Genomic DNA, 72,089 nt, shown 5'->3' with positions numbered 1-72,089 from the left:
GACTAACTGACGGCACCGTGTTTTCCCCTTAGACGTTACTCTTTGTCTATGTGACCGGATTTATTAGGTATTGGTATCGGTATCGTATTGGTTGAAACTTATGCATATTTATACGATTCATCACATGGTCACCGTATCAGGCGTATCGGTCGGATCAGCCATGAATGATCCAATACTTGTAAAGCCTGTGATTCATGGTTTAAATAATCGATATCAATCGTATCATATGTATCAATATCGCCTCTAGAGTTTGCACACGCATTGATCTAAACGGGTTTTTGACTTTCTATGGGGGTAGAAACTGTGTCTAGATGCAAGAGCCACACTAGCCACACGATCAGTGGCATTCTCTTTCTCTATTAAAAGTTTTCAATCAATATATCAACCAATGGTGATCTCAAAAAGTGAACCAAATAGATCATATTAGACCGAATAGATTATGGACCAATTCATTCGTTACTAGGGTTGCAACAGGGTTGGGTTGGCTCGGGACTTTTAAAATCCCAGTGTTATGTGCCTAATGGGGTCCACTATAGTGTATGGGTGCTAGATTGGACCAACCTAGTATGGGATAGGTTAAATGTCTGGATTTAACATGTTCCATCAGTTTCAGAGCTTTTGACGTATCGGTCAAGTACCTAACATTTAGTATCAGAACTAGACACAACGTCACAACGGGTTCGAGCCACCTGGAGTAGAGTGAAAGCCGTCAAGAAAGAGCTACCTGCCGCTAGTGCAAAAAGTACTGGAGCAGAATGGAGCTGCTTGAAAAGTGCTATCTACCGCCAGAGTGAAAGCTACCTAAAGTGAGAGCCACCGTGGATGACGACTGCAGAAGTGTGGTGGTTAGTTATATGCTTAATAGGGCCCACTCTAGTGTATGAACGCTAGATTGGGTCGGCCTAGTATGCAATAGGTTAAAGGGTTTGATTTAATGCGTTTTATCACCTTCAGAGTTTTTGACGTATCGAAAAAGTACTTATCACCCAACCCAACCCTGAGTACCCTTAGCTAGGCCCAGGCCCGGCCTGACCCATTGTCAGGGTCAGGGTTGGGTTGACTCTAATTGGCCTTGATTATAAGGAGCCGGGGAAGAGAGATGCATGGGCTGACCAAGCTAGAAAGAAGAAAAAGACAAAGAGGAAGAAGAACAAAAAAGAAATATGAAGAAGAAAGAACATGAAGAAGAAGACAGAGTCAAGTTGGCCCGGGCTGGGTTCAGCTCGAGGTCTCAACCCTAACCGACCCAACCCAACCCTGCCCTGACTTGATACCATGGTTCTAAATCTTGGTTTCTAAGTTGGTTTCATTTAGGCTTGAAATCAAGACATGTTGGATCTAATTTTGAGGTTTCGACACTGAGTTTTGACTCTAGGCCTCCCTGAGTTGAAACCCAAGATTTCGTTTTGATCAAGCCTAAAATTGAGACAACTCAACGATTTCAATCAACTTTGATCAAGATTTAATTCCATACTTGGTACTAATATGGACATAAATTCAAAATCTTTATAATTCTGAGGCCTTGAATGCTTCATGTCATCAATAAAATTTCTCATTACAATATATATATATATATATTATATATATATTAGTTAAAAAGGGAATTGCTTTTTAATTTGCATCAACATAGGTCCAATATAGGGCGATATAGTTGGATTTTTATCCTCTGAAGTTGGAGTGTATCACACTTGAGAATCCAACCGTCCACCCAACATTGACCATGTTAAAAAGAGGCCATTGCCCATATTTTTATGGTTGGATTCTCAAGTGTGGTGCGTTGGACAGTGCACCGCACTTGAGAGGATAAAAATCCGATATAGTTTGATCTATATCGGTATGATACTAATGACCTTCACTTGACCATGGGTTGAGGTATTAGTATCAGTATCAGATTGGCTATATTGTATTGGTATGAGTCGAGGCTGATACAAATACCTGATTGATCCTGGATTAGATATCAATATTAGATCAAGAGTAAAATCGTTAAAAAATTTCATTAAACAAAAATAAGAGTAAAATTGATCGATCCAAGCTGATGCTGATCAATCTGGATCGATATTGCAACGATATATACAAAGACCGATATCTCAATCCCTGCACTAGACTCGTAGTCATGTTTGTTTGAAAATTAGAAGCAAAGGCAAACAGGGAATCAAAAATATTTTTATCAGCTTCATTTTTTGTCCTTTTCATTTTCTCAAGTTCCTCTAATAAAGGGGAGTGAATCCCATCTGGGCAGTATGTTGGGACAGAAGTAGAATGATCATTTCCATCCCTTTATTAGAGGAATTTGGAAAAATGGACCTTCTAAGAAAATAGAGCAGATAAAGGTCCGGTATGTGCCGGAAAGGGTTGAGAGGTGAGGAAAGAAAACGCGGGAGGTAATTGCCAGGTGACAATTAGATAGGCATTCAATTCCGCGTGAGGTGAAAGACTTTTTGGTCGTGTGGGGTCTGAAGGTGCAAGTTGGTTGTTTCTGTAATAGGCTAATTTTCGTACTCTGTGCGCTGTACCTTCAACGCGGAGAGAGAGAGAGAAATAAAGAGTAGCAAAGAAGTTTGGTGGAGGCCACATGCAGTGCATAAGAAGGACATGGACACACGGCGCGAAATAATTGGATGGGTAGATGAGGTGGGAAACATTTTCCTCGTGAATATTTTTTAGGTAGGATAGGAAAGATTTCGAAGTGGGTCCCACTCTCCACTCCCACTCCCACAGTCCCACCCCGTGATTATAGAAATATTTTGATTGCCGATGCCGACTCCTCTCTCAAGTGTTTATGACGTGACCGACAAGGTTTTTTCGTTTTCGCATCCACCACGTGATCCGCGTTTCTTATTATTCTGTCTCTGCGTATAGAAACAGGCCTCAATCTCTGAGAAAATTACATCAGGTGCCATCTTTCCAATCTCCACTTGCAACTTCCTGTATACACATTGGGAGAGGGTTCTTTCTCCAAGCGACGTAGGGGAGTACACCAGTAAAAAGGCGATGAAGAGCTTATCGATCGTTCGATATTGATATGAATACGTATTACAGATATATAGTGATACGTATCAATTATATTAAGCCGTATCAACTCAACTTCAGATCAAAATAACATTTTCAATTTCATTGGGGAATGTATTTATACATAGGTGATTCTCCCATTGACTTCGTCAAATAAGTGGATAGGGGTTTTTATGTCATTTTATATAAGTATTTATGTCAATTTAATTGTATTTAATGTGGATCGTATATGCAATTTTTATTCAAAAAAAGGAGAATGTTTACTGTGTGGGACTTAGGGGTCATCCCCACTCACAACAGGGGTCAGAATGACCGCCATGCCTTCCATGTATAGTTGAAACTCCGCCCCTTTTGTGCCGCTATATGCATTCTCATTGATTGGCGTGCACGACATAACCCCCGCGTCTCATTCAAAAAACAACATCTAAAAAAATAAAAGACAAAAAAAATACTAATCGATCACGTGATTAGTGAAAAGACCGTTTAACCCCCCAATAAAATGTATTGTATTGGCCAATCCATATTATTGAGCACCAATAACAATACAAATTGACCGATACAACTAATCAAATACCGATTCCTAAAACGGTGTGAGAGAACAGAATAGATTGACACACTTCTCTATCTCTCTTTCAATTTTACATTGAAATGACCTTGTTACTCTACTATGTAGAGAATCATTCCGTGGCACCTCATTGGTGAACTCTTCTAAATCGATACCTCATTCCATTTTCTTACCATGTGGGCGGCTAGCATGTGGTGGTGGTGTTCACGGAATAGATTCAATTTCTTATCTGTTTTGTTTTTTTTGGTTAAACGACTTGTTAGTTTCTGGCTTTGTGGGGGGTAATCCTCCCTAACTTCTCTTACTGAACAACAAAGAAAAAGATTATCCTTTCAAGTAGACTTTTGACTTTTTGAATTTACCTTCTTAGCTTGTCTGGTTAGACAAGGCAATGCCATGGTATGAGAACACCTTATTTTATTGGTTTTTTAAAGTAAATGAATTATTAAAATATGAGAAAGATTCTCTGAACAAGCAAATACATTACACCTTCTTTCATTGGGTTTTTTAATCATTTTTTTTTCTCTTTCTATAAATTATTTTTAATACAATAATACATGTCAGGAGCCGCCACACTGCCTTAGGCTCATGGGGCTTCTTCTTTAGAATATAATTACTTTTGTTTCCTCTGTTTATAAATTGATGACACATCTCATTATCAGTACGTTGCACAATAATTAACTTTCATAGACATGTTCAAATAAAAAAAGGGAAAATTTTCATATGTTGTGTTTTTACTACTTAGAAGGGTGATTTGGAAATTTTAATCGTAGGATATCTTCGAAAAGAAAGAGGGTTCCCTCAACTCTATTGTGGCCTTGTGGGGAGGAATTTGTATGCCGCATCAACATATTTACATTAGAAGAGAGACAAAAAAAATAAAAAAATAAAAAAATAAAAAAAATTTCATATGAGACTGCAATTGCACTATGGTATCATGTGGTAGTTTTTACGTTTAAAAAAATGATGTGGATTGACCATTCAAATTTTATATTGAGATTCAATGTTTCCTCATATATATATATATATATATATATATATATATATATATGGGGCAAGAGATCGCTATTTGGTTGTATTGAATTTGTACTAGCGCGAGGGCCAATAAGAGTACGTACATAAGCTTTTACTGAATGAGATTTTTTAGTTCATTGAGGGTTTTTCACATTGCCAGTGTAGGGAGGAATCTACACGCTACACTAATAAGTGTTCTATAAAAGTTATGGGGTGTTGTTTTCTGGGAGGGATGCAGGGGCCATGCCACGTGCGCCTGCCAATGAGAGAGCATGCGGTGGCACAAAAGGGGGAGGAATTTTCGCCATATATGGGGGGCATGGCCGTCGATCGGCCCCTATTGTGCGTGGGTGTGGCCCCTATGTCCCACGTAGAAAACATTCTCCCAAAAGTTATCATTCATATGGAGGCCATATTTTCAGAGTAGGTAAGAAAAAATAATTAAAATATTCATGTGAGCGGGAAATTGCAAAGGGTAGCTTGGCAATCTTATATGGATTTCTCTTATTGACACCAAGAAATCTTGTTATGTAACCAAGACTGGTTATAATAAGATTGTGAGAGAAGGTTTCCTACACTGTCTGAGTGTAGTTTTAGGCGAATGAAGGAACCCGCTTTGGAATCTGACAATAAGAGGAATGGCATCTATGGCACATCACCCCCTCACATGAACACTGTGAAGAGGTGCGCAATTTCATTTTTCAGTTGGCTGTTGTGCATTACTTTTTCCCTAAGATTGTAACTTTACTTGTTTGCGTATTATAACTCACTGATACCACGCCAAATTAATTTTTTAGAATAAAAAGAAGATTACCACTTCTTAGTTAGCTACTTGAGTGACAAGAAGTTGTTCTAATCCGTTGATAATCTTTAATTCTTTTAATATCTTGTTTTGCCCCTTGGCATTCTTAGAATAAACTAAAATGTAGCAGGTGAATAGAGGACCTTAAAATTCATCTATAAATTAAAGTTTAGTTCCATTTAAACTACCAAGTGGTAGTTATTGGAGGACATACTATTCTACTTCTGAGTTCTCTGCGTGAGAGCATGCCAAGCCGGCTCCATTTGTACAAAAAAAGGGGTCAATTTTGTAAAGATGGTACATGTGATAACATCATTTCCCTTATTTTGTTCGTGTGAGGCAGTTTGGTCTCTCTCCACTTTCTGATTACCTGATACTTGTTATTCGGATGCCTTATACTAAACATGAATCAATAAATAAGTTTTCTTAGCACAATTTCCATGTAAGTGTGATAGTGTTAGTATTGTTTACCAAAAATAAAAATGAAAAGGTGACAAGGACATAGAGTTACTACATATTATCATAAAAAAAAGTGGGGAAAAAGAACTCTTTCCGGGAATGTGGGCCTACGCCTGCACTCTCGACCATGAGTCTATCTCTCTCCTCCCCATATGAAAAGACACATCTGTCCCCTTGTTTTGAAGAAGAGAGATATAGACACATGGGAGTGCTGGCGTAGGCCACACTCCCGCACAGAAAACTGCTTCTCAAAAAAGTGATAGGGTTAGTATGAATGAATTTGCGCTTTGAAGTTGTCTTCAAACAAAAGCACCATGAACTTTCCTTTTTTTTCTTGCAACTTGAAAGTTTGGTTAACCCTTTGAGCTGGGGTATGTGTTTGAACCAAAAAACTATATGGCTTGCCCCCGCAATGGAGTTCAGTCCAACATCTGATAGGTGGGGTGTGTGTGTTTGTGTTTATATGCACTTCTCGGTTTGAAAGGTTAGTTAACCCTATTGAGCTGACATGTGCGCTTGGCCAAAAAAAAATTTCCTTATTTTTAAAATTTAAAATTGAAGTTTCATCATCAATTTCCCAATAATTAACTTATGAAATTTTTTTTTCTAAGATTGAGCTTAGGGGTATCAATTGGAACGATTCTAATTAATAGTGATCGCACCGTAGGGTCAGGAATAAATCGTCTTGATTAGTTAATCGTATCCAAAGTTTCAAACTTTAGAACCAGTACCAATTCATAATTATGAATTGGTTTAATTCTAATTCTTAATTAATTTTTAAGTTTTTGCCCCTTGGGTTTGGGTTTAGCCGTTTAGGCCTTAGGGTTGTCAAGTGTGATAGTTTTAATCAATCGTGACGGGTCTTTATCGATTCCACTTTAGGGTTAAGATTAGAATCATCCTGATCATTAGCTAATTGGTTTCAAATCTAAGAACCATAATCAATTAATAATTAATGGGATGATCTGGCCCCAATTCTTAATTGGTCTTAGGTATTGGCTGGTCTCAAGATCAAAACACCAGGCAATTAAAAGCTACAAATGTAAATTTTTTAGATCATATATAATATCCATACTAAATCTATGATAAAAATTTTACCCAAAAAGAAAATTCCATGAAATATAAAGCGAGTGGACTTTGTTTTTTTTGGCAGAAAGATAGGAAATTTCATTAGAGAAAAGCTTCCTGAGAGAAACTCCTGGAAGAAATCAAAGAGGTATTTACAAGAAAAGGGGGTGGTTGAGAGTTGAGACCACCAAATTTTAGAAAGCTTGAGTCTAGAAGACTCAGAAGCTAGAAAATCCGCAAAGAGATTTTGAGTCCTGCCGAATGAACCGGAAGTGGACTTAAATGCCCATCCTATACGAGTATGTTCCGCCCAATAGAGTGAATAGTGAGTGAAAAAACTACATATTAATATTTTAAACTCCAATAATTAGTAAACGCCTATTGGAGGGCCAGGATCCATATACTAGACCCTATATGTAGCTGAGATACTCCCATTTTTCATTTTTTTCTATTTTTCCACCCATCTTTTGTCATTTTTCATTTTTGTTTTCCAATCTCATTTCTCATCTTTCTTTTTTACCTTCTCTTCTTTCTCCTATCCCTATTTTGTTTTGTTTGGATCCATGTAACTGACCTATTAAGTTGGGATTAAGCTGAGTTTGTTGTTGTTGCTGTTCCTAAGTCTGTTCAATTCAGTTTTTTTTTTTTTTGGTTCAATCCGATTAAGATTCTAGAATATAAATAATTCTAATGGGTTAAGATAAGAACTGCCACATTAATAATGGATTCGGTGAATTCTTGGTTGTGTTTCGAAAGTATTCTCATAACAGATTCTAGGATTAGAATGAATTTTAAAGTGAGTAAATAGATAAGAATCGATTTCAGCATGCATCTTAGACTCAAAATCTATTCAAATAGAGAAGAATTGATTTCAGAATGTATTCTAGACTCAAAATTTATTCCAGAAAAACATACTAAACACAATCTTAGTTTTAATGGATCGGTTCAGTCCAGTTTTCAATTCCATTCTTATATTTTTGGCACCCCTAAGTGGGGTTAGTCCTACCTACAAAAAAATTAAAAAACTGGTAAAACAGACAATTTAAGGGGTATTTTTATAGAATATTATTTGTAAGACTATCATTTAATGGATGGAAGTAAACAATAATTATAAGTTGTGTACAAGTGTGATAGAATAATATATATCAAGAAAAGTAGTATGACAATTTTCTCCTTTTTCTAAAATAAGAAATGGAAGAAAGTTTTCTGCTTCGCAAATAAATCAATTGATACCATACAACATCAAGCAAAATCACAAGATGCATGTATGCATGTATGCATGGCCGAGGGGAGGGGAAGGGGAGGACGAGGAGCAGTTGTTTATCTTATAATTATATTCATTTTTGTGAATAGTTATGTATACATCATTAAAAAAGTTACAAAACTGCACGTATTAAATATACGCAGGCCAAGGGGGAGAGGAGGAAGAGGAGCATTGCCCATGTTGAACATTAACAGATCTTTGTGACAATAATAATTCGTCTATTTTATTTAGCTAAGTTAGCTGATCTCACTCCTCAACTCTTTGTGCTTATATATGTTATAATTAAAAAAAAATTGTAGTGTTTATTTAATGAAATTATAAGTGGTTGCCTTTAAAGACTGACTCTTTAAACACACGATGATCCCGTGAATAAATGATAGCATTTTTTTAATGATCCTCTTTTTATTTTTTATATTTTTTGTGATAAGTTTTTAATAGTCCTCCAAGTGGGTTGGGAATGCGTCACTCTTCTTCATATTTATTTAATGGGAAGCAATTTTCTGTCCGGGAGTGTGGCATGTGTCTATCTCTCTCCTCCTTAAAATAAGGGGGTAGAGGTGTCTTTTCACATGGAGAGGAGAGAGAGACTCATGGGAGTGCTGGTGTAGGCCACACTCCCGGACAGAAATCTTTTTCCCTTATGTAATATTCATAAAATTAGGCACTATAGTAGGGTGGGTCAATTAGAATTTTTTTCTTGCTCCCCATAAAATATGTGTCAAATGGCAGATTGAATGGGACTAAAATTTCTTAGAAACTTATACTTCGAAGTTTCTTTGTTAGATATCAATTTCCAAATCGAATGAGGTCTACAAAATATAATAAAATAAAAAAGAAGGATCACTACGACATTAGAGTGCAATTTCCCAACAATAAAAAGATGGAAAATACAATCATCCGATAGGGGTTTATTGAGGAGATAATATGGGGTCCATCATTCATGGGTGGGATGTGAGATGGCATGCATAGAAAACTGCACACTAACGTAATGGTAAAAAAAACGTAATGGCAATTTTTGCCCTAAAATAAATCATTAAAAAAAAAATTCAAAACCATTAAAAAAGATGATACATACATATATAAGGGGGATTTATTGTAGAATTTGAGATGAAATTCTAACGCCTTGCAGTCCCAAATCATTTCTAAACATCAAAGGATTAGAATTACCACACTACCCTTCTTTGTGAGACAACTATGACCATAGATATGAGCTGTTTGGTATGTATTTTTAGAATAGATTCTAGGTCTAGATCGCAATCTGAAGCAAGAAAACAAAAGAGAATCAAATTTTAGGATACGTTCTAAATAAAAAATCTATTCTGAAATTGTGTACCAAACACGGCCCAAGAAAAAAAACTTATGGCACACCCAACCCAGATGTGAGTCATGTGACCCACAATGGCTTTTACTTTTATTGTGGAAGTGGGAATGGACTAGACTTTCTTAATTGGGGCAGAGAACAGAAAGAGAATAATAGTGGTAGGCTGTAGAGCTGAGGTCTATTATATTCAAGGGAAAGAGAACCGTACTTGGTTGTGTATAGTGTGCGGTTCTTGGCCAGACACAGGATTGCCCAAAATGACTGCTGCACCCCCAGGGATTTCTGTCTTTTCATGAGGGTGCGACGGTCATTTCCCACAGCCCTGTGTCTGAACGCAAGGGCTGCACGCCAAATGTGACCAGGTCAACACATGAATTGCATGCCAAACACGACCAGATAGCATTCTTTCTCCCTATATTCAATTAGAGCACCTTTAGGAAGGTAAAGAGCTGTACAAATACACATACATGGTACAATTTACCAGTGGGCTACACAAGTACACATACATGATATGTATTAACCGATACGACCAATACCAATACCCATACCTATATCCATGCTACAAACTCCGCAGCTAGAAATTTGAACTTTTAAGAAGAGAGGGTCTTGGTGCTGGAACAGTATATCTAAGATCATTAAGCCACTCAAATCCATCTGCTTTCGCAGAATTGGTGATGGTAAGGATACTTTCTTTTGGGCTGATCCCTGGATCCCCTCTATCCCTGGGTTTACCATTAACCCGGCTGCCTCTACTAGGCAATTTCCTGAGCGAGTGTCTCAATTTAGATCTACTTCGGGATGGAATTCTGATTTATTGCTTAGCACTGCCTTGCCTTATATTAGGCAGATTCGGGTGATTCCTTTTTCTGAAACCCTTGATTCCTGGTGGTGTACTCTGTCCAAAAACGGGTCTTTTAAAACTAAGCTTGCTGCGTCTTTTTTATCATCCAATAATATTACTGATGTTTCTTCCACTGCTTGGTGGAAGTTCTTCTGGAAACTTAAAATCCTTCCCAAGTTTAAACTTTTCTTCTAGCGTGTATTACATGCAGGGATTCCGGTTAAGGATCTTATTTCGAAATGGATTTCGGTCGATCCCACTTGTGCTTTCTGTGGCACTTGTAATGAGACCCTCTGGCATGTCTTGCTCTCTTGTGAATGGGTTAAGCATATCTGTGTAGCTGGTCCTTTGGGTCTGAGGACTGAATACATTTCCTTTCCTTCTCTTAGACACTTCTGCATCTCTGCTTTGCTGGGCCGACAGCTTGACAAGCCTTCTTTAAATTAGTTCTTTTCAGTGTTTATTATAACTTGTTATGTTTTTTGGCAAGTTCGGAACAATTGTGTGTTTAATTCGGTTTCTCCTGACCCTGGTAAAATCCTATGTAGGATTAATCAGTGGTTGGTTCTGATAAACATTACTCCACCTTCTATTATATCCCCAACATCCCCAACATCCCCATCAGTGGAATATTTGGATACTAATAACAGTGTTTCTTTATCTCAATTTCGCTTACCTATATTAGATGTTCCTGTCTTGTTAGGCGCAGGGTTTGATTCCAAGGAGTTAGGTAAGCCAGGCTGGGTTTTTGGTTTTTTGGTTGACGGTAAACTTCAATCTCTCACTGCCGGATGGTGTAAGTACAGTCATTTTTTGGAGCCTGAGCTCATAGGGATTCTCTCTGCTCTTGAGTTCGCTGCCGTCAGAGGACTGAAGCTGAAAGAAGTTTGGTGCTCACAAACTCTCCTACCAGGACTTCTTCCAACTCCATCCCTTTCATTGTGGCCACTTGAGATGTTGGAGTATCTTATCAAGATAGCTGATAAGTCTGTGAATATAAATTATAGAACTAACCTGGATGTTCCTTTTCGCGAATGGTTTCGTAGGTTTTTTGTTAATAGTCCTTCTATTCCGTGTTATGTAGACTTTGCTTCTTAGTTGGTTTAATAAATTTCTTTTCTCATAAAATTAAAAAAAAAAAAAAAAAAAAAAGTCCAATGTTTTTTTTATTGGAATTGAAGCGCTTTAATAAAAGGGGTGGAGGGGGATAGGGGATAGGAGATAGGTCCAAAATAATTTGAACTCATGACTTCTTATTTGAGGAGTTGGTCTTTTGCCAACTAGCTGACCCCTTGGGGTCCAACGTTCGTTATTGAATAAAGACATGCGAAAGGGACGATCCATAAACGTTCAAATGTTTGTTCAAAATATTCTAAAGAATTCTAGATTCCCTTTCTCACACGCAACTTTATATGTTAATAATTGTCACGTGGTATATGGGGGTCCAAGTTTCGGTCTTCTCAGAGTTTTTTCACATTTCAAAAAACAAAGCTTTAAAAATCCTGGTCCAAGGAGATTGCATAGTAATGGAGTAGTGGTTGAATTGGGATTATGTCCATTTGATTCCGATTCAGACGAATAGGCCTGATTGGCTGAATATTAGAAACTCAGCAAGTCAGCATAGATTGGTGAATCAAAATTGGAATTGGGATTGGGATTGGATCTGATCCCAATTCTTGAATCCTTAGTTGGAGTATCATACACGTGCATAGAGATACATGGGGATGTACAAGAATGTTTTTAGATTGGATTGAGTTTGTAGGAGAATCCATTTTCACTATATATGAAATAGTTAAAAATCATCAAATCATAAATAAAAATCATAGTTATTTTTTATAAGATTTAATCTGTAGAATTCCTAGGGCGAGACTTGTTAGCAATTGTAGATATTTGATTTTAAAGTGTGACATGTATTGTACTATTTTTATCGTTCGAGAATGCGAAATTACCCTAGAATTCAATAATACATATTAAACATGTATTAAAATTCTTTGCAGTATTGGTGGGGCGGCGGTATCTGACGGCACAACAGAGGCCATGTGTGCCATGTATGCCACCTGGCCTCTACTGTGTTGTCGGATGTGCATCACCATCCCGTCGATACTACAGAGGATCCTGGTCCCCTATCAAAAAGAGCCTAACCTTTAAAGGATTTTTTTTTTCAAAAATAAAATAAAATTAAGGACCGGAGTTTCCTATTTCAATAATGAAACACCTCTTTCTTGCTGACCAGTAAGTTGAATAGGGAACTCATAAACGAGAGGTCCCGGAGCTTCCCATCTTCTACTTGCTAGAAAAACAAAAAAATAAATTCCATCTTCTATCAGAGCGTCAGTTTGATGGTGCAGATAGGTTTCCATTATCAGAGAAAAGGAGAAGGGGTGGGTGTATCACTATCAACTGTGAATTGTTTATGGATCAGCCAATATGATTCGAACATTCATTTATTTTTTATGAAAAAAAATGATGTTCTGATTCGTTATCAATCCGTTACAGCCTATACCTATCGATATTGGTATTGGTATCACCGAAAACAAATCCTTGCTTTGGATGGTAAGTGATAAGAGATCGGATCTAGGCCAAACGAACATCCATCTCTAATGGCATTTTAAAAAAATTAGATAAGGACCTACACAACACCTACCCACGTGTACGTATAACCAATAAAAGAGGGAGTGCCTCACAATTTCAATAATTACAAAGAAATTCATATGATCGAAAAGGAGAGAATGTCAAGAAGAGAGAGAGATATACAATCAGTTTAGAAAACCCTTATTGGGATCAACCCCAGACAACTCCGATGATCAGTCTAACAGGCCGATCCAATCTAATTCTGAAATCACCGGTTGAGTGAGTGAGCTTTTAAACAACTCATTAACAGGGATGTGATGCTTTTCCAGCCCTATATCTGCAACATTCAAACACAGGCACAGGTAACATGGTTTTAGCCTTTTAGGTATCGGGATTGGATCGGCTGTGGCCAATACAGTATCTACAGTTCCGGAATAGGGGAGGGTAAAATGGTCCAAAAAAACCCAAATCGATATTTTGAAAGACAAAACTGTCCAATGGCCCAAGACGGCCAATCTTTATCGGTATCAGCAATGACCAAAATCCCCAATACCAGCCCAGTACTTATACAACAAAGAAAAGAAACATGTCCCATCTGATCATGACATCCTCCAAAACTTTATGAATTTTTGACGTTTAAGGCAACAAATAAATTCATAAGAAAATATGAAGTCATTGAATACAACTTTGACTTTTGAACGCTCAGTGGTCAAACCAGATCTTAGGGAATAGTTCCAAAGCCGCCCAGGGTTCAAGATGAAAACCAATCAATGGGCATTGGTCTACCCTTGGAGCTGCGACCTATCCCATATCAAATTTCTCCCACCACAGCAGATTTGGAGACCAGACCTAAGAATCACACCAACTTGGATAACTGGATAATGAATCAAAGAATGCTATGTGCTATTTTGCATTCAAAGCACAAATGAAACAGTAAAATACTGGCAGCGGGCTCATCCTCTTAACAAAGTAGTACTTCAGCCATTGGCAGATGTATGCTGAATCCCCACCACTCAGTTAATCCGTGAATGGATAAATATAAACAATTGAAACTTTATGCCATATATACAAACCCGCAAGAAGAACGAAGAAGCTGCAACAAAAGATAACAAAGAACATACTTCCAAGTCCCACACAAATGCTCCAATCCACTGCAGCCAAAACTGTATCGATAGACACAAAGATGACACCATCAATCTCTGTGAGTTTAATCTAGAAATCCCCTTCAGAAATCATAATCTATGTCAGTAATGTTCTGGGATGTTGACTGCTTAACCATCCGTTCTTGTTCATCGTATTGGTCAAGGTTTTCACATGGTGCAGGGAAGATGGTTCCGATCACCTGTCCTTGAACGAAAGCACACTGGAAGATATGCTTATTCTTGTTTGTTATCCCCACTGACATTTCCCGGAATGTAATGTTTCTCACAGGTATCTCTTCACGGCCTTGGATTAGAACTGGGACACGAACTCCCTGGCCATGGATCCCGGTAAAGCTAATATCCTCAAGGACTGGGAAGGCCTTAGGATCATAACCCCCATCTGGGTGCTGATTATAGTCGGTCTTGATGACAATTCCCACCCGGACATTGTCAAAGGTCAGATTCCTGTAGGTTATGTGTCGAACATACCCCCCTCTCCCAGGGGCAGTCTTGATCCTAACTGCCCGTCTTGAGCTCCACACATGAAGATTCTCCACTGTTACATTTGAGACTCCACCAGACATCTCACTGCCTATCGATACTCCAGCACTGGTCAATGGTTCAATGAAAGCAGATGTTGGTTACATGTCAAATGCAAATGAGGACTCCCATGGAAAAAAAAAATATTGCAAATACACACTTCCGGACTCATTGCAGAGGGACAAGACACTACCATGGTCAACTAATCAAACTGTGCCCAACATGCATCCAGCTGTAGCTGTGTCTTCAACTAAATGGCACTGGGCACAGCAATTTGAAAGGCATCAGGCATGGCCTGGGTGAGCATAGCACACTAGAGACTCTTGATGGCTCGGGACCTAGACTTGACCTATTTATGAGTAAGCATGGACAAGTGCGCTTTACAAAGAGAAACAAGAAACATTTTCGTTTTTTTCCTATAAATAATTTGAGAAGGGAGAATACCGCTGATACTGTTATTTTATGTACACACTATTATAGGATATTCTAAGCATACCATAGATGTGAATGGGCTAAAATTGAGGCAGGCCAAACATGATGTCAAAGATTGGCCTTGTCTGATAACATTCCAGCCCTAAAGGCCATTTGTTTCAGATTTGCACTAGTCTGGGAGGCCCGAAGTTGTTATTATAACTGGCAGGGGGAGGTCATGCTACCACTGAGGCAACATACAAGATACTATCAAAAAAAATAAATCAAGGCAAAATGGTGCTTCCATAAAAAACCAGAGCGATTGCAACACATACGCAAGCACGAGGCACTATCATCACACACTTTTGTACATTTGATGAGTGGGAAAATATGAGGAACGACTCACCTCACCATGGAGCGAACAGTAAGGTTTCGGATGAGAATGTTGGTGGAAGGCCGACCATAAGAAATTCCATATTGATCCCAACCACTCTTTATTGCAATTCCATCATCTCCTACGCTAATGTAACAATCCTCTATCACCACATTCTCACATGAATCTGCAGAGAACAAACCCTAATCTAAATTCCAATGCTCAAGATGATAATAGAAAAAAGAATTCATCTCACTTAAAATTCTCAATAAACCATATCAATCTACTAACTTAGCACCCTTGAATATGTATATAAAGGGAAATAATTTTAAGCCAAAAGCTAAATGAGGACTTTTCACTACTTCAATAGTAACATGCCATCATGACATAGCTTCCAATCTAACAAAAGAGAAACATTTGATGATCATGGGGTCCATCATTCTCCCAGAATCTGAACTGGCAGGGATTCATGCCCCATCTACTTGTTGAACAGAAAGTTCAACTGGTTGGTAAACATTTTAATGATAATCTCCATTCCATCTGTCATCAATCTTCTGTGAGATTTCTATCCAAATCTAACAAAAGAGAAAGATACGATGATCATGGGGTCCATCATTCTCCCAGAATCTGAACTAGCAGGGATTCATGTCCCATCTACTTATTGAACAGAAAGTTCAACTGGTTGGTAAACATTAAGGATGGAGCACTCACATAATCTCCATTCCATCTGTCGTCAACCTTCTGTGAGATTTCTAGGCATTCATGGTTCAACTCAAGACCATATGGTTTAACATCCCCTGGTGGCTCACCCTAGGTTCACCATATGTTCCTCCATCACAAAACAACAAATGAAAGAAGACAGTAAAAACACCAGCATAGCACACTCACCAGGATCTATTCCATCTGTGTTTGGGGCTTCTAAGACAGGAGCTAAAATGGTAACATTTGTGATGATTACATTCTTGCAGTCAAAAGGATGGAGGGTCCAGAAAGGAGAATTACGCAGAGTGATATTAGAGATCCAGATGTCACTTGACCACATGATCTGCACAAGTGGGCCCCTGGTATGGTTGAGAAGTTTCTGACGGTACTTCACCCACCATGCTTTACCTTGTCCATCTATGGTTCCATTATGCCCTGTTATGTATAGAATCAAAAGATATTATTTATACTTGTCAACCTCCAACACCCCCCCCCCCAAAAAAAAAAAAAAAACAAAGGAACTAAATTAGCAGCCATCACTCAAATCAATGTACTAATCACAGATGCAACTTCTGTCTTCTACATGGGATTGATAATGGAACATATGGTTCACCAGCAACCCATACAGATGTATGGTTAATAACCAAGAAAATCATCCAAAGAAAGTTGAATAATCCAAGTACTATGACTTGGGAGCTCAATCCATCCAAGAGAAATCAGTCAATAAATGTATTAGTGGGGGACATGTAGATATGTGGATTGAACTGCCAAAGCAGCTTCACATCTTAATCATCTGTTCAGTATGTAAATCAATCATTCAGATTCAGACCCTAGATTTTATATCTTTAATTCTGACAGATCTAGGATTTGAATTGGCTCTTGTTGATATATGGTCAAATTTTACATGGATATACATAGATCAAATCTGTTTCATTGTCTTACATGACAGTGAAGCACATGTGTTGAAGTATATTGACCATGTAGCGAATCTCGATTAGAATATTCCATAGTCTAATCAAGATCTCCTATATTGTCACATATTATTTATTAGTGGTGGTTTGTAACTAGGATTCGGTTGAGTTTCTCTTTTTCTATTTTGTCTATGATTGTGGATCCTAACATGATTAGGAGTCCTCTTGTAATCTAAACATATAAATAAAGGCTGTGAGGGGGGGGGGGGGACTGATTAGTTCGACTCAGTCTCTATTCCTCTTCTCCATCTCCTCGGTTCTGTTCTGCTACTTGGTATCTGAGCACAATCATTAGGTTGTTTGTGAATTGCGATTCTGGTTTGAGAGTCTACTAAAGCTTCTTTTTCTCCAAAGGATGCAGCACCCTAAGCTGGATATTGCTGAGAATGAAACCCTAGATGAAGTTTTCAATTGAAAACTAGGGTTTTACTACCTGAAGTGAAGGATCGAGTGGAGATTCTTATATTGAAGCTGCTGTTCATGCTTGAAGACTACTTCTACATCTGATCCAATCAGTGGATCCCTATTTATTGAAGACAGCAGATTCGATCTACTTTATTTTTTCAGAGCAACTTTCTTCTACTTCTTGCGATTCCCCAGTGAGGGTTATTACCTGGTTACTCTCTCCATTCGATCAAACACATTACTGTACTCTGCTTTCCTTCTTCAGGTACAGCACTTGATTCATCATTCTACTGTTTTTGAGATTTGGGTTTTTCAAACCCTACCTCTGCCGATAGGATTACAACTGCGACCTTTGGATTTTCAAACCTACTTTTGCCGAATGTTTACTGCTGCTATATTTGGGTTTTTCTAACCCTAATTCTGCTGGTTCTTTTACTGCTGCTACCTTTGGGTTTACACACCCTACATCTGCCAAACTACTACTAGTTTTGGGTTTTCAAACCCTAATTCTGCTAGTCGTTTTTACTGCTGGGATATTTGGATCTTTACCAACCATAATCTGGTTCCAAGTGAGAACTGATTGTGACATTATTACTACTACTGCTGCTGCCGATTGGATTATTGCTGCTACTACTACTTTTGGGTTTTTTGTTTAACCCTAATTAGGTTCTATTCAAGAGCCAATTGATTTGCTACTGCTGTTACTACTTGGACTTGATAACTTACCCTTATGACTCATTCTAAACCACCAACGGACAATGTCCAAGTTCAGATCACTACTATCAAACTCTCCGGTGTGTCAAACTATCTCTTATGGGCCCAGGCTGTGCAAGCATACATTCATGCCAAGGGAAAAATAAAATATATCACGGACGATCCCCTATTATTGATCCAAAGGATCCTGCCAAGTCACAGCTCATGATGAGTGGATACGTGAGAACTCATTTATTAAAATATGGTTATGGAACAGTGTTGACCCTGCTATTGCGTCCAATGTTATGTTTCACACCCTTGCTAAAGATGACTGGAATGATTTGCGTGAAAGCTTCTCTCAAGAATAGAATATCTTCCGCACGTATGACCTCTATGAGAAGCTTTTCACTTTCCACCAGGGAGATAAAAACTTTGAATGGATACTTTGTCAGTTATAAAGGAATGATTGAAGAACTCCAAGTACATCAGCCACTTACCACCAATTTGGATCAGTTAAAACAACAACTGGCTGAATTTCATATTGCTAAATGTCTGGCTGGTTTGCATCATGACTATCAATCTGTGAAAAGTCAACCACTCACAGGGGATAAGGTGCCTTCTCTCAATGAAGTTCTCTCGCATCAGTCGTTTGGTTAATCCATCTATGTCTATAATACTTCCAAAGAAAGCTCTGCTTTTGTTGCTAGTTGTGGTTGTGAAGACGCGAAAATGGCCGTGGCCAAGCCAGGGGCCGTGGCCGAGGTACTGGTGGAAAGAGGTACCGGTTATCAGTCTTTTCACAAGTCTTCCCACCACTGCACTTATTGTGGGAAACCAAATCATACTGTAGATACCTGCTGGGCTAAACACGGAAAACCTGAAAGGGCGAATGAACTCGCCAATACAACCATAACTGACACTTCTACTGAGAAACCTACCAGTGATATGACTCAGAGTTCTAGGTCAGGTACCTCGTCTACTGTGTCTCATAATGATTACAACTAGCTAGTCAAACGCCTACAACAACTTGAGGCTAATTCTGCTTCTACCTCTACCGCCACCTTAGCATATAAAGGTAACTCTCTTTTTTACCCTTCTTCTACCTCTTGGCTTATTGATTCTGGTGCTTCGTGTCATATGATTGGTAGGTCACACTTGTTTTCTTTCATGAAGTCAATTCAAACTTCTTCTAATTTTATCCTTGCTGATGGGTCATCTACTCAAATAATTGGTCTTTTCACTGTGTCTACCACATCTTCCATGACTTTCTCCCATGTTCTTCATATTCCTAAATTACCTCCAAGTCTTTTATTGTCAGTCAATTTACTAAATCTCTTAATTGTTTTGTAACCATCTACCCTTCTTATTGTGTTTTTCAGGACCTTCAGACAAGGAAGGCGATTGGTAGCGGGCTTGAGTGTGATGGCCTATATTACCTGGATGGCACAGATACTTCTACTGCAGCTACATCTACTATCGTACCCTCTCCCCCATGCAATGACATTTACGTCTTGGTCACCCTTCTCTACCAAAACTTCAACTAATGGTTCCTAGTTGCAGGTCTACATCTCGTCTTGAGTGTGAAGCTTGTGAACTGGGCAAATACCACCGTGCCTCCTTTTCTATTCGTACTATACCTAGAAGTTCTTCATTGTTCTCTTTAGTGCATTCTAACATTTGGGATTTGTATCATGTTTGTAATAGATTAGGATTTTCTTATTTTGTTAGTTTTGTGGATGATTATTCTCGTTCCACTTGGGTTTACCTGTTAAAGGACCGGAGTCACCAGACTTAATTTCTTACTATATTAAATAATTTTTATGAGGAAATAAAAAGTTAGTTTGCTACGTCAATTAAAAAATTTCATTCTGATAATGCTCTTGAATACACTCAAATTGGGATTTCTGATTTTTGCTTTACTCGTGGTTTTATTAACCAAACTAGTTGGTCGTACACCGCACAACAAAATGGGGTGGCCGAACGCAAAAATCGGCACTTACTAGAAGTGGCCCAGTCCATTATGCTCCACATGAATGTTCCCAAACGTTTTTGGGGTGATACTGTCCTAACTACTTGTTACCTTATTAACCGTATTCCATCGTCTGTTTTAAACAATAAAGTCCCCTTTTCTATTCTTTATCCTACTAGTTCTTTGTTTGCTTCCCCACCACATGTTTTTGGCTGCATATGTTTTGTTCACATCCTTCACCCTATGGTTGATAAGTTATCTCTTTGATCTATTAAATGTATTTTCTTGGTTACTCTAGGACCCAGAAAGGGTACAAATGTTTTGATCTGGTCTCTAATAAACACTTTACTAGTGCTGAGGTTACATATTTTGAAACTACTTATTTTTCCCCTCCTATGCCATCTACTGTGACCAATGAAGACCTTCTAGGTCCCTCTATACCTGTGATCATACCCATTCCAAAACTTCAACTAATGGTTCCTAGTTGCAGGTCTACATCTCGTCTTGAGTGTGAAGCTTGTGAACTGGGCAAATACCACCGTGCCTCCTTTTCTATTCGTACTATACCTAGAAGTTCTTCATTGTTCTCTTTAGTGCATTCTAACATTTGGGATTTGTATCATGTTTGTAATAGATTAGGATTTTCTTATTTTGTTAGTTTTGTGGATGATTATTCTCGTTCCACTTGGGTTTACCTGTTAAAGGACCGGAGTCACCAGACTTAATTTCTTACTATATTAAATAATTTTTATGAGGAAATAAAAAGTTAGTTTGTTACGTCAATTAAAAAATTTCATTCTGATAATGCTCTTGAATACACTCAAATTGGGATTTCTGATTTTTGCTTTACTCGTGGTTTTATTAACCAAACTAGTTGGTCGTACACCGCACAACAAAATGGGGTGGCCGAACGCAAAAATCGGCACTTACTAGAAGTGGCCCAGTCCATTATGCTCCACATGAATGTTCCCAAACGTTTTTGGGGTGATACTGTCCTAACTACTTGTTACCTTATTAACCGTATTCCATCGTCTGTTTTAAACAATAAAGTCCCCTTTTCTATTCTTTATCCTACTAGTTCTTTGTTTGCTTCCCCACCACATGTTTTTGGCTGCATATGTTTTGTTCACATCCTTCACCCTATGGTTGATAAGTTATCTCTTTGATCTATTAAATGTATTTTCTTGGTTACTCTAGGACCCAGAAAGGGTACAAATGTTTTGATCTGGTCTCTAATAAACACTTTACTAGTCTTGAGGTTACATATTTTGAAACTACTTATTTTTCCCCTCCTATGCCATCTATCGTGACCAATGAAGACCTTCTAGGTCCCTCTATACTGTGATCATACCCATTCCAAAACTTCAACTAATGGTTCCTAGTTGCAGGTCTACATCTCGTCTTGAGTGTGAAGCTTGTGAACTGGGCAAATACCACCGTGCCTCCTTTTCTATTCGTACTATACCTAGAAGTTCTTCATTGTTCTCTTTAGTGCATTCTAACATTTGGGATTTGTATCATGTTTGTAATAGATTAGGATTTTCTTATTTTGTTAGTTTTGTGGATGATTATTCTCGTTCCACTTGGGTTTACCTGTTAAAGGACCGGAGTCACCAGACTTAATTTCTTACTATATTAAATAATTTTTATGAGGAAATAAAAAGTTAGTTTGTTACGTCAATTAAAAAATTTCATTCTGATAATGCTCTTGAATACACTCAAATTGGGATTTCTGATTTTTGCTTTACTCGTGGTTTTATTAACCAAACTAGTTGGTCGTACACCGCACAACAAAATGGGGTGGCCGAACGCAAAAATCGGCACTTACTAGAAGTGGCCCAGTCCATTATGCTCCACATGAATGTTCCCAAACGTTTTTGGGGTGATACTGTCCTAACTACTTGTTACCTTATTAACCGTATTCCATCGTCTGTTTTAAACAATAAAGTCCCCTTTTCTATTCTTTATCCTACTAGTTCTTTGTTTGCTTCCCCACCACATGTTTTTGGCTGCATATGTTTTGTTCACATCCTTCACCCTATGGTTGATAAGTTATCTCTTTGATCTATTAAATGTATTTTCTTGGTTACTCTAGGACCCAGAAAGGGTACAAATGTTTTGATCTGGTCTCTAATAAACACTTTACTAGTGCTGAGGTTACATATTTTGAAACTACTTATTTTTCCCCTCCTATGCCATCTACTGTGACCAATGAAGACCTTCTAGGTCCCTCTATACCTGTGATCATACCCATTCCATCAACACCATCACCATCACCATTACCCCAACCGACTATTATCTATCACCGTCGCCGCCGTCGACCACCTGTCTTACCATCCACCACCACTACGGAGCCTGCCCTCATTGTCCCGGCTCCCTTACCTTCTACTTCCAGTGTTCCGAAGCTGCCAACCACCACTGCAGATGTCGTTCCTCCTACCTCTCAATCCGATTCTGAGGCTGAGGGCTCCATCGACTTACTAGTCACTGTTTGTAAAGATACTCGCTCATGTACTCGAAAGTCTCACCAATCTTTAATTGTTTATCCTATTGAAAAGTATGTCTCAATTTCTCATCTTCCATCTCACTATCACCCACTTGCTTTTGCTTTGTCTACTAACTTTGTTGCTACATCCCATTGTGAGGCGTTTCCTCACCTTGGCTGGAAGGCAGCAATGGACCAGAAATGGATGCTTTATTATCTTGAAATACTTGGACTCTAGTTTCTTTGCCTACTAGAAAGGATCTTGTGAAGTGTCGTTAGGTTTATACTATCAAATACAACCGTGATGGTTATGTTGAGCGACTTAAGGCTAGAGTGGTTGCTAAAGGCTATAGTGTTGATTATTTTGAAACCTTCTCGCCTGTTGCTTGTTTGAATTTTGTTCGGGTTCTCTTTTCTTGGCTGCCAACTTAGACTGGCCGTTATATCAGATGGATATAAAAAATGCTTTTCTGTATGGTGATCTTCAGGAGGAGGTTTATATGGAGCAACCTCTGGGGTATGTTGCTCAGGGGGAGGATTCTACCAAAGTATGCAAGCTTCGTAAGGCAATCTATGGGTTGAAACAATCTCCAAGAGCATGGTTTGATAAGCTCAGCTCCATTGTTACTCAGTTTAGCATCTGACAGTGTTACTTTGACCACTCTGTCTTTGTTCGTCGTCAGGATTCAAAGGTGGTTGTGATGGTAATTTATGTGGATGACATTATTATATCTGGTAATGATCCTTCTAGTATTGCTGAAGTTAAATCCTATCTTCACTAACATTTTCAGATGAAAGACTTAGGTGTTCTCAAGTATTTCCTTGGTATTGAAGTTTTGTGAAGCAAGAAAGGTATTAGCTTATCACGAAGGAAATATGTCCTTGATCTCCTATTTGAAACTGGAATGCTTGCTTCCAAACCAGCGGATACTCTCATGGATCCTCATCAAAAGCTTGGATCCAGTAAGAGTGAGGACTTTACATATGTACATCGGTAGGAGATTAGTTGGTAAATTCATTTATCTTACTGTTACTCGACCAGATATATCCTTTACAGTTGGAGTTATTAGTCAGCTTATGCAAACACCAAAAAAGATTCACTGGGATGCTGGTTGTCGTGTACTACACTACCTAAAAGGTGCTCTTGATAAGGGTCTCACTTCTCGCCCCAATCGAAATATTATTTTGGTTGGGTTTTCTGATGCTGATTGGGCTGGTGCTGATGGTGATAGGCGCTCTACGGCTGGTTATTGTACCTTTGTGAGAGGTAACCTAGTCACCTGGAAAAGCAAAACTACTGTTGCTAGATCTAGTGCCGAGGCTGAGTATCGAGCCATGGCACATACTACTGCTGAGCTGATGTGGGTAAAGTCATTGCTTCAAGTGATGCAGGCGGAAGGTTCAGATCTGTAATAGAGAGGACATATCTAGTTTATAGGGAGGTTAGGGGCAGGATAAAGGGAGAAGACAAGGTTTCAAAATCAGATTTGGTCTTGGATGAAGAGAGAAGAAGAGACGGGAGATGAGAGGGAGTATTATGAGAGAGAGAGAGAGAGAGAGAGAGAGAGAGAGAGAGAGAGAAGAGATGAGATTGAGAGGGGGAGAGAAAGAAAAATGAGATTAGGGAGAGGGGAGGGATAGAAGGTGATCAAACACACCTGCTAATTGCCAATGAAATCCAATATTCAATTCATTCTTCTATTCTTTCTTTCATTGTTGGATTACATGAGTATATAACGAAAAAAAAAATGACTCTTGGACTCGAGCATTAATCACCTAGAGGCTAACTCCAATAAAACATTAAATTACCTAGAAACTAATACCAAGTAAAATTAAGTACTTAACACAAATTTTTGGACTCCCACGTAGAAACTTAAAAGACCCAACTTGAAAACTGAAGAGTCTAATTAAAGCACCTAGAAAAAGAAATCACTCATTAACTAATCCTAGGAAAATGAAAAGACACATTGGAATGTTAAAAGATACTTAAAGAAAATTAAACTCAGGTCTGGTGGCTCTTTGGAGTCGACTTCATGGGCCCCACCAGCAATAATATCGCAAGGACTAATCCTGGCCAGCTTAACCCACGACTGGGCTTAATTGAGGCTGGTTCTTGGCCCTGCGGGTTGGTCTAGTTCTGATGTGGACCAAAACAGCATGAGGAATATTCTTTAGGCTTGATATTGCATCATTAGGAGTTGGGATTTCCTATCACTCAGCCTATGCAAATGTTTTGTGATAATCAAGCTGTCATTTATATTGCTAGCAATCCTGTGTTTCATGAGCGGACAAAGCATATTGAAGTTGATTGTCACTTTGTTCGGGATGCTGTTATGAAGAAGTTGATTTCTACTCCGTTCGCTACCAATCAACAAGGTGATATGTTTACCAAACCACTGTTTGGGCCTGCTTTTCGTCGGAGTTGTTCCAAGTTGGGTCTAGGTGATCTCAAAGCTCCAGCTTGAGGGGGAGTGTTGAAGTATATCGACCATGTAGGGAATCTCGATTAAAATATTCCATAGTCTAATCGAGATCCCCTATATTATTTATTAGTGGTGGTTTGTAACTAGGTTTAGGTTGAGTTTCTCTTTTCTATTCTTTCTATGATTGTGAATCCTAACATGATTAGGAGTCTTTCTCTTGTAATCTAAACATATAAATAAAGGCTGTGAGGGGGGACTGATTAGTTCGACTTAGTCTCTATTCCTCTTCTCCATCTCCTCTCTTCATCTTCTCGGTTCTGGTGTTCTAAGGTTCTGTTCTTCTACAACATGTAACACTTAAGATGACTCCAGTTAAAGCCTGACCATATTTCAATAGAGCCAAATGTTGCAGAGCTCCACATAAGGGGATACCAAGGAATTTGACTCTATAAGCACCTTTCAGAATGATAAAGCAGCTTTTTCCGTCACTCTTTCTAACCTGTCATTTCTTCTTCTTAACCACCCCAATCCAAGTATCCATACAAAATATGGCCATTACTGGGCAAGTCATTAAACATTGAATAGTCGTTGACAATTCCTTATGCAGTTAAAAACTGGACTCAAATCACAAATCTTTCAATTGATAAACTCAGGTATGAAACACCCGTACCCATCCCGAGAGAAAGAGAGAGAGAGAGAGAGAGACGGCCTAAATTCCCTGTACGACAAAAAACTCATCTGTACTATACTACTATTTAGATAAGCATTAGAGAATTAAAAAACTTGCAGGGATTCATGTGGAAACCTTTCTGAAAGATCCACCAACTTAAAAAGGCCTAATGCAATTTGATCATGCCATGACTTAGCTGACTCAGCTCAAGACCCATTTTGAACTCAAAGACTGGACCTTGTATTACAGCTTGGCTCCAGAACACATTTATGAAATCATGACGGACTAGAAATGGAGACACCATTCCATAAAACTTGTATCAAATATTGAATGGAGAAATAATTAAAGAAATATATCTAACCTGTTATAATGACATCCTTGAGATTTTGACCATGGATCAGACTCCCATATCGTGATCCAGGATGCTCTCTCCCATATCCATAAGATGGCAAAGGAGGCATCAGTGGCCAGTACTTTTCATCCTGTTAAATGGTGTGTTAGTATGATTCAAGAATAATATGTAAAATGGTAACAACTAATATTTTAACTTAAACGGCAACATGGGTTTCAGATCTCCATGTGACATAATGGCAATGATACTTTGGATGCACAATCACAAGTTACAGAATTAACAGCTTGGAATGATGAAAGTAGGCACAGGACAAAAACCTTGGCTTCTAAAACGCTGTTTATTATTTACCCCCCCGCCCCGCCCCCCCCAAAAAAAAAAAGAAAGAAAGAAGAAGAAGCTGTCTATTCCTATTTGGCTGCCAATACTTTGGCTAGTGCCTGCTAAGGTTTCAATTCTCTCTTTGAAGTGATTCTCTTGCTTCCAGTTTTTCTGCATATTCTCAAATCTCAATGATAATACCGAGGTAGGTGCACACAGCTATGAATATCACAGGTTGTTTCAATCTGTTGATGAATCATAGAATGAAAGACACCACCTGGTGATGAAATGCCAAGGGAAGCTAGTTTCAAGGCAATATGTGCTCCCTAGGTAATTCAAATTTATTTAATTATATAAATAATACAAGTAGCATTACTAAAATATAGAAAAATAAATTCCTTAAGTCAGAAATCTCATCTAGATTTCTGTACGTTTTGATTTTCCCTTCTTTCTCTTGTATTTGTAAGTCCTCTTTTGTTTTAGTGAATACTTGGGTTTGTAGCATGAGTATTCCAACATGACCTTTATCTGCATAACTTAAATGGATTCAGCTCTCTGCCAAGTTTTGGTCCAAAAATTAGGGATGCACTACCAGAGTCGGTCAGAACTCAGAATTGACCTTAAAGTTGTCCTAATTACATGATAAAAAAATAAAGATATTTTAAGTAAGACATAAAGGACAAGGCACCACTCCAAACAATGGGAGTGGGCCATTAAACCACGGAATACAAACTCCATAAAAATATGTAATAAGAAGTAATAAAACCCACAAAAGACATATAAAGGCCACCGATTATTCATCCCCCACCCCCCACGTGGCAAAAAAAGAAGGGGATTTAAAGCCTAAATTCGAGTTTACTCAAATAACAAAACTTTCTAAAGCAACAGTCGACCTATAGGCAATCCTTGGACTTGATTGGGATGACTAGATAAGATGCTCAACTTGGAAGCAAAAGCACCAGCATTTAGGACCTCTGCCTAAAATGCCTAGTGCAGAAGGAGATAATCATATTACTGATCTCACATCTCTAATGAGGAGAAGTGGCAACATTTTAGATCTTGGGATTGCAGACTGGATTGGATGCCACTGACCCCGACCGGGATCGGCCAATCCAGCCAAATACTGACCGATTTTTGACAGAATATTGGTGGTATTGCCTGATCGGTGCTAGCACTTAAAACCTTGGACGGTGATCTTTTAATTCTATGTACATCTGATCCCAATGGGGGGATATGATGATCACAGTACTCATATTAAAGCAGATAGGTAAAGATGGCTTGCTCCCAAAGATCCACCAATTCCTCTTCCCAGCTTTAAACCATAAAATCTCTATTGATGCCACTAAAAACAGCAAATGCAAACACTTCCTTGAAGGGTGAAATCCTAACTGGCAGGATTAAATAAGTAAATAAATAAAGAAATGCATGTCCAAAATCTCAAACAAAGAGAACTTTATTTTAGCAGAGAAGGGGAGAATAGAAATACTAGGCAACCCAAGAAGCCACCATTTGACAAAACATGAAGAATACATACAGAAAATCATAATGAAAGACTAATTCCTTAATACAAGAATATAAAATTTTCAAAACTTCATGTCCAGAACCATTGTAAGTGTGTTACAAAGAATATTAAGGTAATCAGTCATGAAGTTGTGCAGAGGGAAATATTTCTTGAATCAAATGAGAAATCCTCCAAGAACCATTGTAACAACTAACAACTAATGTTCAAGACAGTGATGGTCATTACCCTTGCATTTAAACCTCTAAGGATTTAAAAGATTCTACCCAGTCATAATATTCCTAATCCTATAATCCGATCACACTGCTTATCCATCCAGGCCACCAAATTCAATAACTTTAAATAATTTTCATTCAACTAAACCACACGGAAAAAGTTTGATCCTCAATCCAATGGAAGAAGAGTCAAAAGCCAAAATCAACTAACAAGTAGCAAATTTGAAAACTGTGAAGATAACAAATCAGATCACCATAAGATCAGCAAAATTGCCAAGATCAACTTGACACAATCAACTCACCCATATCTCCAACTGTGTATTAAAAGAAAAAGAGTAGACTACAGGGAATTAAGTAGAAGTAATCCACCTTTAGATTCTTAAAAAATTTCATCCCCAGATTAAGAATAATAGATTGACAGTAAATTTACAAGAAATGAAATGAGGAAATACTATCTAGACCGACCAACCTCAATTCCGAGTATAACAGCATCTTCAGCAAGAAAAAGAGTCATGTGACTGGTAAGATTAAATGGCGCTGTAAGCCAAAGCCCAGCGGGAACATTAAGCTGTCCGCCGCCTTTCTTCCCCACCTTAGAAATAGCGGCTATGGCACTCTCAAATGCCTTGGTGTTCACTGTTACGCCATCGCCAACACCACCGAAATCAGTCAAATTGAACGCAAATGTCCGTAGATTCGTAATGGTCCTAGCTGGGTCTCGCTGGAATATCGGAAGGCCATAAACGATGTTCCGCTGCCATATGAAAACAGAAGTAAACCCAACGATCCAGAGAACCGTGAAGAGTGTCTTGTGTGAAGATAGAAATGGGGGAACACACCGCTTGAAGTCGGGTTTTTGGAAATGAAACCGCCCAAAGGTGAAGGTGTCCGCCATGATCAGATTAACGAGGTTGTACGAAACGAACTCGGCAGAACTAGATGTGAAGACAAGAAACTAGATTTTTTTTCTTTCCTATCGAATTTCTATACGAAGACATCAACGGTCTCACCGCAATCGAGATAGAACGTAATCCAAAGATTTTGCATCCCAAAGTTAATTCTGGGGGAAGAAATTAGAGTTTCAAGAGGTAGGGTTCCGGGCCTCTGGTCATCGTTGGGGTTTGTAAGGTGCGAAGTCTAGTCACGATCAGGAGAGTTTGGTAATGGAGTACATTGGAAGGTAAGGTTCAGCTTGCAAGAGGAGATGCAACTGTGATGAAACTGCCTTAGTTATGGAGGAACCCATAAGGACCAGATAATGACGACCAGTTCAACTGGCGCCATGAATCTCTTCGAAAAATAGACTTCACCAGACACCAACTTCCAAATTTTGCTGTTGACGAACTTCAAAAACAAAAATAAAGGAAGTTGGAAGTCAAACAACTCCTACAAGTAGGTAAGAGGTCGCATCTCCCTCAAACGAGCCGGTGAGAGAGAGTGGTAGCTCAACGCCTCAACCATTCCCTGTCGTATTAAAATCTTCTGCAGTACCGGCGCGGCGGCGGTGCACATCCGGCGGCACAGCAGAACTAAAGAGCAAATTAAAATTGCACGAATTCGATCGATCTATCATCTATGGCAGTGAGAGATGACATTTATTGCTGGTTTGCCCATTTCCTTTGCTTCCAGATGTTCTACACCTGTATTGTTGTCCACGTAAGTAACTGAGGCGCCTTACGTATCACCGATGTGGCACGATTTCATTGGACATTTGGGGATAATACCTGCAAAACTACTTCCACTCCTTATTAGTCCTGTATGTGTAAGTAAACTAGATAAGCACTGAGCAGCGGTGGAAGATTGAGAAGCTCACCATGGCATTGCCTATCGCTTCTTCTGCGCTATCGAACTTTCCTCCGGCACCAGTTAAAGCTCCAAGGTTAGTGTGGATTCTTTTATTTTCTTTCGAATTTTGGGTGATGGTTTACTGTACTTGGTATCCTGCACTTCGAAGTTGGAATTCGAAACAATAATCTGATTCATGATGAACAGGGAAGCGCCTCAAAACCCTTTATCAGGAAGCTTCACATTAAAATGTAAACCATTAAGAAGCGGCATGGTTAATGCAACTAAAGGAGTAGCCAGTGTTTGTGAACCCCTTCCTCCCGATAGACCTCTCTGGTTTCCAGGTAGTTCACCTCCTCCGTGGCTTGATGGAAGGTACTTTCTACCTCTTATCTTTCTTTCTTTGCATACTTGGGAATCAAAATTAGTGACTTTTCTTCTTTTCTGCAACTCTGTAGTCTTCCAGGAGACTTCGGCTTCGATCCTCTCGGACTGGGTAAGCTCTATCTTCCGAGTTCTAAATTCCAATACACCATTACATAGTTAAGACTCTGAATTGAACTGTAATTTTGGTTTAATCCATTATAGGTTCTGATCCTGAGCTTCTCCGGTGGTTTGCTCAAGCTGAACTAATGCATTCTAGATGGGCAATGCTGGCCGTTGCCGGAATCCTCATCCCTGAGTGGCTGGAGAAGTTAGGGTTCATAGAAAATTTCTCGTGGTTTGATGCTGGTGCGCAGGAATACTTCGCGGACCCGATGACCTTGTTTCTGGTCCAATTGGTTTTGATGGGCTGGGTTGAGGGAAGAAGATGGGCTGACCTAATCAACCCTGGTTGTGTGGATATCGAACCAAAGTTTCCTAATAGGAAGAACCCAAAACCTGATGTTGGGTACCCAGGTGGGTTGTGGTTCGACCCGATTATGTGGGGTAGGGGTTCTCCAGAGCCGGTGATGGTACTGAGGACTAAAGAGATTAAGAATGGTCGTCTTGCAATGCTAGCTTTCGTGGGCTTTTGCTTCCAGGCTATTTATACAGGACAAGGCCCAATTGAAAACTTGATGGCCCATATTGCTGATCCAGGACACTGCAACATTTTCTCGGTAATTTTCTTTTCCTTTTGGTTCTATTTGGTTGCAAGGGAAATGCAAATATTTCTCAAGGAAGTGAACCTCTCCACAAGAATTTGGCCCCATTAAACCTAACTTACCATTTGGTCAGGTATATGGGCTGTCCAGGAGGACCTTAATAGGTGGGCCATTATGGAAAACCAAATATGTTTGATAAGGACAATTTTCTGACACCCGTGGAGTAGAGAAATCTCTTCTCTGGCGGAGTTGTGACCATCTGATTGGACTCTTGGTCATCATTACACTCCCACCCATATTGACAAAATCAAAAAATACCCCTCTAATGCAATCTTATGCTATTGATGGGAGTGGATGTGGAGATTCCCTCCACACCCCGGTGTAGGGAAACTTAGTACATTTGGTAAACAATGAGACACTAACCCTTAAAGTGTACGAACCCAATGGCGGGTGGTAGTGTAATGATGACGGTGAGTGTAGAAGGTTGTGGGTGGGCTTCGTCAAGCCAGAGGGCATGACTTTGAATTCATAAGAGTTGAAAGAAAAGAGAAAGATACCTTAAGGGAGACTTAGGGTGGCAAAGTGAATGAATGAAGGCATCATCATGGTTCTGAGCATCGGTATCGTATTAGCATATCCCCAAATATGTAATGGTATCACCAAGCCCGATACCAATACGGATTGGATGATCGGTCAAAAAGTTGAGCAGGCCAGCCAAATCAGCCCAATACGACCTGATTCCACCCCATCCGTATGGGCACCGATATCAATACTTGGAACTACATGCACCATCATAGTGCTAATCCTTGGTCAATAAAATGTGACTCTAAGTTGGGGTTGCACAACCATGAATGAGAGCAGGCTGACCTGCTAAGATCATTGACAAAAAACCTATTTGTGTTTGCAGGCTTTCACTTCACACTAACATGTTAATTGGAGCAAGAGAATAAGAAGCCTGGAGTGACTTGTAGCACCAAGAGAGCGAACTAGTCAATTATATGTTCTTTAAAGTGTCCATTGCACGGTATATATGTGAGGCTGAAAAGAAGAAATTTTTTTTTATAACATGATCCAGCAGCATTAGAATCTTATGCTTCCTTCAATTAATTTTATTTTGTGGGTTAATAAACAAGGTTTGCACTATATTATAAATAGGATTATATTGGATTTATCTTTTAATTTTTTTTGATGAATTTAGGGGTTGAGGGTCGGGACATGATATACCAAAAATAGATGTATCTTGTATGTCTTGATTCTGAATCTATACAGGTAGTGAAGTTATTATTGTCACGATATGCATAAACATTGTTAATCCGTAAGTGAATACATAAACAATTGAACCTTTAAGCCATATATACAAACCCACAAGAAGAATGCAGAAGCTGCAACAAAATATAACAAAGAACATACTCCAACCCGAATGCTCCATCTGTATCGATAGGCACAAGATGAAGCCATCGATGTCTGTGAGATATGCTCAATAAAACACCTGTAATGGTCTGGGATGTTGACCGACCGCGCGCTGAACCAGCCGTTCTTGTTGATTGTATTGGTCAAGGTTATCACATGGTGCAGGGACGATGGTTGCGATCACCCGTCCTTGAACAAAAGCACACTGGAAGATCGATATGCTTCTTTTGTATGTTATCCCCACAGACTTGTACAGGAATGTTATTAATTTTCACAGGTATCTATCTCTTCACAGCTATGGATTCGTCCTGGGACATGGACTCTCTGGCCATGGATCCTGGTGAGGCTTAATTATATCCTCAAAGACTGGGAGGGCCTTGGGATCATACCGGCCCCACATCTGGGTGCTCATAATAGTCTGTCATGATGACAATTCCCACCTGAATTAACGTTGTCAAAGGTCAGACTCCTGTAGCTAGAATGTATCCCCCTCTCCCAGGGGCAGTCTTGATCCTGAGCTCCTCACATGAAGATTCTCTACTGTTATGTTTGATACTCCACCAGACATTTCATTGTCTATTGATACTCCTGCACTAGTCAATAGTTCAATCAAAGCAGACCTTAATTGGTTAAATCTCGAATGCAAACACGTACAGATGCTCATGAAAAAATAAAAAAAATGCAATACTGCACTTAAGGACTTCTTGTCAACAACTAATCAAACTGTGCCGCCCAACATGCATCCAGGTGTGTTTTCAACTAACTGGCACTGCGCACTGCAATGTGAAAGGCATGGCCTGTCCTATTTATCAGCTAGCTAGGTTGTGGGCCTTACAATGAGAAACAAGAAATTAACATTTTCTCTTTTTTCCTTTAAATTATTTAAGAATTGTACCACGGATCGATGTTAATGGGCTAAATTAATGTGGCAGACACAGGCCAAGCATGATCCCGAAGATCGATTGGCCTTGTGTGATGACATTAATTCCAGCCCTAAAGGCCATTTGTTTCAGGTTTGGACTGGTCTGAGAGGCCTGAAGTTGTTACCATAACTGGAAGGGGGAGGTCATGGTACTACTTACCGCACCATGTGAGATACACTGCTGCTGCAAATTAACAACCAAAATAGCCCCTCCGATCCATAAAAAATCAGACTGACTGCAATACAGAGTACGTATACAAGCAGAGGCACTGCCTGCCCACACACACTTGTACATTTGATGAGTGGGAAAATAATATTGAGGAACAACTCACCTCACCATGAGAATGTCCGCGTGGACGGCTGGCCATTAAAAAATTCCATATTGATTCCAACCACTCTTTTTTGTGATTCCATCATCCACTACACTAACATAACAATTCTCTATCAACACATTCTCACATGAATCTGCATAGAACAAACCCTAATCTAAATTCCAATGCTCAAGATAACATAATAGAAAAAATAATTCATTAATTCATGTCACTTAAAATTCTAAACAATCCATCCATGCACTTACTTAGCATGCACCCTTGAATAAGTATATAAAGGAAATTATTTTAAGCAAAAAAATAAATGATGACTTTTCACCACTATGGCAACATGCTGCCATCATAACATAGCTTACCCAATGTTCAGTCTGACAAAGGAGAAACATATGATCGATGATCATGGAGTACGTCCATCATTTGGTAAACTAGCAGAGATTCATGTCCCATCTACTTATTGAACAAAAAGTTTATCTGGTTGGTAAACATTTCAAGGATGGAGCACTCACATATTTAATCTCCACTCCATCTATCGTCATCCTGCTTTGAGATTTCTAGTCATTCATGTTTTAAAGATCATTTGGTCAACATCCCTGGTGGTTCACCATGTTAAGACTTCAGTTATGTGTGTGGTGACATTTAGTACATATAGTGACAGTTCACAACATATTTGGTGAAGTTTAGTATTCTTGGTCAAGTGTAAGGAGTAAGTATTAATAGTCTAGTCGACGTTGTATTCTGTTGTAATATGGGTTCAAGGGTATTCTTATCATAGGGGTATTTTAGTCCTTGTACCTCTAGAATGTTGCCCTAGAATTTCTTTTCCCTTTCTCTTTTTCTCTCGTTTCTTGCACCGATAGCTCCACTGACCTCTGCCGCCTCCTCTCAGTTTTTTCAAGCACCGCCGGAGGCTCTCTCTCCCCTCCGGTGTCACCGCCCTCCCTTTCTCTCGATCGCGAGTCCACCACACCTTTCCACCTCGTCTTTCTCACCCTTGGCGGTGAGTTATTTCCCACCAAGGGGCCTTCTACCTGCCATGTTTTAAATCCCTTTTTAGTTGGGATTTATTGATGATTTATTTCGGGATCTTTTACGGGTGTTGATGATTGAGTTCTTTCCTGATCAGCAACTATGAATGATTCTGAGATCTCTACTACATCTACCGGAGACAAAGGAGCAAATCAGCGTGACTTCCTTCCGTTCCCTGTCAGCCCCATTAAATTAAATGGGAGCAATTATTTGATGTGGTCCAGGTCTTGTTTTCTTGCTATTGGTTCCCATGGTCTTTCAGGTTACATCACAGGGACATTTGTTATGCCTACTGAAGCTGGTCCTGCTAAAGATAAATGGATGACATCCAACTTTCTCGCAATGTCGTATCTCATCAACTCCATGGATCTTGAAATCGCTGGTGGCTATCTCCTTCTTGATACCGCTGTCAAAATTTGGAAGATAGCCAAGGACACTTACTCCTAGGTTGGTAATGCTGCTCAATGTTATGAACTCCGATAGAGAATACATGCTACAAAGCGACAGGAGTTGTATCTTTCCCAATATTACTCTAAACTGCATAGCATGTGGCAACAATTGGATTGTTATGGGCCCTTCACTGCTATCTGTGATGTTGATGCTACTGCCTTCAAAAAGTGGGAAGACGGTCTTCGTATATTTGACTTTTTTGTCTGATTGAATGTTGAGTTTGATCAAATTCGGGCTCATGTCCTGAATCATGATCCATTCCTGACTCTTGAGCAGACATATGCTATGGTGCACATGGTTTAAAGTATCGATGCGTATCGTACCGTATCAACCGATGCGTCTCAATATCGGTCAGTGTCAATACGATACATACCGATATGCATCGATCGATACATGTCGATACGATACGATACGATACGGTCGGTACATATCGATACAGCCGATACATATTGTTTCCAATTTTTTATTATTTTTTAAAATGTATCGGTATGTATCGATATGTATCGGTCGATACATATTGATACGTACCGATAAGTATCGATACACATGCCTTTTTTTTTTAATATATTTTACACCAAAAACGAACCAGAAAAGGTAATTTTTTTTCACGAACTAAATCTCAACTTTTTCTCCCTTCGGATCGCCACAAAATATATTGGGTTGGGTCGGATCCACATCGCACTCGAATCCTTGGAATACAAGACATACTCAACACTTGAAGGGAAAATGTAGGTTTTTTTTCTGAAAACTTGATCTTTTGCTTCAAATCTTGCATTTTAGTTTGTTCTTTTTTTTTTTTTTTTTTGCGATGATTCAAGGAGAATAGGTTCAACTATTAGATGTATGCTTTGTATACATTTGCAAAGATTTGAACTCAAATCCACCATTTTTCACCCAAAACCGAAAATGGCTTCCTTAAGGGTCAGGATTGTGCTTATGTTCGGTCAGTAAACAACATCATCCTAGTTGCTCTTATTCTTAAAGACCTTTATAGACATGAGTTTGATCCACCCCGGCATTCTTCATGGAAATAGAGTAACTCTGCATATAAGAAATCTCATCTTTTATAACAATTTAGAAGTATTGCACTTGTCTGGTTATACATTATTCACAATTCTTAGTGTATATGCATGATATATGACATATATTGCTTGTTAATATTGTTTTTTGTGTCCCAAAATATATTTTCATGTGTATTTTGATTATTTTCATGCGTTTCTGCACCGATCGATACGTATCTACGATACGATACGTCTCTTAAAATCACCTGATCGATACGATACCCGATACCGATACTTTAAACCTTGATAGTGCAATAAGAGGAAAGCCGTCACACTGCATGGTTCACCTAGTTACCCAGGAGTGTTCCGCCCTCTTCACCAACCGACAACATTCATCTTGTGGGGGACTTTCTCGTGATATTGGTACCGGTCAAACTTAATTTGGTGTGCGCGAATGCCGTCAAAATCGCTCTAAATGAAAATATTTTTTTGGACATAAAAACAAATAAATATTTCACCGCACTTTCAGTTTTTAGCAATGTTTTACCATATTAAGATATATAGAATTTTTAGATTTGAGAAAAACCCCAACATTAGAAAGTTAAAAATTACATCTACCGTCGAAAATCAAGTTTTTGTTCTTGAATTGGGGGGTTAACTTTTTTTTCCTTTTGGAATTTGATTTTTTAACTATTTTTATTGGATTTAAATATAGGATATTTGCTTATTTATGAATAATATCTTAAGTAAATGAAATACATTACTTAAATGATATTAAACATAAATAAGTGTTTGTCCTGTGTCTGTCTTGGTTTCTGGCATAAATAAGTGTATGTCCTGGTTTCCCACTAAGTGAAACTCCTATTTGGACTTTGTTTTTGCAAAATGGGATATTGACATTGTGTTTAAATGGCCTAAAATAGGCTCAGTATCAAGTTCCAGACCCAAACTAGGTCTAAAACCTACTGAAACCAACCTTCGAGTTGGAAAAAAAAATACACCAACATGATTGAGATCTCGAGTCAACTCGGTTTTTTCCAAGGTCAAAACATCGTCGAGTTCTGCATTTTAGTTCCACGGTTCACATAAAGTTAAAGTGCAAGAACACTAAATAATACATGTTACCCAAATAAGAAAAAAAGGTGCTCAACAGCCAACACTTGCTCAAATCCAAACAAAAATAAAATAAAATAAAATAATATGACTCTGTCACGCCGTAGATCGGCCAACAACGTCCTAACATTTATTAAATTGGTGTCCATCCATCTTATATAAATCATAAAAAAAAAAATGTTGTATGGAAATAATTTTTATAAATAAAAAAATAAAAAAATAATTGGCCTACCAAAACAAAAGAAAATCGACTCCATAGTCGTAGATCGGGCCAACGCTAACATATATTAAATTCAACAAATTCTACCATGTATTCAACAGTGTTGTACAAAACATTTGCTTTTGGGACAATAACACTATTACCTTTGAGAAAAGAGGTTCACACACTGGATTAAGAGAGTTGATGAATGTAGTGCACCAAACGAAGGAAATATGTGAAAAAATTCACACTTTTTTAGCCAAACTCCCACTCCTTGTGTCGAAACCACCGAGTTCTCCTATGTTTCGATCGAAATTTGTGAGAAATGAAAAATTTCAATCGAATCTTGGTACTTTGAAGTCATGGTTTGGTTTGGTTCAACTGGTTTTGACAAGTTTCGATTGAAACTGGTCGAAACCAATCGAAACCTTTAACTTTTTAAACTCCCACTCTGTCTCGTCTCGGTTTCTTGCGTAATCGAGATATCTCGATGGTTCCCATCGGTTTCAATTGAGTTCTTTTTCCATGTTATTGGGGTCTTCTTCCTTTGTAGTGCCACCTAAGGTCTTTTGGTGTGTGTTTTTTGCTTGAAATCATCATGTCAGTGGGAAATTTGATTCTAAGGGATGTTGTTGTATGTTTTTGGGTTACTCTGCTACTCCGAAGTGGTATAAATGCTATCACGCACTTACCAGGAGGTTACTGGTTACAATGGATGTCGTGTTTCGAGAATCTGAGGCCTATTACTCCACCTAGAAACCTCTTCAGGTGGAGACAGTAAGTGAAGGGTACCTCTCATCAAACCATTGGTGGATTTTTATGTACCCACAGTAGAAGATACATCTATAGAACTTGAGAACGGTATAATTGGAGCAAAACAAATTCAGGGGGAGCAGGAGGCTAGGGAACTAAATAGCTTGAAGACTTTCTCTCGAGAAACGTGGCATACAAGAATCACCACTGCTCCCACTAATCGGCACTACCTGTTCCGAGTTCTCCTTCTGGTAAGTCTGCTTCTAATCCTACTCTTAACTTACCAATTGCTATTCGTAAGCCACAAAGAACTTGTACTACACATCCATTTCTAATGTTGTTTCATATATTGCTTCCTTCTTTCCATGCCTTTGTTTCCTCCTTGTCCTTTGTTTCTATTCCTAATACCCGGCAGGAGACATTAATTAATTTGAGGCGGAAAGAAGCGATGAATGGAGAGATTAATGCCCTGAATAAGAAAGGACACTTGGGATTTGGTCTCACTTCCTCTAGGAAAGAAACCCGTTGGCTGCAAATGGGTTTTTGTTGTAAAATAGAAGGCTGTGGAGAGAAACAAGGTATGGCTGGTGACTAGAGGCTTTACCCAATTGCAAAGATGAATATTGTCAAGGTAATCATTTTTTGTGTTGTTAACCAAGGATGTGATCTTCAACAACTCGATGTGAAGAATGTATTGCTTCATGGGGAGCTTGAAGAGGAAGTATATATGGAAATCCCTCCTAGCTTTGCTGCCTCAGAAACACAAAGAAAAGTGTGTCATTTGAAGAGAACTTTATATGGTCTAAAACAGTCCCCTAGGGCATGGTTCGATCATTTCCATAAAGCTATAATGTCTATTGGATATAAACAGAGTAACGTTGATCATACTCTATTTATCAAGAAGACGAACCAGCATATTATAGTGTTGATTGTTTACGTGGATGACATAGTCATCACCGAAAGTGATGTAGATGAAATAGGCAAACTAAAGGCCTACTTGGGGATAAGATTTGAAGTTAAAGACCTAGGGAAGCTTCGATACTTTTTGGGACAACATGGATGAGTTAGTGCAGGGTTTTGGCCAAGATGAAACGATTATTATTAGAGGTGACCTGAATGACCATGTTGGGAGTGATTGTACAGGCTATGAAGGTGTTCAGAGAGGCTTTGGAGTTGGGGAGAGGAATGAGGAGGGGACCTCAAAAATTTTGTCTACAATCATGGATTTGCCCTGCAGATGTTGAGGATCAAGTGTGGTGGAGACTTGGTGAGGCCAAGGCTAACACACTTCGTCACAAATTACATCACTTTGAAGAGCTTTGAGAGAAAGAAGGTTAGGCTTAAGTCCATGTTTGCTTCAGTGAATTGGTTTGAGTGGCAGCAGTTTGCTTCTCATGGAGGTCGAGCATCTCAGGCAACCATTTCTAGTGACAAGTTCTGGGATGACCTAAAGGTCTTTAGGATATTAGAGTTGGTAGTCAGCATGTTGAGAATGGAGGACTCATAGAAGAAGCCCACCTTATTACACTTGTGAGAAGTTATTGAAATGATGAAGATGCGGGCGAGGGAAGTGTACAGGCGGGGTAACACAAAGTTCCTTACCATAACCAAGGATTGAAGGGAAAGGCAGCTAATACATCCACTGCATAAGGTTGTTGAGTTTTTTACTTTACTCACCTCAATTCAACTTACTTGTCAATTAGTTGCTTATTCACTAGTTTGCATTGTTTTCAACGTGTTAACTCAATCCCAAGTACCAATACAAGCACATACTTGGAATAAGACAAGATCTGATAGATGCAGTTCAAGTAATGATGGAGAAGCTTGAGCCAAATGCAACTATGCTCAGTCCAATGCCAATCAAGAGGTGAGACCTGTACTTTGTTTGGTACTTTAGAACTTATGCAATTATAAATTCGGTATTGAGGGCAGGCTTTGGAGCAACGGTAAAGGTTGCTCTATTGTGATCAAGTGGTCACAGGTTCGAGTATGGAAACAGTCTCTCTCAAATGCAGGGGTAAGGCTGCGGACATAATGACCCTACCCAGACCCCGCAGTGGTAGGAGCCTCGTGCACTGGGTACGCCCTTTTTGTATTGATGCAAACACTGGTACCAAACATTGAAATGGATACAGATGCCAGCCTTCAGGGATGGCTTTCAGGTCAGGATACCACTGCTGCTAGTTGTTCCAATCACTATAGCTTTTTCATTCATATTCAAGTATACATCATAGTTTACCATCCACCTAACAGTACTCTTTAATGCTCTTACGTAGCTGAATAGTGGATGTTATATGGAAGAGACTTACCCAATTTGATCAGGATAGTAGTGAAAGTGCTCTCCCAGATATGTTCCGCCACCGGGTGTGAGCACAACTGGAGTATGTTTTCCCTCATACACTCCAATAGGCAAGAATTGATTGGGTGCCAAGCAGCTAGAGGATTTGGTCTATGTGCATCACAATATGAGATTGAGAGAGGAGCACATATGCCTTGGCATGGACAACAATACAACCCCAATCAATTGAGAGAGGAGCACACAATCTGGTCATTATCTCCTCCTAACCAGCAAGGAAATCTGGAAAATATCTATTAAACTGTTGGCCGATACTCTATCCAAATCTGGAAATGATAATCCTCATGCAATCTGCCTGATCCCTTATGATATGTTCCTAAAAATTAGAAATCTGGTCTCTTGGAATGTGCTCCCATCAAACCAACCAAGAACCAGGCCACATCAGCCTAGGCTTGTCTCCACAGTGATTCTGGACTGGTGTTCTGGACCTTATTCCTACAGTTACATCTGTGTTGGAACTTGTGATCTACATCAGTAAGCTAGTTTCAAGGTAATATGTGCTCCCTCGGTAATCAAAAATTTTTTTTTTTTTGGTGTTTTAAATTAAAGTTAAAAACAGAATTATAAAAAGAATATGAAAGCAAATCCTAAAAAAAAAAGGGCATACCCATTGCATGAGGCTCCTGCAACTGTGGGGTCTGGGGAGCTGATGCAAATTCTGGCCAGAAGAAGAAATAGAAGAACCAAAGAACCAAGATGGTTTGAGTTAGCCTCATGTGGACCAGCTTGAGCCAGTTCGAACCAACCAAGAAGACCAGCTCTACCCAGCCAACCGGCCTTCTAGAAGAGGCCTTTGTTGGCCATGATTTTGACAGGAGATCTGGACTAGTCACATCTCCAACTGCCTAGTTGCTAATTTAATTAATTTCTATTTAAATGTCCTTCCATGTTTGTTTTAGAAGGCTTAACTATAAAGCCTAGTAGTTTTTAATTTTAGTTTCCTTCTATTTTAGTTAGGATTTAATAGTTTCTATTTTCCTTACTTTCTATTTTTATTGTAAGCTTGCCTAAGATATTAATAGGTCTCTTATTGTAAGGTGTTAGCAGCCTTTAGGAATAAATGCTTTTGTGATCAATAGGATCACCAAGCCTCTTTATTTATAATAAAAGAGGAGAACAAAAAATTACAGTAATACCTCCCCCATAGCCGACTCTAACTAATGAGTCGAATATGGGGGAAAACCCCCATATTGCCCTTGTTGGCTACATAACTCAACACACTCCCCCTCAAGTTGGTGCATAGATATCACACATGCCCAACTGTTTGAGTTACTAGGTGGTTTAAGTAACTTCCCATGATCCCCCATCTGTTTTATCAATTTTAACCACCTTTGAGTAGATCATTACGGTCAATTAGAGTAACTACCCAGTCAAACCGATCCACTCCATTGACCGAATTTGAGCATAAATAGTATTTTAGTCAGATAACTGAAATAGGGTGTGAACAATGCCCCTCACAATCCTGTTTGAACGGGGTCATAAGAGTTCAAATAGGATTATGGATGCCCACATTCTGACCGACCATATTTGGCTAGAGAGGCTAGGGTCGTGCCTATGGGGTTGAGCTTAACCTATATGAGGTTCTCAATCTTTTTAACCGAAATAGGTTCGGTCTGTGTGATTGAGTATAACATCTTCTCACTCAAGTAATCATGAGCCATTCTCTGCAAATCCATTGATGACATCATAACAATCAAAAAATTATCCATAGAAGAACTTAATGACATCACCCAATAATGAGATCATAGCATTATCCATGATTGTTACGATGAGAGAAAGAGGGAAAGGTCAAAAGGCGGTTTCAGATGTTACAGAGAACTGGCCTTTTATTTGTACCACATTGGCCTATGACTTTTCAAGTATACCCATCATAGAATGATATGTCCTAGAATCATGTAAAAATCCCGGTCTTTGCCCAGCCCAGCAAAAGAACTGAAATGCTGGCCTCTAGGCAAGGTGGAACTGAGCTAACACATCAAGAACAAAATCATAAGAGAGAAAAACCCCACATTGATCAAGAACTGCTTGCATGTTCCGATCTGATGTAAATAGTTCTCCAATCAGCTTGTAGTCCCTTTCCACTTCTTTTGGGTTTGCTAGTTACTACGCTGAAATTGGCTTTCATCATTCTCGCTCTCACTGTCAATGCATAGGTCAGAAAAGAAACTCATTTTCTGTCGATAACCAAATTTTTCTTATCTGCTTCTTCTCGGGCCCATTATTAGTCGTGATCTTACACGTGGAGCTCTCGTGAACTCGACGGAATATATAGAACCTCTGCTTTGAATCATGTAGATGCCACCTCCCTACCGAAAAAATTGAGCCATAAAAATACTCTAATTTCTTCATTGTGGCTCTTCTTCACCGAACAAATTGGCATTCTGTTTTGAGTATATCTTCTCGCTGTTTTTTTTAACCAGTTGTCGCCCACTGTCTTCGAGAAGAAAGCAGCTTTGCGACAGGTTTCTGCTGCCCTTTGCCCCTTGCTTGGTGTCAACCAATAGAGGTATGGTTTTTTGCCGGAGAATAAACTGTTGGCCATTCAAAACACAAGCAACAAGGCTAGTACATAAACTATGCCCCTTGTCAGTGGGTTACGGCTTCTCGGTGCTCATTTACAAAAAGATTTTCCCCTGGTTGAGCACCTTTTCAGCGTTTGATTCGGGACTGGATTCCCTCACCGACATTTCCTCTTCTTGGCAACATTATGATTCGATTCTAACTGGTGTCCCACCGGGAGTGCCAAAAATGTTTCCATTAAATTCGGCATCAACGGCGTGAATTGAAGATGCCATAAAATGAATTGAATCAAAGAGTGGGTTCTTACCAGTGTCTTGGTAATCCAAGGACTTTTAAAATGTAAAGATTACAATGCCAAGAAGAAGAAGAAGAAATCAACTTACATACTTTGCAAAACGTATCTGTTGAAGTCTTTATAACTCGTCAAATCCGAACTGATGAGACTTACAACTTGGTATTTACACTACAACTACTCTACGACCAAATTGCTTACTTCCCAGAAACAAATTTGTTGAAATCTTCATAACTTTGCCAACCACGAACTGTTTAAGCTTGCAACTTGATGATAATGGACGTCTTTTGAAACAAGCCAAAAGACATATTGTTGGACAAAAGTCTACATTACACTACTCCTAAAAAAAAATGAAAGATAAAGACTTGTTGTGTTGAATTGTTGGGTGTCGTTCTTCATCGCCAGCATTCCTTTTATAGTTGCTACTGGTAATCTCTTGTAGTTACCAGGTGGTTAAGTAACTTCCAATGATCCCCATATGTTTTATCAATTGTAACCATCTTTGAGTAGATCATTATGGTCATTGACCAAAATTGAGCATAAATATTATTTCGGTCAAATGATTGAAATAGGGTGTAAACACACTTTTAAATAGTTTTTCATTCAATAAAAGCACATGGAAGAAACTTTGATCCTCAATCCAATGGAAGAAGAATCAAAAGCCAAAATTAGTTAACAAGTCGCAAATTTGGAAAATGTGAAGATAAAAATCAATCGCTATATGTTGAGCAAATTTTCCATGATCAACTTGACACAATCAACACACCATCTCTCGAACAGTGTATTAGAAGAAAAAGAGTAACTATAGGGAACTAAGTAGAAGTAATCCACCTCTATATTCTTAAACAATTTTATCTCACGGTTAAAATAGATAGCAAATTTAAAATAAATAATAAGGAAATATTATCTAGTACCGACCTCAATTCCAAGTATAACAGCATCTTCAGCATAAACAAAGTCATGTGACTGGTAAGATTAAATGGTGCCGTTTTAATCTATCAGCTGCCTTTCTTTCCCAGCCCTCTCGAATGTGTTGGTGTTCACTGTTACGCCATTGCCAGTGATGAGCACATTTATGTGTGAAATCTTAGGGCATAAAACATACATTTTACCACATTGGACAGAGTTACTCGGTGCTTTCTTGTGTTTTTCAGGTTTTAGGTGAATTCTTGTGAAAATAGAGGTGATACTAAGAAAATGTTTTAAAGCTGTTTAGAGGTGTTAATGGCTTGGTTACGTAGCCCATCGAGTCAGCTTCGCAACGGTTCAAACGGCACATGATTCCGAATTGAAACGAAGAAGTTACGGCCGTTTCCGTAACATAGCACGAAAATGGTCTACAGGGGTTTATTTGTAATTATTGACAGTCGGCCGGCGACAAAGTGAAGCAAAAGTTTGGATTCCAGGAGCCTTAACGCAATAACCAGAAGTTATATTTCCTGTACCCGAAAGATTCCATTTGGAGGGCTCTGGACAGTCCAACTTCAACTTGAGATATCTTGGGCTCCCGAACTCCAAATTGGACGAGATTTGGGTCTATTTTGGGTGATTTTTCGCAAGGAACACAATGGTGAGGCCTATATAAGTACCCCATGCTCCACGTTTTCTAAAGGACAGAATGGATATTTTATTTATTCTTGAAGGAATCCTAGTCATCACCCTTACTCTCTCTCTCCTCCAACTTCTCAAGGGCACTTCTGAAATTCTACTTGGGATAGATTTATATTTTCTCATCTATGGAAGGTTGAAAAATCAAAGATGCTTTGATTTTATTGCTTGGAGAAGATATCTACAAAGAAAAGGAAGCACTTGTTAGAATTGGAAGTTTACTTTTCTATAAATAGAAGGTCTATGTAAGCAATCTTCTCTTCTTCTTCTTTCTATTTTTTGCTTTTTTCTTAGGATTCAAGGCATTGTAAAAGAGGAAGGAGAAGAGAATATTCTCTTTTCTTAGGGAATATTTCTCCTACACTGCCCTCCTCTCTCTTCCCCTCTCTTTCCCCTATAAATACCCCTTGCCCTCTGGGTTGTAAGAAGTTAGTTTTTTTAGTTCAGTTTTTAGTTAGTTTCTAGTTCAATTTTAATTCAGTTTTTTAGTGTAATTTTTATTTCATTCACTTAGTGAAATTTTCTCTTCTTTTCCTATTTTTGGCTTAAGTTCTTAATTTTGATTTCAAGTTCTTAGTTTTGATTTCATAAGTCTAGTTTAATGGTTGTAATAGTTTTAGTTTAAAGCTTCCTAATCTAAGTTCCTATGTTGATGACAAGACATAGAGATTTAGAAGAGGAAACCATGGTGAGTTTATTCAAGTATTCAAGCACATCAAGGTATCTCATTCTCTAAACCCTTAATCTCATTCTCCCTTTCCTCTAGCTCTCTCTATCTTCTTCTTCTTCTCCCTCTATTTCTTTTATTGTTTTTATATGGTTGTGGTATGTGGATGCACTTTTATTCCCTTATTTCTTTTTATGTGATTATGAAGTGTGGTTGCGTTTTTGTTATTCCTTCCAATTTACGTTAGTTTGATAAGTTAAATGTTCATGTGTTAGGACGCCAATTTAATCCCTTAATTTTGTTAGATACTTATGAGTTAGGATGCATTAATTTTCATTAGTTTAATTAGTTTAACGTAACACTTTAATTTGGTTCACTTTGCATTACTTTTAAGTTAATTAAATAGAGTGGTGTATATCTCCTCGTGTTCGACCCGTAGCTACGATTGACCCGTACGCTTGCGGTATTATTTAACTCAAACAGCCAGCACCACCGAAATCAGTCAAATGGCATAGTCAGCTATGAATTCGGTGATTGTGCCAAAATCGATCATCGACTATGAATTGGACAGATATACTGGAAAATTCTTGGCTCATTTGAATGGTTGTTGGAGCTTCTTTCTGGTTGACTCATTTGAATGATTGCGGCTTCGAATACCTTGAAAGGAACTGCCTAATTTCTGCTTCTTAGAAAAATTGATTGCAGGGTTGTCAATGGAGTCTAAATAATGGTTCCGCCTTATTCTAATCCGCGAACTGGGATAATTTTCCAATGCATTTTGCACAATTTGGAATCCTCAAGAGGGAAATGGCTTGTGACTGGGATGGTTTTAGATGAAGTTCTGTGAAGCTGAAAGAGGGAGAGTGTGTTTTTGAACTATACTATACTACTAGGTAGGGTAGATGGACGGTCAAAGATGGGGGGGAACCAACGAGATTGATGATCTACATTCATTAGTGACATTTGTATACATCACGAAGCAATGTGACACTTAATACAGATAGAAATATTCCATTTAGAGATAAGACATGTGGCAATAAACCAGCATAGCATGCTCGGGGGAAAGGATTCTGATTCCGAACTCCCTCCCACTGGCTATCGCCACTAATTTTGCCACCATCGCCAAACCGAACAAATCATTGACATGGTCAAAGCTTGGAGATCCATCGTTCCTCTCTCCCTCTCCTTCTCTCTGTCCCTCTCTTCCTGTCATTCTCTATCTGCAAACCTATTCTTAGACTGTGCACCATTCGCCAACTCCTTCATCACAAACCACAACAAACCGCACACCATGACGAAAACGAAGGAAAATAAAGAAAGCAAACAGAGAAGGAGAAAGGCCAAGGATATGAAAAGAATCCCCTCAAAGGGAGAGAGCGAAAAATTTCCATCCTTCCAGACAGCGGTCCGTTCTTTCTCAGAGATGTCCGATTTCCGGCTGAGCAATGGCCGCTGTTCGCCTTCTCCAAGCATCGCCATCATCATCCCCATCCTCATTGTTCTACATCTCCAGTGTCTTCCTCTTCTCTATCATCTTCTTCATCACTTTCCCTCCCATGGATTTCTCTATACCCAATACTGACGCTCTCCTCAAGCTCAAGGAATCCTTCATCAATGCCGATGCCCCTGACTCTTGGTCCTCTGATTCTAAACCTTGTGCGGATGACACTCCTTCGACAGGCGTCCTCTACTTCAAGGGCATCATCATCGGCCTTCGCCTTGGTCGAATGGGTCTTTTCGGCAAAATCGATGTCGATGCCCTCATCGAGATCCCTGAAATTCGCAATCTCAGCTTCATAGGCAACAACTTCACTGGCTCCATCCCGGAGTTCAATCGCCTCTGTGCTCTCAAGGCTATCTACTTGTCTGGCAACAAGTTTTTCAGAGAGATCCCATCTCATTTCTTCTCCACAATGGGGTCCTTGAAGAAGATCTGGCTTAATCAGAATGCATTCACAGGGGAAATCCCAACCTCCCTGGCCTCTCTTACCCATCCCATTGAGATTCATCTCGAGGACAATAAATTTTCAGGCACGATCCCATCCATCGAACAGACAAGTTTGAAATCCTTCAACGCCTCCAACAACAAATTGCAAGGAGAAATCCCCGCGTCCCTATCGAAATTCAACCAGAGTTGTTTTGTAGGGAACAATGATCTCTGTGGGACACAATTGGGCAAGGATTGTGAGGCCAAGAAACCAACAGTAGCGGTAGCGCAAGTGCAGACATCAAAAATGACGGAGACTCCATCGGTGCAGCATTCGTCATCTGGCAACAGCGTGGCGGTCGTCGTAGGTACATTAGCTGGGGTGATCCTTTTACTGGTGACGGCGGCCATAGTGGTGGGAAGACGAAGGGAGGAGGAGTTCGACGTGTTGGGTAGAGAGAACCTGGATGCCGTGGAATTGCAAGTCTCATTGTCGGCCTCTAGCCGCCGAAAAGGTATGGGATCTAGCCGCAAAGGGTCTAGGTCTAGCAGAAGAGGAACACAACACGGAAAGGGTGAAACTGGGATGGGAGACTTGGTGTTGGTGAACACTAAGAAGGGTGTATTTGGACTCCCTGACTTGATGAAGGCAGCGACCGAGGTCTTGGGAAATGGAGGGTTTGGGATCTTCCTATAAGGCAGTCATGGCCAATGGGGTGGCAGTAGATTAATAGAGTTGGGCGAGATGCTTTTGATGCAGAGATCAAGCGACTCGGGAGACTACGACATCCTAACATCTTGACACCATTGGCTTACCATTTTCGCAAAGATGAGAAACTTTTGGTATACGAAAACATTCCCAAAGGAAGCTTGTTGTATCTCTTGCATGGTAATGAGTATGACCGGCACACTAACACATGTGACACGCCTGTTTGGCTGTTTCCTAAAAATGTCTATTAAATTAAAAATTTTTTTTTTTTTGGTTTCGTTTGTTTCTTTTCCTTTTACAAACCAGGTGATCGTGGACCTTGTCATGCGGAGCTTGACTGGCCAGCCCCTCTAAAGATTGTGCAAGGCATTGCGAGAGGAATGGGTTATCTACACACCCAACTGGGTTCGTTGGAGCTCCCACACGGCAATCTCAAATCAAGTAATGTGTTGCTTGGACAAGATTATTAGCCATTGCTTGCAGATTACGGCTATTGCTTGCTGGTGAACCCGACCCAAGCCGCCCAATCCATGTTCGCGTACAAGACACCCGAATCTTTACAATACCACCTAGTGTCCACCAAATGTGACGTCTATTGCCTTGGAATTATAATTCTAGAGATAATCACCGGCTATGAATTCGATGATTGTGCCAAAATCGATCATCGGCTATGAATTGGACAGATATTCTGGAAAGTTCTCGGCTCATTTGAATGGTTGTTGGAGCTTCTCTTTGGTAGACTCATTTGAATGGTTGCGGCTTCGAATACCTTGAAAGGAACTGCCTAATTTCTGCTTCGTAGAAAAATTGATTGCAGGGTTGTGAATGGAGTCTCAATAATGGTTCCGCCTTATTCTAATCCACGAGCTGGGATAATTTTCCAATGCATTTTGCACAATTTGGAATCCTCAAGTGGGAAATGGCTTGTGACTGGGAGGGTTTTAGATGAAGTTCTGTGAAATCGAAAGAGGGAGAATGTGTTTTCGAACTATACTATACTACAAGGTAGGGTAGATGGACGGTAAAAGATGAGAGGAACCAACGAGATCGATGATCTACATTCATTAGTGACCTTTGTATACATCACGTAGCAATGTGACACTTAATACGGATAGAAATATTCCATTTAGAGATAAGACATGTGGCAATAAACCAGCATAGCACGCTCGGGGGAGAGGATTCTGATTCCGGACTCCCTCCCGCGGATTTTACTCCTCTCAATTTCAAGATCCATTATTTCTTGTTATTTCCCTCTAGAGTGTGACACGTGGCGAATCTAAATATAACGGCTCTGAATCATTCTCTCAATTTGAATACTAAATTAACTATGGTTACCCCAACCTAGATTGTAACTCAGGTCAAATTTAACCAAACCAATGGAGGACCATGGTTAACTCAAACCGATAGATTCAACCCTAATCTCTACTTCCTCTCCCTCTCTCTTCTATTGCTCTCATTGAGAGAAGCTGCCGCCGGAAGCCAGGACCTGCAACTTCGCTGGAGCCCACCTGTTCTTGCCGCTCTCGAGACCGAATCTTTATTAATCTCATCGCCTCTCTCTTCTATTGCCATCATTGTGAGACGAAGCCCAACCGAGGAGGAGAAGCTGCCGCTGCAACTTCGCCGCTGCCACCAACTTCTTGCCGCTGCGACTTCAGGACGGAGCAACGAACTTCTTCAGGTAACTTCAATGTCGTGGGTATTTATTTTTTTTTTTTTAATGAAAAGTTTTAAAAAACAGAGATGTATTGAATTTCTAGAATCAAAGGAAAGAATAGAGAAATTTTCCAAGTTTTAAAAATCAGTTTTTGATCTCTGATTTTTTGTTCAAAATCATTAAAAAAACTACTTCTGTTCAATAGTTGACACGTCCGAAACTTCACTGGAAGTCTCAGAATGAGAATCCGATGCTTCAGCAGGCTTCATTATAAAACTAGAGTTTCTGACCTGAAACAACCAGAATGGAGACAAAGTATCATTTGGTTAATTTCTGACCCCCCCCCCCCCCCAAATGGTGGAAATTTTCATGGGCACCTTCTCATTTTGCACTATTTTAATTGGATATGCATCTCCACAGAATATTCACTTTGAATGATATAACAATGTAAGGACAAACCCACTTGAATGATCCCAACTTTGCTGTACTCTAAGCTTAAGAAATCGAATTTGTGTAGTAGCTGGTTGGGATCATACGTTAAGTCCATCTATCATATTCAATCCACTAATTCCTAGGAAATTGTGATGTAGGTTTGTGTACTTGGCATTTAATGCAAAATGCAATTAACAATGGTGCTTTGAACCTTTCATTCACAGATATGTTTCTTATTTTCTCTATATCGAATGCTTCATATGTTGTAATCAATGATGGCACCAGATCTGGGTGGGTGTTTAAACCATTGTAGTTTTGATATCTTAAATGCAGGATGTGGGTGTGAAGCTGCAAATTGTGAGGAAACGAAACTTGATTGAACTTGAAATCCATTGTGCAGGAGGGAGAGAGAGGATTCTGTTAGAGGAGAAGGTATATATCAACTAGGGTGGGGAATGGAAAAACTGGATGACTCAAACAAGAAGCACCCTAGTTAGTGAGATTTGGAGCACTCAGCACAATAATATGATAACCCAATTGTCCATGTGGCTAAAGAGGGAGGAGTTCCTCTCAGGGTTTTTATTAACCAACTGCTATTGGACTGATCTCTTTTGAAGGAATCAGCTCTTGAACAAGAAAGAAAATAGTCATCCATATTTTCAAGAGGAAGAATGGGGGATTTTTTTCTCTCACTCCTCTGTGTGTGTGTGCGTGTGTGTGTTTAATCTTTGCTCCATCTTCTTATTATTTCTTCAATATTTTTTTTTGTAACATAAATGCAGTTGAACTTAAACCATTTCATTTTTGCAGGGAAAAGAGAAGATATGGATTAGAATGCCTTCTAAAATAATTCATATCAGATATGGATTAGAATGCCTTTCAATAAGATGGGTGTGGTTACAGTTGGTGTATTGAAGCTTAGTATATCTAGCAAAAGATTATTCAGACCCAACAAAGAAGAAAGTGAGAAAGGAAGAATGAAGAAAGATTGACTACGGCCTTATCACTTATGTATATCTGTCTAGTTTTTTTGACCCATTATCCTAATCGTTCACAGGTGGCAGGCATTTCAAAGATAAAGGCTCAAAGTTTAATCTCAATCACCTGAGATTATATTTTATTTTTAAACATACTTGTAATGCTAACTAGCTATTGAAAAGAGGAAGGGAAAGATCCAAATTGTAGTTCATCCAAGTTAGGTGAGTCTCTAGCTCAAAACGGAAGAGCAACTGGAGTTACAACCAGTAGATGGTGGTTCGAATCCACCAGGACTCCCATTTCAATCATTTCCTTTTATATGATACTACCAATTCAATGAAGTTGAGTTTTTTGAGTGTCCATGTTGGTGTTTCTTGTGTTTATCTTCTCAAGAAAACTTTTCAATGAATTGCTCTACAAATTGCTTGCATATTATTAAAGTAGTCATGGAGGTCTTCAATTAATTAGTCAATGTCATGTTCTTCAAATTGGTATTGATTTCATATCCTACTTGCTTGATTTTTCTTGGACTAAAAAACCTGAATTGACTTGAAATCAAGAGACCCCCAAAGCACCCATATTGTAACAAATATGGTCCTAAAGTCTAACCAAAATTCTAAAATAGATCCACTTTTACATCCAAGGTCTTTTAGATCAGTCAACCGTAGCCATCAAATATACTTATTTTGGTAAAGCATCATTGGTTCTTTCTCCTCTGTTTTGTTCTTGGTCTGTTCTCCATCTTTTAAACCCCAATCATGGACAAAAGTCTCAAAAATGTAGTAAAAAAAGGGTCTTCTTGCTGGACTAAAATGAAACACATGACCTGAATCTGCATAGACACTTGACTGCACCCAAAGTCACAGCTACCTTTTTAAGCCTGTATATGTATTTAGTTGGGATAGCTCTAACATATATATGTATGGCAATATGGGTGTACCCAGCAGTGACTCCTACACCAGGTACTAGGACAAAATGATATCATAACGATTCTTAAAGAAACCAAATACAGAACCAAACAGAAAAAGATTTAAAGATAATGCCAAATAAACAATGTGGTTCCCATGATTATGTTTCTCATTACATTAATTCAGTCCAACATATGCAAGAAAGAGACACCCTGAGTTACCTATAGTACCACAACATTGCATCATACGGCAAAGTCTTCATTTTACAATTCCACATATTAACTCAACTTAAAATTAAGCTAGATAGAATACATATGGTAGCAACAACAAGCTACTGGCCCAGAAAATTTTTGAACCCTGATGGATTCGAACCATCATACCCCTGGGTAATCCCCAGGTGCTCTTCCATTTTGAGCTAAGGACTCACCTTGAACTATACAACCCCAACCACCCCTCTAATACTTTAGGATTGCTCAACATCAATCCATTTAAAACATGCAACTGAAACTGGTTCCATACAGAGAATGCAATACATGTTCCACTATAATCGTTATGATAATCCAATATCACAATTTTGCAACGAGCTTTAACAGAGAGCTAGAGAACACACAAAAAAAAACCCGTCTAAAAAGGTATCAGAAATTATGCCCTGAGTTTTGCAACTTCAGTCTCTACGACATAACAAATAAAGCTGATACAGAGTAGCCAAAGAAGGCCAGAACTAAGCCTCTACAGTTTTAAGGATAAAATAAAATAAAAATCGCTGGACGATCATCGACATAAGAAATAGTTCAAACAATAAAGTTTTAAAACTTGAGTAAACGAATGGGATCCAATTTAACCCTTTGATCTTGATCAGTGAAAGCACAACTAAATCAAGATCTGATGGGCATGAACACAACTTCGAAAACGCACATATAAAAAGTGGAGCAGATCTTCATCATCACAGACTAAACGCTAAGGATCACACCAAGGATTCTAGATTAACATAGATCAGTCGAAGATTATAAGATCTGCAACCAAAAAGTAAGTATTTGCATTTCTTCCCTAACATAATACTTAACATTTCCATAAATCTACAGAAGAGGTTACAATACCAATCAATAGCTTTTTTAGTTTTTGGCATAAAAACCCTATCAAAGGATTTGAGTAGACTACGCTTGACTTGAGAAAATATAGAACAATTACATGTTTGTATGTAGAATTGAAATGCACTGGAACAATACAAAGTGCTGTGCCACAAGTGCAGCCCAGCTTACAGTCCGTCATCCTGGAGGTCCTTAGCTCCTCAGTAAGCAAATCACTCTTACAAAACCTGATTCCCAACAATTTTGCTCAAAGTTGAACATACAGAGATCAAAAACTAAAGCAATATTTTTTATAAACACCCAAGTTTTAAAAATCAGAGAACAGTTTTGGGAAAATGGGACTCTTCCTATTGCAAATGGAATTGATAATGAAGCCTGCTGAAGCATCGGATTCTCATTCTGAGAATTCCAGTGAAGTTTCGGATGTGTCAACTGTTGAACAGAAGCAATTTTTTTTAATGATTTTGAACCAAAAATCAGAGATCAAAAACTGATTTTTAAAACTTGGAAAATTTCTCCTTTGATTCTACAAATTCACCCAAGTTTTAAAAATCAGAGAACAGTTTTGGGAAAATGGGACTCTTCCTATTGCAAATGGAATTGATAATGAAGCCTGCTGAAGCATCGGATTCTCATTTTGAGAATTCCAGTGAAGTTTCGGATGTGTCAACTATTGAACAGAAGCAGTTTTTTTTAATGATTTTGAACAAAAAAACAGAGATCAAAAACTGATTTTTAAAACTTGGAGAATTTCTCTATTTTTCCCTTTGATTCTAGAAATTCAATACATCTCTGTTTTTTAAAACTTGTGTTCATAAAAATAAAAAAAAAAATAAAAAAACCCACGACATTGAAGTTACTTGAAGAAGTTCGTTGCTCTGTCCTGAAGTCGCAGCGGCAAGAAGTTGGTGGCAACGGCGAATTTGCAGCTCGTCGCCTAAAATTGCAGCGGCAGCTTCTCCTCAGTTGGGCTTCGTCTCACAATGATGGCAATAGAAGAGAGAGGCGATGAGATTAATGAAGTTTCGGTCTCGAGAAAGGCAAGAACAGGTGGGCTCCGACGACGTTGCAGGTCCTGGGCCTCCTGGCTTCCGGCGGCAGCTTCTCTCAATGAGAGCAATAGAAGAGAGAGGGAGAGGAAGTAGAGATTAGGGTTGAATCTATCGGTTTGAGTTAACCATGGTCCTCCATTGGTTTGGTTAAATTTGACCTGGGTTACAATCTAGGTTGGGGTAACCATAGTTAATTTAGTATTCAAATTGAGAGAATGATCAGAGCCGTTAGATTTAGGTCCGCCACATGTCGCACTCTTGAGGGAAAATAACAAGAAATAATGGATCTTGAAATTGAGAGGAGTAAAATCCCCCTCTCGCTGGCTATCGCCACTAATTTTGCCACCATCGCCAAACCGAAACAATCATTGACGTGGTCAAAGCTTGGAGATCCACCGTTCCTCTCTCCCTCTCCTTCTCTCCATCCCTCTCTTCCTGTCTTTCTCTATCTGCAAACCTATTCTTAGACTGTGCATCATTCGCCAACTCCTTCATCACAAACCACAACAAACCGCATACCATGACGAAAACGAAGGAAAATAAAGAAAGCAAACCGAGAAGGAGAAAGGCCAAGGATATGAAAAGAATCCCCTCAAAGGGAGAGAGCGAAAAATTTCCATCCTTCCGGACAGCGGTCCGTTCTTTCCCGGAGGTGTCGGATTTCCGGCTGAGCAATGGCCGCTGTTCGCCTTCTCCAAGCATCATCATCATCATCATCTCCGTCCTCATTCTTCAACATCTCCATTGTCTTCCTCTTCTCTATCATCTTCTTCATCACTTTCCCTCCCATGGCTTTCTCTATACCCGATACTGACGCTCTCCTCAAGCTCAAGGAATCCTTCATCAATGCCGACACACTTGACACTTGGTCCTCTGATTCCAAACCTTGTGCGGATGACACTCCTTGGACAGGCGTCCTCTGCTTCAAGGGCATCATCATCGGCCTTCGCCTTGGTCGAATGGGTCTTTCCGGCAAAATCGACGTCGATGCCCTCATCGAGATCCCCGAAATTCGCAGTCTCAGCTTCATAAGCAACAACTTCACTGGCTCCATCCCGGAGTTCAATCGCCTCGGTGCTCTCAAGGCTATCTACTTGTCCGGCAACAAGTTTTCCGGAGAGATCCCATCTCATTTCTTCTCCACGATGGGGTCCTTGAAGAAGATCTGGCTTAATCAGAATGCATTCACAGGGAAAATCCCAACCTCCCTGGTCTCTCTTACCCATCCCATTGAGATTCATCTCGAGGACAATAAATTTTCAGGCACGATCCCATCCATCGAACAGACAAGTCTGAAATCCTTCAACGCCTCCAACAACAATTTGAAAGGAGAAATCCCCGCGTCCCTATCAAAATTCAACCAAAGTTGTTTTGCAGGGAACGATGATCTCTGTGGGACCCAATTGGGCAAGGATTGTGAGGCCAAGAAACCAACGGCAGCGGCAGCGCAAGCGCAGACATCAAAAACGACGGAGACTCCAACGGTGCATCATTCGTCATCCGGCAACAGCGTGGCAGTTGCCGTAGGTACATTGGCTGCGGTGATCCTTTTACTGGTGGCGGCGGCCATAGTGGTGGGAAGACGAAGGGAGGAGGAGTTCGACGTGTTGGGTAGAGAGAACCTGGATGCCGTGGAATTGCATGTCTCATCGTCGGCCTCTAGCCGCCGAAAAGGTATGGGATCTAGCCGCAAAGGTTCTGGGTCTAGCAGAAGAGGAACACAACACGGAAAGGGCGGAAACGGGATGGGAGACTTGGTGTTGGTGAACACTGAGAAGGGTGTATTTGGACTCCCTGACTTGATGAAGGCAGCGGCCGAGGTCTTGGGAAATGGAGGTTTGGGATCTTCCTATAAGGCAGTCATGGCCAATGGGGTGGCCGTAGTGGTGAAGAGAATGAGAGAGATTAATAGAGTTGGGAGAGATGCTTTCGATGCAGAGATCAAGCGACTCGGGAGACTACGACATCCTAACATCTTGACGCCATTGGCTTACCATTTTCGCAAAGATGAGAAGCTTTTGGTATACGAATACATTCCCAAAGGAAGCTTGTTGTATCTCTTGCATGGTAATGAGTATGACCTGCACACTAACACACGTGACACGCCTGTTTGGTTGTTTCCACTTTTTACAACTCCTACAAAAACCAGTTTTACACCATCTATCTGTTCGTAGAAATATCTATTAATTTTTTTTTTGTTTCGTTTGTTTCTTTTCCTTTTACAAACCAGGTGATCGTGGACCTTGTCATGCGGAGCTTGACTGGCCAGCCCGTCTAAAGATTGTGCAAGGCATTGCGAGAGGAATGGGTTATCTACACACCCAACTGGGTTCACTGGAGCTCCCACACGGCAATCTCAAGTCAAGTAATGTGTTGCTTGGACAAGATTATCAGCCATTGCTTGCAGATTACGGCTATTGCTCGCTGGTGAACCCGACCCAAGCCGCCCAATCCATGTTCGCGTACAAGACACCCGAATCTTTACAATACCACCTTGTGTCCACCAAATGTGATGTCTATTGCCTTGGAATTATAATTCTCGAGATAATCACCGGCAAATTCCCTTCTCAATATCTAAACCACGGTAAGGGTGGCACCGATGTCGTGCAATGGGTCCAAACAGCGATGTTAGAGAAGAGAGAAGCCGAGTTGTTCGATCCTGAGATTGCAGGCTCGAGGAGATCTCTCGGGGAGATGGAGCGGCTACTCCACATCGGTGCGGCCTGCACAGAGCAGAGCCCTGAGCAACGACCTGACATGAAAGAAGCCATTAGGAGGATAGAAGAGATACAAGTGGAAGGAGGTCAGGAAGGTGGTGGTGGTGATGATAGAGTGATTCAGATGACTCCATCTTTGAGAGACGGATATGCCGACCAGTCCTCCCATGCCATGAATGTGCGTGAGGGTTATAATGATCACTCGTCAAGGCAGTCTGGCCAGGACTTTGGAGATCGAACAGGACGAAGCAATGGTGATAGCTTCGCTTTTGCCATTTCATAACTCTCATTGCTGCCGCATAATGAGACACGGCATTTCTAATTGTAAAACAAATAGACCAAGAAAAAAAAATCTAATCTTTTCTTTATATTGCTCTGTAATTTTTTGTGCAATGACCCCCCAAAAAAAATCTTCAGTTCTTGGGGGGCAAAAACTTTTTGTGCCTTTTGGGATTTGATGGTTGATGATAAGTTGGGAAAGAGGCATTAGTGGGCAATGATTTTCATCAATGGCTGATGATGAACCAAAAACTGTAACACATGAGGGAGTTGGTTTCACTCCCAACCTAAGAGGAAATACTTGAATGTGGCTAAAGATATAAGCAGAAACTGGGAAAAAGAGGCAAGTGTTTGGGAAAAATTTGAGCGTCTATGTAATTAGGCGAAAAATTAGATTGCTAGGCTGAGATTAACAAAAAGATTTGAGATTGGGATTGGGATTGTGGGGATTTGATGTTACATGGAGGAGGTGAAAGAAGTATTATGGTTGCTTAATTGTTTAGCCTTTGCTTGTGGGATGCTCCTGTATTTTGATATTTTGGGTTCTGTTCTTTTTTTCTTTCTTTCATATCCCCTTTTCTTATTTCGTTTTCTTTCCTTCTTCTCTTTAAAAGGAAGTTTATTTGTAAGTTGCATTCATGAGTTCTTGTATGTACAGGTCAAATGTAATATTCTCACTTCTGTAATAGTAAAGAAATTCCATCTTCTAAGACAGCCCATCGATCCCATGTATTCAACTTTTAAATGTTTTGGCAAGAGAATGCTAACCAGTCGTGTGGTTAATGTGCTTGGACACAAACCAATGCCTTTGGTATAAAATTCTTACCCCTTACCTTATCTATTAACTTAAACTGGTTTATAACCTCATCTTTACCATCCAAATGAGGGCCAGCTAAGGCAAGTAAAGGGGTACCAGTTGATAAACCTAAGGAAGAGTGTGAAGAGGTTAAGGTAAGCAAAATGCATGATATATATACCATAAACCTAGTCACCCTAATCAACATGGTGGCCTGGGTTTTAGGTGCATGAATGGAACTAGGTTGAAGAAATATAGTATTTTAAAAGTAGGTTTCAGGTTTGATGTTTGAAGAGACTATGTAGTTAAACCTTATCCCTACTAAATGGGTTGGCTACATGAATCCTGTTTCGCCATTCAAGTACTACATGAAGCCTTACTTAAATATATCAAAATCCGAGGTATCATCGAGAAATTACGAAACATAGAGGAATCGTATCTAATTTGTAACGACTCTTTGTCTATTCTCTCTCTCACAAGAAGAGGATAAGATTTCTATAGAGAAAACGAGAAAAATCATTGTTCTAAGTAAATTGACAAATGCCAAACGTGCTTTTCATAGTGATAGAGACTTACTTAAGATTCCTTGATTGAGTACAAGCACTTCTTTAATTTATAAAGGATATAAGGTAGTACTCTACTAACTAGCTAGGAGTGCATTTGTTAGGAATACTTGATGTTATATGTGCATTTATTAGGAATGCTTCATGTTATATGTGCATTTGTTAAGAATACTTGTATATACATATACAAGGGAAATAGATCGCTATGCGTCATTTCACATCATTTCTTTCTTTTCTCATCATTAATACTGTAGGTCTTTTGTAAATGTTTGAACACATCAAAAGCGATGGTTTCCCTTCTGGCGTATATGATGCCAATAAAATGGGGCGGCATTTTGATACCTTCACATGTATATATGGTTTGTCCACTCAAAAGTTTAGTTTCTGAGTCCAAATCCAAAATGGTCTCTTTCCATGATCAGATCCTTGCATTTGAGTGTCCCTGATCGAAACATCTCCCTCAAAGAGGCTATCTAGTAGTGATGCACTTCACTTACTAGGCCACTAATGGAGAGTTGTACTCAATTGGATATAAACAATAGAGAGAGAAAAGGCGAAACAAAGAGAATGTGATTGTATTCAATAATGTTGGTATAATGGGCTAAAACCTCCTCTCTCTCTCTCTCTCTCTCTCTCTCTCTCTCTCTCTATCTATCTATCTAGGAGAAAATGAGGCACCAACAAGGGGCGTCTCCAAACGACATGTCCATAACACCAAGTCTTTTCTCACAAGATATGTTTGTTGACCATTCAAACATGTCTTCTAATAGGCACCACCCATTGGTCATTTAGGTGTCTATTAGAAAAAGACAAAATCCTTTAATATTTAGAACCATATATTTTTCAACAAAAAAAAAAAAATCCATATATTTTAATTCATATAAAATTTCAACAATCCCTCACATGATTCAAAATATTCAAATCAACCGGCATATCCAATTGAACATATTACATATAGTAGGAAGCATCATTGCAAGCATCTTTTGGATTTGAACCTACACTAGGTCTGACAAACTACGTTACACAGCACGGATAAAATTAGACTTCGTGAATCTTTCCTTATTAGGATAGCCTACCAATCATATCCTACCAATCCATCCTCGCAAAGCTCTCTTATAATGATATGGACATTTTTTACTAGCCTTGTCCCCATCTAAGCTTTATGGATGTTTAGAGAATTTGCTTATAAAATTTTCAACGATAGGCGTCTTTACCTCCAACATCCACTTAGGTCAGCCCATGGTTTGTAGCATATTTAATTCACTCCAACCTTTGTGGAATATATGGACAATTAAGAATTTATACTCATCTTCGTTTCATTATGGTGGTACTATTTTTTCATCCAACCAAAATGAACCAAAAATAATAATAGTAGTCAAGTCATCCGGTGACTTCATTTTTATCCCTTGAACCTAATTTAAGAATTTACTTCTTCACGTAAGTTGGATATCTATCACATGACTTATGTCACATTACATTACAAGATGTTGAGGTTGGGGAGACTGGATCATCTTCACCTATGTGCAAGCTCTACTTATCGGTAGGTATCAACAACTGATCCTTTTGCTTCTTGAAATGCCCCTCTTCATCCTCTAAAATGGAAGCAAACAGGACATGTGTTGACGCATGATTGTACAAGTAGGTACGGGTGTTAAAAGTTGGCCTGCATCATTGGATGCAACCCAAATCGATTGATAGCCTGACTGATCGATTACTAAGTGTGTCGGCCCAAACATTGATTGATTGATAATCGATCATTCTTAGTAGAAAGTAGTGGCCCATTGGTCGTGCGATTAAGATGAATTAAATATTCTTACCAATTGGAAAGCGACGGTTTGTGGCCTGATTCGCTAATTATAGCCCATTTATGACTTGTTTAAAGACTATTTATACTCAATTAGTCTACTATGCTCGATTTCCTAAATTGATAAAAACAATAATAAGAAGCCTTAAATTTGTGGAAACTGATTAAACTCGATCAAAACCAACCAACCTGACAGGTTGACACCCTTAGGTGTAAGAAATTGTGTAGTTATACTGACAAAGAAGAAGAAGACGGATAATGGAGATTTTCTTGTATTATTATATTATTTTTTTGCTGTACGGTAACATCAAAATTCTTAGGACTAGTAGACTGTGGTGGCGAAAACAAATAGAAAACGCGTTTGGTTGCGTGAATTTCTGGATGTCTGCATTGACTCAGATGTAACATCTATAGATCAAAGTATCTGTGGATGAACGAATCTGACAGAATAACTGTTTGATTACCCTGATTCTGAAACCTGAATCTACTAGAATAATTATTTGGTTATCCTGATTCTGAAACTTGAATCTACCCAAAATGTGATAAAATGTAATATGAAATAAAATTAATTATACTAATTATTTTATTATTTAATAATAATAAAATATAATCACAATTAGAATATAAGTATTTAAAAATTTTATTATTTTTAATTAATAATTTAATTATGTGTGCACACTGCCTTCCATGCAACCTTTGCCCTTTAATTAATTATATGAAATTTTAATTATATGATGCTTTGGTTGAATGATTTTTTCCAACAATAGAGGAATTAAATAGAATTCAATCAAACATGTTATTGCACATTTATGTGTCACTTAATTCAAGTACATAAAACAAAAAAATAGGGTCCGACAATGCCATGTGATTTTTTTCACATTCTCTTCCTTCTTCCCAGACACTGTATAATGCTCATGATTGCCTTAACTGAATATGTTATAAACAGTTGAATAAAAAGATCTTAGTGGATTCGAACCACCATACCTTGGAACATGCTCATGTTCCAAGTGCTCTACCAATTTGAGCTAAAGATCCAACAAGTACAATAGCAGACTGTTTATGGGATGTAGACATATAAAAAAAAAAAAAAAAAAAAATACAACATATGCATTTGCTCCAGGGGGAAAAAAAACAGAGATGAGAGAGAGAGAAGCACTAGAGCACCAAGGATGAGATGGACCACTACTCTACATGCCCATTTTGTTCATGCAGTAGAGCTTCTTGGCGGCCATGAAAGTAAGAAAATCTCCATTAATCAATTTCTTCCTCCTACCAAATTAATCAATTTTGTGAGTTATTTTTATATAGAACAATGAATTGCACTGACAAAGGAGCATGTATTTGGATCTTCCCCCACACCCCCCCCCCTCTCTCTCACTCAAGATTTCATTGGTACTGGACTGGCTTTAGTCCACAAGAATTAATTTTTTCTGGGTACCTGGCTTTAGTCCCCCATCAATATTTTTTTATAATGTATTAGCATCTGATATAGCTTCTCTCCCCGTCAGAAATACCCACAAAAACTTCAAATGTAGAGATCATTAAAGATTGTCTTGGCATTCTAAATGAAGGTGTTCTATCAACAAAAAAATGGCTTTGCTGTTCTATCATTTCTCTTACTTGTAACCGACCATGAGATCAAGGAAAAGATCCATGAACAACATAATTAAATTTTCATTGCAATTGCTCTCCATCAATTTTCATTGTAACCGACCATGATGATCCATTAGAGAATGATGTCTCTGCAAAGGAGCAAATCTCTAATATTTGAAAGTGCAAAACAATACAAGAAGGCACAAACAACAGAAAAATTGTTGACATAGCTCCATTGCCCACCATTCTTTAATTTTCCTTTTTCATGGACCTCTATATCTCTATATCCCAAGGGAAGGGAGCAAGAGATGCGTGGAGTGGGTTCAGAACTTTAATTTTCCTTTTTCTTGCTCCCTATTGTACTTCATTTCTTCCTGTTGATGTTGCTAGGAAGTGAAGAACAGGTCTGCATATTTTGCTTGAAATCTTTTTTTCAAGAATGAATGAAATATATTACTGTTACCTATACAAAATAACAAATTTTAACAAGGGTAGACCTGGTTTAGGCACAATGTACAGGTTCAAAAGCATTATAGGCACAGCCCCATCCATTAGCTATACAATCAAATTTCCTCTTAGAATGCTACTCAGTAATTCACACATGTATTTAAATCTCTTAAATTACAATGTTGGAATCAAACAAGCAGATATGAGAGAGCAGAGAAGGACTCTGAGACAGAGAAGGCAGAGAAGGAGAAGAAAAAATAAAAAAAAGCCAGATATCCAACAGAGAAGGGAAGGAAGATGAGAAGAATAAAAAAAAATGCAGGCAGAAGGAGAAGGAAAAAAAAAAACAGATATTCAACAGAGAAGGAACGAATATGAGAAGAATAAAAAAAATGCAGAAGAAGGAGAAGAAAAAACAAAAAAAAAAGATATCCAACAGAGAAGGGAAGGAAGATGAGAAGAATAAAAAAAATGCAGGCAGAAGGAGAAGGAAAAAAAAAATAACAGATATCCAACAGAGAAGGGAACGAATATGAGAAGAATAAAAAAAAATGCAGCAGAAGGAGAAGAAAAAAAAAAAAAACTCAACCAACAGAGAAGGGAAGGAAGATGAGAAGAATAAAAAAAAAATGCACGTAGGAGATGGGGGAGAGAAAGGGCTTCAGGGAGGAGTGCCGGCTTGCCATCAATGAAGCCAATGAGCCACCCAAGCATCAGAATAAGAATTAAAGGAAAAAATAAACTAGAGAACGAGAAGAAGAGCAGACTAGGAGAAGAAAAAATTAGAGAAGAGGAAGCTGGAAGAATCTAAAGAGGGTTCACAAATGGCCATATGCAGAGGAAGCGACAGATCATCCCACACACAGATTCAAACGCCCTAAAAATTACCTGATATCTCCGATCGAACACCAGAAACTCTTCCTGCAGGTTGATTCAGAACTTTCCACAATCGAAACCCTAAAAACAGAGAACACAAGAGAAGTTCCCTCCTTCGTTCTCCTTCGATCAAACACCAGAAACCCTAAAAACAAAGAAAGCGAGACTGTGAGAGAGAGAGAGAAGAGATAAATATTTGTGCAATGTAAGCCATGAACTCACCAGAGCAGTTCCCTCCTTCGTTCTCCTTCAACTTCTCCGAGCAGTTTGTCTTCTTCGTTCTCCTTCGTTCTTCTCCTTTCGCCTTGTTCAACGATATGCCTCTGATATCACGATTTTTTCTTGCATCTGAAGATGTTAGCCTTTTTATATGATAGGGTTTAATTTCTTGAATCTCAAGATTTCACCTCATGAGGTGAAATCTTGAGATTCAGATATTTAGTGTAAAATGCTGCATCTTAAGATTTGATGCATCTTACGATGTAAATCTGTTTTGCCAACCAAACGGTAAAAAAAATCAAGATTCATGAATCTGTAGATGTAACAACTACAGATGTAAGCAACCAAACACGTTCTAAGGGGTTCCCCAAGGAACAGATTTATTGTTATCTCCTGGGGTCTCTCCATTTCCCTCTTGCAGTCGGCTCCCCCTTAGCTTACGCTTGCTTTTGTTTTTCTTTTATTTGCTTGCCCGATGGCCTTTATATTCTTTCTTTTCTTCTTCGTAACATAATTTTTAGTCATCCAAAAAAAAAGACGACCTACATTCAAAAGAGAGATAAAGAGAAAGTGAGAGAGAGGATACCTCACGAATCTGTTTTTGCAATCGTAGAGAGAGAGAGAGAGAGATTTCTCCGAACAAAATATCCTAATTGGTCCTGGTGAAAATTTATGCCCTATTATCATAGCAGTAATTTATACTCTATGCTTTATTATCAAAATATCTGCAGGGAAAAAAGTGAGCAACAAAATTAGTATAAAAAAATTCACTCCAGTGCAAACCGAGAGAGGAACAGACAGACAAAGGGACGGGGTTGAGGTGAAAAATGTCCAAGAGAAGGGTCTAAATTGATGCTAGTGTTCATTTTATGTTTGTTCCACATCTACCCTTGATCAATAAGTGCTATTGCCTCTCTTGCCCATTCCCCTATTTACCTACCAACTTAAATAGAGTATGGGACAGCCCTAGGCGACGACTTTGCCTTCCCGGAAGAAGAATAGCCCCGCTCTCTAGCCGACTGATCCTGTTGACCATATAACTGCAAGAGAACATGTCACATTATAGGTAAATGATCAAACGTGTCCTATACTCCATCACCTCTTTACAGAAAGCATAAAGATTAATTCTAATAATCTCAAATGTCTAAAATGTGCAGCAATCAGGAGAGCATTAAACATCTGATTTTCAAATGCCATTACAGGTAAGAAGCCTGGAATATCAAAAAATACAGCCAGGGCATCACAACACCTGTGGGATATTCAGGTTGAGTGGGTTAAAGAAAATATGCAGCAATGGGGATTAAGCATAAGAAAACACTATGCAAAAATTTCTTTCTCTGCATCATGGTCGCTGTGCAAAGCTCGAAATGAGACGACCTTCATCGGGAATACAGCAGGATTAATATGGAAGTCATTGTAGTAGATAGTGTGATGACAGACAAGATGCTCTAGACTGCCCTTTTGGGCACTGTGCATAACATTAACTGTTTAATTACAGTAACTGCATAAAGTCATGGAAGCAGTCACCATAAGCCTAATCCAATGGCTTTTGTAATCCAATTCATTTCAAATCAAAGTACAGGAAAACAAAATTCAATCAGTAGAGTACTTGAGTTAAAATCCTAATATGTTAAGGTCAAGTTCCATCCCACAGATCATAGGAGCTTTGATATGGACGCAGGCTGTATTCTACAAACCCATAAAATCTTAGGAAACTTACAAGATTACTGAACATTGCATTTTGGTTACCAAATTACCCATCTAATCTTTGGTTTAACCAAATTACCTAAAAATAAGATGGGTATTACAAAACAACACAAAACAGTGTCCTTCCTTCATAAAAAAAAGGCATATCCAGTGCACAAGGCTCACGCCATTGAGGAGTCTGGGGAGGGTCATAATGTATGAAGATTGTAGCCTTACCCCTGCTTTTGCAGAGAGGCTGTTTCCAGACTCGAACCCGTGACCACTTGGTCACAATGGAGCAGTGTCCTTCATCATTTACATTTTTTTTGACAATTTTGCCCCTATCCTGGCCATCTCCGGTGACTTCAAGCCTCTCAAGCTCTCGTTACTTCTTACAAACTCTTAGCCTCTCAAACTCTCGTTACTTCTTACAAACTCTTTGCTTTTCAACCAATCATGAATCCCCACTTCCACTGGAAAGAGTACCTGTTCTCTTACTCTTCATTCTCTTAAAAAGTTTTTTTATTAACCTCCGAGCCTTCCACTTCTTCCCCACTCTTGCAAGGGTATCACTGATAAAAATAAGAGTACTTTTACGTGGAATAAACCCTTTCTCATTCATCACTTCGAAAAGCATGTTTGCTTCAGCATGATATGATACTCTTAGATTTGACAATTCAACTTGACCAGCTAGTTTGCAGAATCCACTGATTAGTATATCATAAGTTGAAGAATTAGGTGATATCCCCCTTATTTGTATCTCATTCAGAAGCTCTCTAGCTTGATCCATCTTCCCCACCTTTGCAAAATCACTAATAAGTACATTGTAGGTACCAGTTTTGGGAATGAATCCCTTTGATACCATCTCACAGTACAGCATAATAGATTTCTTCTTATTTCCTTTATTCCCGTGGCCTGAAACCAAAATGTCATATGTAGATGCATCGGGCACCAAGCCTCTTGTCTTCATCTCATCAACTAGTTCATCAGCCTCTACCATCAAACCACCAGTAGAAAGCCCCTGCAAAAGCGTGCTGCAGGTGGCCACAGCTGGAGAAATTCCCTCAACCAAACATTTCAGAATACATAGTAAGCGCTCTCTCCAGATGGCTACTTTTGCAATATCCATGTATAAGAGCATTATATGTAGTAGTATCTGCAGCAATTCCCCTTGATATCATATCTGATAGTACAAAACTAGCTTTCCTTGTCATCCCTAGATTACCTAAGATAGTGAGGAATGTGTTATAAACAGTACGATTAGGTGCAAGTCCCACAGCTATGAGCAATTCATGCATTTGAAAAAATGACGCAATATTACTCTTAGAACATGCACTAAGCAATAATCTATGAGTAACTGCATCTGGGGAAAATCCTGAAATCACCAATTCATTCAACAAATCCATTGCTGTCTGCATTTCACCGGCCTTGCAGAACTCTCTTACTAGGTTGTTACAAGTGGTTGAATAGGGCACTAACCCATAACTCTTCATTTCATTCAAGAGTTGGAGAGCATTCTTGAAGTTTCCCTCTTTGCAGTATGCATTGATCATGATGTTGAATGTAGCACGGTCAGGAGCTAAGCCCATCTGTCTTATTCCTGTATAAATTGATTGTGCTTCTGCAGATTTGCCAAGCCTCAACAGACCATTGATGAAGACATTGAACGCCACGATATCAAACCCTTGATGTTTTTCAGTCATTTCTTGGGCAATTTTAAGCGCAGCAGACTCCTATCCTGCCTTAAATAAGCCATCCATTAGTGAAGTGTAGTTAACACAGTCAGGTGATAAACCCCTCTGCATCATATCTTTAAACGTCTCTGCTTCCTCCAGGCGTCCTTCTTTCATAAAGCTATTTAAGAAAGCCTCAAGTATGAAATTTTTTGCTTCCAAACCTCTACTTGTCATTTCCTCATAAAGGTTTAATGCCATTTCCTGTCTACCCACCCTAATGTGGCCATCAATCAATGTACCATAAGTGAAAACATTTGGCAAGACCTTTCGATCCACCATCTTCGTCAAAACATCAACAGCTTCATCAAGCATTCCCCTTTTAGAGTAGCCATTAATAATAGACGAATATATAATAACATTTGGAGAAATGTTTTTCTTCTCCATTTCTTGGACTGCAGATTCAGCACCCTTCATGTCACCTGCCCTGCAACGTCCATCAATCAACACAGAATAGCTGATATAATTTGGGACAAGATTGAGCTCGAACAGCAATTGGAATACATTCTCTGCCTCATCAACCTTTCCAACCTTGAAAAGTCCATCCGTCAAAGTATTACACACTACCAAATCAAAGACAATTCCCCGAACCAACATTTATTTCCACAGGAGGAAAACTTCAATAGCATTCCCAGCTTTAAAGAAGGAATTAATTAGAATAGAATAAGAGATATGATTAGGAGTCACACCCATCTCTTCCATCTCCATTAATAGTACCATGCCTTCAGCAAGCCTCTCACTTTTGCAAAGGCCATATAGAATGGAACTGTAAGTAATTACATCCGGCATGAAACCACTCTTAACCATCTCCTCATACAAAGTAAGTGCTTCCTCAAGCCCTTCCTGCTTACAGTATCCACTGATAAGTGTGGTGTATGTAATAAGGTTTGGCTCCAAACCTGAGCCATCTACATCATTATCCTCTGTTGTTCTATGATCCTGATGAACAGTATCATTTTCTAAAAATCGAACATTCCTACAACCAAAAATTTTATTCATGAGATTTTTTGCCTCAACAAAATCCCCAGTGGCAGAAAAACCATTGATTAATGTGTTATAAGTAACAATGTCTGGCCAGATACCCTCCCTTCTCATAGTCTCCATCAACCCGAGAGCTCTACTAATGTCTCCATTTTTACAGTAACCGTCAATCAATGTGTTAAAACATTCAATATCTCGATCAATACACGCATTATGAAAGTCATTCATCAGCAATTCTGCATTGCTTAATGGACCAATTTGGCAAAACCCCTTGACCAAGATATTACAAGTAGAAGAATCAATCTCAATACACTTCTTCATCATTTCTGACAACAACCCAACAGCCTGTTCCACATTTCCTTCATTGCAGAGCCCCCAGATGACAGTATTAAAGCTAACATTGTCAACGTCTGCTGCGGTTCTAAGCAAATCTAAAGCCATCCTGAACCTACCCACTTTGCATAAACAGTGCAGTAATAAGTTGTAAGTGAAAACATTCGGAAATACCCCACAAGATAGCATTTCTGAATACACAACCCATACCTGAGAAATCAAACCAGAACTATTGAATTTGAATAGCAGTCGATTCCATGCGTGTAATTCTGGATTGAGCCCATTATTTCTCATTGAAACAAATGCTTCTGATGCTTCTGTAAATCTACGGCAGGTCAAGTAAGTCTCTATTAGTATGCAGAACAAAGACGCATAGAAATCGACTTTTGAAGGTGGGATCTTCTTCTGTAAGAGTTGGTGGGCATTCTTGAAAGCAGTATTAAATGAAACAGGTGGAAATGGAACTTGGAGAATGAGATTTTCATTGGGTTTTGAGTCTGAAGGATTGTTTGTTTGATCTGATGAGAAATTTAAGGAGGGGAACAGTAGACGAAGAGAAATTGGGGGAGCATATGGGCTGAAGGAAGCAAAGTTCGTTATTCGCTTAAAAGCTCTCATGCCACGAAGCAAAAGGATCGGTTGCTACCTTGCTTTCTAAGGTTAAGAATTTAGAACTTTGTTTTGAATCGTGAAAGCAACGATTTTAGTGGCAGTGGATACAATATTTCCGCAAGCCTCAGAAAGTTTTGCACTTTTTCAGTTTTGAGACACGCAAAGAAGTTGAACTCTTCACTATAATGAGAGAGCGAGAAATGATAACGACGACGAAAGGGCGTTGAGCTGGGATGAACCGGGGGTGGGGAGGAATTACTGTTAGAGTTGTTAGAATATCTTGTATAAGGGTAGTTCTGTCATTGTCCTATTAGAAGACATGACTAAGTTGTATTTTTCTTGTTCTTGTTTTATTTCCTTTTACATCGCTAGGGAGGCCTGTGTAATTTAGAAGAGTTTATTAATGAAGTAACATGTGTGTTGAGAATCTGTCAACAAACCACCGATTCTCTCCCAACTCTTCTTCTCTTCTTCCCTTCTTCCCTTCTTCTTCCTCCTTGCTGTTAACTCCTTAATCTTCCATTAGAATCGATCCATTGAAGCTTTAACTCGGTATCAGAGCTAGCATCTCTGGTTTGAGAGTCAGCTCAGCTCAGTGGTTGTCTTCTCCTCTCTTTGGAACCCTATAAATGTAAAGGGGGTTCCATTAGAGGCTGTATATGTGAGATACTATACTTCCTACAATCTTGGTAGTAGTATTCTTCAAACCAAGTCCATATGGAGGGAGTTTTAAGAGCTGCTGAAGTGTTTTGAAGCTTTGGAAGATGCCTGCCTAGCTACCGCCAGCCTGTGAAGCATTTCCCTTGGTTCTCCTTCTTCCCTCCATCTCTTGGAGTGAGACCTAATGCTTTTGAATCGCCTAGGGAAGCTGTTTCAGACCCCCAACCTCTTGGTTGTTGAGAGGAAGGGTATTTAGCTCCCAACTGTTGTGAAGCATTGGAAGCAAACTCAGTTTTTCCGCCAGCAGTGGGCTATTTCAAGTTTGTTTCTGCCTTTGGCAGATTGGTTTGCCTTGGAACTTGATTCATTCAAGTCGTATGGGAGTGTTGTTTTGAAGCCCTAAGAGCTTGTTCTTGAAGGTGGAAGATTGGAAGACTGCTGCTGCCTTTTTTTGCTGCTGTACAGGTATTAGCAGCTCTGTTTCTGCTTCTTGTTTGCCTTTTTTTGAAGCTTACTGCATCGGGTGCTTGTTTGTTGCTGAGAATGGACTGTGTGCATCATGGTACACTTGTTGGATGTTATGAACTGAAGTTCCCTGGCTGTTAGAAGGATTTGGTCTGAGTTATGCTTGCTTTTTGCTCTCTGTATGCCTGTTGTTTTCTAGGCGTGGTCTCAGCCTAGTGATTTGGTTGATTTAGCATTATTTGTGTATTGGTTTGCCTTCTTTGTTTGGGTTGAGTATACTTCCCCCTTGAGCAGAAACACTGTGTTGATTGTTGAAGTGTTTGCCTATTATGTCTACTGTGTCTGGACAAGATTCTGAAGTCAGTGGACCTACTACAGCAGACAGCCTGAGTTGTGGGTTCCCATCCATGGCTTCCTTTGATAATCCAAACAACCAAATCTCTGTTGTGAAGTTGGATAATACCAACTACTTGGATTGCTCCCGGTCTGTGAAGTTGTCCCTACGCAGTAGGGGAAAGTTGGGATACATTACTGGGTCTATCACAGCTCCTACTATAACTGATCCAGGTTATCTAAAGTGAGAGACTGAGAACTCCACTATTATGACTTGGCTGATATTCTCCATGAAACCTGAGATAGGTAGGAGGTTTATGAGTAAGGAAACTGCGAAAGATATCTGAGATAGTGTCTCCAAAGTTTTTAACAGAGTTGAAGATGCAACAAAGGTGTATCAAATCCTCCAAAAGATCATCCATATGAAGCAGGGTGATAGGAGTATCTTAGAGTACTACAACTCTATTATTAGTTTGTGGGAGGAATATGATCAGTATAACAACCTTCAGTTTGTCTAATTCTGATGATCAGGCAAAGGTCTACAGGAGCCAAGAAAAGGAAAGGATCCTTATTTTGCTCGGTGGTCTTAACCCAGAGTATGAACCTCTTCGCCTGCAAATCTTAGGCAGATCTCCCTTTCCATCTTTGGATGAAGTGTACAGCTACTTGCAAAGTGAGGAAACCAGGAGAACCACTATGGATGTTGCACCATCCATAGAGAGATCTGCTCTTGTTTCTAGTTCCCATAGAGACTGGAAAAGTGGGGGGAAAGGCCAAGGGCCACCTCGTGGAGATCACCGTGAGCGATTCAAATGTGATCATTGTGGCAAGCTTGGATACACCAAGGACAGGTGCTGGGATCTACATGGACAGCCCCCTGGTATGCGTGGTGGTTCATCTAGTGCCCGTGGAGGAAAGCGAGGGGGAGCTCGGGTTTACTCTGTGACATCTAAGTCTGACCCACCTGGATCCCAGCCAGCTCCTGATTCCCTCTCACAGGATGATATTGCAGCCTTTCGTCGGCTAATGTCTCACCTTGGAGGGTCCGCTACTAGTTCTACCTCTGGAGGCTCTACTACTTTTGCCTCAGCTCTACAAGTCTCATCTGCTCCTCCTACTACACCTACCTGGATCATTGACTCTGGAGCCTCTAATCACATGACTGGTATGTCACAGTACTTTGATTCCTACTCCATTTGCTCTGGCCAGGACAAGGTAAGGGTTGCTGATGGTTCCCTTTCTTTTGTCTCTGGTACGGGTAATGTGCGAGTTACTCCTTCTATTTCCCTTGAGTCTGTCCTTCATGTTCCTAATTTTGCTACTAACCTATTATCTGTGAGTCATCTCACCCAAGGTTTAATATTTCGCGATATCTCGGGCCTACCGAGATATCCGAGATACCCGAAATATCGCGATATATGACCGAAATATTGCATTTTTTCTGCAATATTTCGGGGGTCCATCTCGGGGGGTATTTGGCCATATCTAGGCCTGAAACTTCATGGATAGCCTTATTTAAGCTTAATAAACACATTTAAACCATAAAATTGTAAAAATGTGAATTCAAATTGGTGTTTTGGGCTTGCACCCTTGATTGACATACTATCGCCGACCCTAATG

General features: G+C 39.3%; 3 protein-coding genes, 1 long non-coding RNA gene and 2 pseudogenes across 4 annotated transcripts; 4 read left to right on the top strand and 2 right to left on the bottom strand.

Moving 5' to 3' along the window:
* Positions 1 to 13,672: 13,672 nt before the first annotated feature.
* Positions 13,673 to 14,010, top strand: LOC122667291. The gene is made up of 2 exons (XR_006333781.1): positions 13,673 to 13,847; positions 13,885 to 14,010. It is a non-coding gene; the product is annotated as an uncharacterized LOC122667291 (long non-coding RNA).
* On the bottom strand, positions 13,936 to 29,033 carry LOC122667287 (probable polygalacturonase). The gene is made up of 5 exons (XM_043863540.1): positions 28,572 to 29,033; positions 26,060 to 26,180; positions 16,269 to 16,517; positions 15,414 to 15,567; positions 13,936 to 14,665 (listed from the first exon to the last, which is right to left on the bottom strand). The coding sequence occupies exons 1-5, from the start codon at positions 28,995 to 28,997 to the stop codon at positions 14,140 to 14,142; spliced, it is 1,476 nt and encodes a 491-aa protein (XP_043719475.1). The 5' UTR covers positions 28,998 to 29,033; the 3' UTR covers positions 13,936 to 14,139.
* Positions 29,034 to 29,897: 864 nt separating this feature from the next.
* Positions 29,898 to 31,944, top strand: LOC122667289 (photosystem I chlorophyll a/b-binding protein 6, chloroplastic). Its single transcript, XM_043863542.1, has 5 exons — positions 29,898 to 29,981; positions 30,095 to 30,262; positions 30,346 to 30,383; positions 30,476 to 30,990; positions 31,883 to 31,944. The coding sequence occupies exons 1-5, from the start codon at positions 29,917 to 29,919 to the stop codon at positions 31,898 to 31,900; spliced, it is 804 nt and encodes a 267-aa protein (XP_043719477.1). The 5' UTR covers positions 29,898 to 29,916; the 3' UTR covers positions 31,901 to 31,944.
* A 15,073-nt stretch (positions 31,945 to 47,017) lies between these two features.
* LOC122668784 lies at positions 47,018 to 48,931 on the top strand (annotated as a pseudogene).
* Positions 48,932 to 54,794: 5,863 nt separating this feature from the next.
* LOC122669821 (pollen receptor-like kinase 3) lies at positions 54,795 to 58,085 on the top strand. Its single transcript, XM_043866681.1, has 2 exons — positions 54,795 to 56,439; positions 56,603 to 58,085. The coding sequence occupies exons 1-2, from the start codon at positions 55,047 to 55,049 to the stop codon at positions 57,370 to 57,372; spliced, it is 2,163 nt and encodes a 720-aa protein (XP_043722616.1). The 5' UTR covers positions 54,795 to 55,046; the 3' UTR covers positions 57,373 to 58,085.
* Positions 58,086 to 65,774: 7,689 nt separating this feature from the next.
* LOC122667005 lies at positions 65,775 to 69,121 on the bottom strand (annotated as a pseudogene).
* Between the last annotated feature and the right edge of the window lie 2,968 nt (positions 69,122 to 72,089).

The sequence above is a fragment of the Telopea speciosissima genome, chromosome 7 (genome assembly GCF_018873765.1).
Source record: "Telopea speciosissima isolate NSW1024214 ecotype Mountain lineage chromosome 7, Tspe_v1, whole genome shotgun sequence".
Lineage (NCBI taxonomy): Eukaryota > Viridiplantae > Streptophyta > Magnoliopsida > Proteales > Proteaceae > Telopea > Telopea speciosissima.
Note: the sequence above shows the minus strand (reverse complement) of the source record. Positions and strands in the feature narration are given on the sequence as shown.

Bases quoted from the DNA above. Each gene is read 5' to 3' on its own strand.
- LOC122667287 (XM_043863540.1), bottom strand. From the start codon at position 28,997: ATGGCGGACACCTTCACCTTTGGGCGGTTTCATTTCCAAAAACCCGAC. The intron at 16,518-26,059 runs GTTAGATATATT...TATACATAACAG, and splicing joins CAAGGATGTCATTATAACAG to GGCATAATGGAACCATAGAT. The intron at 15,568-16,268 runs GTGAGTGTGCTA...TGTTCTCTGCAG, and splicing joins CACAGATGGAATAGATCCTG to ATTCATGTGAGAATGTGGTG.
- LOC122667289 (XM_043863542.1), top strand. From the start codon at position 29,917: ATGGCATTGCCTATCGCTTCTTCTGCGCTATCGAACTTTCCTCCGGCA. The intron at 29,982-30,094 runs GTTAGTGTGGAT...CATGATGAACAG, and splicing joins GCACCAGTTAAAGCTCCAAG to GGAAGCGCCTCAAAACCCTT. The intron at 30,384-30,475 runs GTAAGCTCTATC...AATCCATTATAG, and splicing joins CTTCGATCCTCTCGGACTGG to GTTCTGATCCTGAGCTTCTC.
- LOC122669821 (XM_043866681.1), top strand. From the start codon at position 55,047: ATGGCCGCTGTTCGCCTTCTCCAAGCATCATCATCATCATCATCTCCG. The intron at 56,440-56,602 runs GTAATGAGTATG...TTTACAAACCAG, and splicing joins CTTGTTGTATCTCTTGCATG to GTGATCGTGGACCTTGTCAT.